The sequence below is a fragment of the Salvelinus fontinalis genome, chromosome 25 (genome assembly GCF_029448725.1).
Source record: "Salvelinus fontinalis isolate EN_2023a chromosome 25, ASM2944872v1, whole genome shotgun sequence".
NCBI classification, from domain to species: domain Eukaryota; kingdom Metazoa; phylum Chordata; class Actinopteri; order Salmoniformes; family Salmonidae; genus Salvelinus; species Salvelinus fontinalis.
The window spans coordinates 23,609-80,432 of NC_074689.1; the positions used below are offsets into that span (position 1 = coordinate 23,609).

At 42.7% G+C, this 56,824-nt stretch overlaps 1 protein-coding gene across 1 annotated transcript; it reads left to right on the forward strand.

The window, feature by feature from the left end:
* The first annotated feature begins 4,832 nt into the window (after nucleotides 1-4,832).
* LOC129823384 (cation channel sperm-associated auxiliary subunit beta-like) lies at nucleotides 4,833-40,339 on the forward strand. The gene is made up of 22 exons (XM_055882303.1): nucleotides 4,833-4,982; nucleotides 5,227-5,376; nucleotides 5,502-5,556; nucleotides 10,698-10,817; nucleotides 12,071-12,223; nucleotides 13,368-13,457; nucleotides 13,878-14,008; nucleotides 16,063-16,095; nucleotides 16,197-16,263; nucleotides 16,366-16,412; nucleotides 16,498-16,650; nucleotides 25,094-25,118; nucleotides 25,200-25,382; nucleotides 25,635-25,775; nucleotides 26,592-26,734; nucleotides 37,008-37,205; nucleotides 37,302-37,412; nucleotides 37,595-37,705; nucleotides 38,530-38,671; nucleotides 39,596-39,696; nucleotides 39,908-39,982; nucleotides 40,121-40,339. The coding sequence occupies exons 1-22, from the start codon at nucleotides 4,833-4,835 to the stop codon at nucleotides 40,337-40,339; spliced, it is 2,598 nt and encodes an 865-aa protein (XP_055738278.1).
* Nucleotides 40,340-56,824: the final 16,485 nt, after the last annotated feature.

A 56,824-nucleotide genomic window follows, 5' to 3' on the forward strand; every position in this document is an offset into this window, starting at 1 on the left:
AGGCAGAAGTCTTCACGCTTTTTAATGTATTTCAGAACTGCAGTTTCCTCTGCTTGGAGCAACAGTGAAGTGGGCAGGGCAGTATGGATTTATTATCTTACATCTGCAAGCAGAGTCTGAACATCAGACAGGATGGCACTGTCTCCCCCAATACGTGCAATGGCTACTGCAATAGGTTTCAGGAGTTTCAGGCTGCTTACCACTCTCTCCCAAAATACATCATATAGGGGGATCCTCTTGATGGGGCTGTCCATATCGGCAGACTGATTTGGCCATTTATTTCTTGGATAGACTCCTTCCCCTCCAGGAGACTGGCAAACATGATGACTACACCACCCCAACGGGTGTTGCTGGGCAGCTTCAATGTGGTGCTCTTATTCTTCTCACTTTGCTTGGCGAGGTAGATTGCTGCTATAACTTGATGACCCTTCACATACCTAACCATTTCCTTGGCTCTCTTGTAGAGTGTATCCATTGTTTTCAGTGCCATGCTGTCCTTGAGGAGCAGATTCAATGCATGAGCAGCACAGCCAATGGGTGTGATGTGACGGTAGGACATCTCCATTTTAGACCAAGCAGCCTTCATGTTCGCAGCATTGTCTGTCAGCAGTGCAAATACCTTCTGTGGTCCAACTGCCTTCAGCTCATCTGCAATGTCTGTTGTCCCTTGTGTCTGTTCTTGTAGAAAACTGGTTGAGAGGTGGAGATTATGTCATTAATTATTCCTTGCCCACGAACATTCAACCACCCATCAGAGATGATTGCAATACAGTCTGCTTTCTCTATGATTTGCTTGACCTTCACTTGAACTCTGTTGAACTCTGTATCCAGCAAATGAGTAAAGCATGTCTGGCTGGAGGGGTGTATGCTGGGCAAAGAACATTCAGAAATCTCTTTCAATACACATTGCCAGTGAGCTTCAGAGGTGAACCAGTTGCATACACAGCTCAGCTACGTTCCTCCATTGAGTCAAAAAAAAGTTCTGCTTCCAGGAGGACCATGAGCTGTTACTATTGATAAGGTGTCTGTCTGATACATCATTTAAATGGCGAATCGAAGTAGAGGGACTTTTGTCAGAGGTTGCTTGTTTTGAGCGCTGGGGTAACTTTATGCACTTGGCCAGATGATTCTGCATCTTTGTTACATTCTTTGTTACATTCAAATCAAGCAGGCAGTCCTTTCGAACTTCTGGCTGTAAGTTCTTCACATATGATATGGCACAGTATTTGCAAATGTACACAGCTTTTCCTTCTACATTAGCTCCAGTGAAATGTCTTCACACATTAGTGTGAAGGAAAAGCAGCCAACAAGTGCTCAGCATATGTGGGAACTCCTTCAAGGCTGTTGGAAAAGCATTCCAGGTGAAGCTGGTTGAGAGAATGCCAAGAGTGTGCAAAGCTGTAATCAAGTCAAAGTGTGGCTATTTGAAGAATCTCAAATATATAATATATATTGATTTGTTTAACACTCTTTTGGTTACTACATGATTCCATATGTGTTATTTCATAGTTTTGATGTCTTCACTATTATTGTACAATGTAAAAAATGAGTAGGTGTTCTAAAACTTTTGACCGGTAGTGTAAGTCAATAACTCAAATGTGTGTGTGTGTGTGTGAGAGAGAGAGTGTATGGGTGGGTATGTGTCTGTGCATATGAAGGGGAGAGGGAGGGAGGATGAATATGTGTAGGAGGGCAGGAGAGAATGGGTGTGCGGGGGCATGGAGTATATGTTGTGTGTGAATGAAAGAGAATGGATGTGTAGAGGGGTGTGGGTGTGTTTGAGAAAAGGGGACAGGGGAGGTGGAGGTTGGGATAAATTTGGCCTGGCTGGGTAAGGGAAGGGGGGTAGGTGGTGATAAGCTTGGCTTGGGGGGGTTAAGGATGGGAGGTGGAACAAGCTTGGCTTGGGGGGGTAAGGTTGGGAGGTGGGGATAAGCTTGACTTGGGTAGGGTTAAATGGGGGAGAGCAGGGAGGGGGTGGTGCAGAGAGATGGATTTGGTTTGGGATGGTTTTTTTTCTTCATTTTATTATGACTTGTAAATCTATTGTAAAATTAATAAGAGATCTGGACAGATAGGAAAGGAAGTCAAAGTTTTATTATTCCTCGTTTGTCATTTTAACTGCAATTTAATGGTGGATATTGGCGATAATGGAGAGGGACTATATCCAGGGGATTGGGATGGGGTGATTGGGAGGGCATCAGACACTTCTCTGAGGTGTGCTTGGGTCTTCCACTCATCCCATTTCAGTCTCTTGGAGGACCCACTCACCCCAAGTAGACCCTCACCTGCCAATATACTTACATTTACCTTGTAAGGAAATACAAACCAACCACAGTACTTATGTGGTAGTCCTTCTTAAAATGTACAGTATGTACAATGTACGTACTGTCCATTCGGAAAGTATTCAGAACCCTTGACTTTTTCAACATTTTGTTCTAAAATTGATTAAATGTTTTTTCCCCCTCGTTAATCTACACACAATACCCCATAATGACAAAGCAAAAACAGGTATCGCATATAAAAAACTCAAGTATCACAGTTACATAAGTATTCAGCCTGACAGAGCTTGAGAGGCTCTGCAGAGACGAAACTCCCCAAATACAGGTGTGCCAAGCTTGTAGCATCATACCCAAGAAGACTCAAGGCTGTAATCGCTGCCAATGGTGCTTCAACAAAGTACTGAGTAAAGGGTCTGAATACTTATGGAAATGTTATATTAGAATTTTTTTATTTGCGATACCTGTTTTTGCTTTGTCATTATGGGGTATTGTGTGTAGATTGATGAGGGGGGGAAACTATTTTATCCATTTTAGAATAAGGCTGTAGCTTAACAAAATGTGAAGTGGTCTGAATACTTTCCGAATGCACTGTAAAGATAACTTTATTCAATTACTTAACAATATGAAAGCAGATTTAATTAAATAGAATAATCTTCCCATAAATCTTACAGGTAGAATAAACCTCTTCAGAATGGCATGGCTCCCAACGATTTTGTATTTATTTTCAATTAATACCGATTTGTTCTTAACTAAGACAAAATAATTCAGAATTTACTTTTTCTGCACAACATACAGTACTAGACAAAAGTTTGGACACACCTACTCATTCCAGGGTTTTTCATTATTTTTACTATTTTATTTTTACATTGTAGAAAACTATGAAATAACACACATGGAATCATGTAGTAACCAAAAAAGTGTAAAACAAATATATATTTGAGATTCTTCAAAGTAGCCAATGTCCTTTGCTCACTCTGACAGCTTCGCACACAATTAATATCTTCTGGGAATGTTATAAAGTCCTAAAAGTTTTGGGTGGAGTTGGAAAGATGGCTGTCAGAAGTATTACAGTGTAAATGTACTTTTAATTTGTCTGTCTGTATATTTCAAGACATGGCATATGAGGGTGCAGTGAGATACCCGATGGGTTGAACAGTACATTTCGTATCAATCATTTGCAGCTGACTTGCCTAGTTAAATAAAGGTTCAATAACAAACCTCTTAAAAAAACGTATCCTTAAAAACTGGAAATCAACCAATCCTCCGTTGTTCACGCAATGGAAAGGTCAAATGCTTTACTATCTAAAAATGTAAAGTGAGTGGGCGACGGAGAGAAACAAAATCGTGCAGTTTGACGCCATGTGGCAGAAAGTGATACGAGTGCTGGAGATAGGGGTGAGGGTTAGTGGGTATGGGTAGTGATGTAGTTGATGTTTGTATGATGTTGTCATTTGTGTGTGTTTGTTTTGTATTGTTGATAAAATATCAAATCATGTTTAAAAAAAAAAAAAGATGAAGTAGGCTCTCACTGCTCTAGAATGTATCTCTTTCATGTTTGGCCTTGGGAGGTGGTACCGTTTGGAAGTATTTCTGCGGGTTGGACTCAAAATCAACTTCATACCCTCGTCATCATTACGGAATGTTATTCACTCTCCGCAGCGTCGGCAGAAAGAAAGAGGATGCTTCCTTTTTTCAGAGGTTTAGTATTTTCAACCTAACTTCTGTTTCCCCTGAAAAACAGATGTGGGGACTACGCTCAGGTGTCTTTTTACGCCTGCTACTTTAAGTGACGGATTATTGTGGATAATCATGAATGAATTAGGAATAATGATGAGTGAGAAAGAGGCATAAATATCCTATCCCCCTCACACAAAAAATGCTAACCTCCCCTATTTTTGGTAATGGTGAGAGTTTAGCATGTCTTGGATAATCTTTCTGCACACAGAATCTGCCCACAGTACTTTATCATTCTTCATGATTCATTCATGGTAATCCGTAATCAAGATAGCATCCACATTAATGTAGAAGTATTCAGAAACATATTATTTTCTTATTTACAATAAAAGGCACAATAAATTGTTTACCATTCGTTTCTATTGGGCACAACATAATCTGAAAGACAACCAAAACAAACTGCAAATGCGTCCAACAAGTTTGTAGAGTAACAAGTTTGTAGAGTAACACGTTTGTAGAGTAACAAGTTTGTAGAGTGCCAAGTTTGCAGAGTAACAAGCTTGATGTAGTCATTTCTAAATGGTAAAAGATATGTATGAAAATAACCTCAAATAAAAGGTATTGTCGCCTCATATGATTTAAAAACAAAAACTTAAATCCAAAATGCTGGAGTATAGAGACAAATGAAACGTTTTAGCTTCACTGTCCAAATAAATATGTAGTGGCGTGTACATATCCATCAATCCCAAATGAATGGAAAAGATAGGCACCATTTAATTCCACCAATTTTGATGATGCATAGGGTTGTTATTTGCATTGCATGTGAACAGATTACTGTTTTACTAGCTGGCAGACTTCTTTTGATTTATTCTTTACATGACGTTGATGCACTTAGACCCAGATGACCGAGATGAACCAAATGACACAGATGAACCAGATGACCCAGAGCAACAGAAACTATTTCGGTGTGTATCAGGAAATATGGATAGCAAAAGGATTCGACTGTACCTCGGCCTGGACAATCTGGTATGTTGCTCCAGCAGTTCTCATCAAACATCTGGCGCCCCCTTGTGTTGCCTGGAACAAATGCTGGGTCCCAGAATTATGATGAATAGTTTTAGGGACAGTTTCCGTGACCCAGATTAAGCCTCATTCCAGATTTAAAAACCATGTTCAATGGAAAACGTACAAAGTAACTTTTCAGGGGGAAAACACGAACCGTTGTAATATGTCCGTCCTTGTGATTGCCGTTCTATCTCATTCATTCTAGGTGGTGGATTGCATGCTCCAGAAGAAACCAGGCGTCTCAGCTATACAGTACCGGAACCAACTGAAGCTCTACACATCATCTGGTCTCCTGCCCACCATGGTCATCTATAACAGCACTAACTCAGCCACCTTCCCCTTTAAATTAATTATGGTGAGATGGGCTAAGATTAGGATTAGATACATACAACAAAATCAATGGTCTCAGTAATTACTTGAATTCAATGACTTTCTACTTCTATCTGTTTCTCTTATGTGTGCTTTCCCTCTGCTTGTTAGAATGCATCCACCTGGAGAGTGAACGTCCCCAGATACAACATTACTATCCACACAGGTGTCATTATTTCTTATTAATGAGCCGATCTATTAGTCTGGGTACCAGTCTTTTCAGCTAACATTCCCCTCCGTGCCACTCCTGTCATTCGCCTAAGAGACTGACCTTTCGGGAATCTCAACGGTCAATACGCAGCTGGATTACCAGCGGAGTTGCTCATTGGTTGTTGGAAATAACATATTATACATATAATATATTCCATGATGGCATGTGGAGCCTCAAATAGAATTACAATTACTACAAAGTACAAAAAATAAGACGTTATTTTTTTTATTATTATTTTTTTTATTATTATTATTTTTTATCCCCTTTTCTCCCCAATTTTCGTGGTATCCAATCGCTAGTAATTACTATCTTGTCTCATCGCTACAACTCCCGTACGGGCTCGGGAGAGACGAAGGTCGAAAGTCATGCGTCCTCCGAAGCACAACCCAACCAAGCCGCACTGCTTCTTTTAACACAGCGCACCTCCAACCCGGAAGCCAGCCGCACCAATGTGTCGGAGGAAACACCGTGCACCTGGCCCCCTTGGTTAGCACGCACTGCGCCCAGCCCGCCACAGGAGTCGCTGGAGCGCGATGAGACAAGGAAATCCCTACCGGCCAAACCCTCCCTTACCCGGACGACGCTAGCCCAATTGTGCGTCGCCCCACGGACCTCCCGGTCGCGGCCGGCTGCGACAGAGCCAGGGGGCGAACCCAGAGACTCTGGTGGCGCAGTTAGCACTGCGATGCAGTGCTCTAGACCACTGCGCCACCCGGGAGGCCCCATAAGACGTTATTTTGATTGTAATTGCAGTATGTATTTAGTTTTAGAATTTAGAAGTGAGCTAGCAACTTTTGACAGACTGCTTTTCATCTGGACAACAAAAAACTGTTGCTCAGCAACCAGACACCAAAAGTGAAAGAGTTCCAAAATGTGCTTTAAAAAAACGATTTCAAATATTCGCATAACATTTGATTGGAGGATAACCATGACTGTTACCGAATCAGGATCAAATCCTCTGATCTTTAAAAAATAATTATTTCACCTTTATTTAACCAGGTAGGCCAGTTGAGAACAAGTTCTCATTTACAACTGCAACCTGGCCAAGATAAAGCAAATCAGTGCGACAAAAACAACATAGAGTTACACATAGGTTAAACAAATGTTCAGTCAATAACACAATAGAAAAATCTATGTACAGCGTGTGCAAATGTAGTAAGATTAGGGAGATAAGGCAATAAATAGGCTATAGAGGCGAAATAATTACAATTTAGCATTAACACTGGAGTGATAGAAACTGGGGTGCAAAAGAGCAGAAAAATAAATAACAATATGGGTATGAGGTAGTTGGGTGTGCTATTTACAGATGGGCTGCTCTGACAGCTGATGCTTAGAAAGGGATATATAAAGTCTCCAGCTTCAGTGATTTTTGCAATTCGTTCCAGTCATTGGCAGCAGAGAACTGGAAGGAAAGGCAGCCAAAGCAGGTGTTGGCAGGAGGCTTTGTTGTGAAATAGGAAGCCGTTTCTAGATTTTATTTCTGATTGGAGATGCTTAATGTGAGTCTGGAAGGAGAGTTTACAGTCTAACCAGACACTTAGGTATTTGTAGTTGTCCACATATTCTAAGTCAGAACCGTCCAGAGTAGTGAAGCTAGTCGGGCGCGCGGGTGCGGGCAGCAATCGGTTGAAGGGCATGCATTTAGTTTTACTAGCATTTAAGAGCAGTTGGAGGCCACGGAAGGAGTGTTGTATGGCATTGAAGCTCGTTTGGAGGTTTGTTAACAGTGTCCAAAGAAGGGCCAGATGTGTACAGAATGGTGTCGTTTGCGTAGAGGTGGATCAGAGAATCACCAGCAGCAAGAGCGACATCAGTGATATATACAGAGAAAAGAGTCGGCCTCCGACAACAGGCCCTCCGATTTGCCACTGAACTCTATCTGAGAAGTAGTTGGTGAACCAGGCGAGACAGTCATTTGAAAAATCAAGGCTATTGAGTGCCGATAAGAATGCTGTGATTGACAGAGTCAAAAGCCTTGACCAGGTCGATGAAGATGGCTGCACAGTACTGTCTTTTATCAATGGTGGTTATGATATCGTTTAGGACCTTGATTATGGCTGAGGCGCACCTGTGACTAGCTCGGAAACCAGATTGCATAGTGGAGAATGTACGTGGGATTCGAAATGGTCGGTGATCTGTTTGTTAACTTGGCTTTCGAAGACTTTAGAAAGGCAGGGCAGGATGAATATAGGTCTATAACAGTTTGTGTCTAGAGTGTCTCCCCCTTTGAAGAGGGGGATGACCGCGGCAGCTTTCCAATCTTTGGGGATCTCAGACGATACGAAAGTGAGGTTGAACAGGCTTGTTGTTGCAACAATTTTGGCAGATAATTTTATCCCAGCTGATTTGTAGGGTTCCAGATTTTGCAGCTCTTTCAGAACGTCAGCTGTCTGGATTTGGGTGAAAGAGAAGCAGAGGGGGTGTAAAGCACTTTAGGTGTAGTGGGTGCGGAGTCAGGCGCAGGAAGCAGAAGGTACAGAACAATGTTTTATTCCGGCACAGAGAAAAATGTTCACGCCAATACCGGGCGCATATACAAGACCGGCCCAAAACCATTCAGGACCCAACCAGTCCGGAGGAAAAATAAAGGGAAACGCACTACCACAAATATAAACAGAGGAAAAATAAGCCCACACAAAGCCTTACCGGCTTAAATAGCCCAACTAAAAACCTAAACAAGAAACAGGTGTAACCAATAAGACAAAACCAACAGAAAAGGGAAAATGGATCGGCGGCAGCTAGTAGACCGGTGATGCCGAGCGCTGCCCGAACAGGAAGAGGAGCCACCTTCGGTGGGAGTCATGACAGAGGGCTTGGGCAAGTTGCTGCGAGGGGTGCAGAGCTATTGGCCAGGGTAGGGGTAGCCAGGTGGAAAGCATGGCCAGCCAGGTGGAAAGCATGGCCAGCCGTAGAAAAATGCTTTATTATCGATGATCGTAGATTTATCGGTGGGGACAGTGTTTCCTAGCCTCAGTGCAGTGGGCAGCTGGGAAGAGATGCTGTTATTCTCCATGGACTTTACAGTCTCCCAAAACTTTTGGGAATTAGTGCTACTGGATGAAAATGTATGTTTGAAAAAGCTAGCCTTATATTAGTTGTGTATATTGGTTCCTGACTTCCCTGAAAAGTTGCGTTTGACAGTGATGAGGGGTGATTGTTTGACCGTGGACCCATTACGGACGCAGGCAATGAGGCAGTGAACGCAGAGATCCTGGTTGAAGACAGCAGAGGTGTATTTAGAGGTTAAATTGGTCAGGATGATATCAATGGGGGTGCCCGTGGTTACAGATTTAGGGTTGTACCTGTGAATTCCTTGATAATTTGTGTGAGATTGAGGGCATCTAGCTTAGATTGTAGGACGGCCAGAGTGTTAAGCACATCCCATGTCCCAGAGTTCGTACCTAACAGTAAGAACTCAGAAGATAGATGGGGGGCAATCAATTCACATATGGTGTCCAGGGCACAGCTGGGGGCTGAAGGTGGTCTATAACAAGCGGCAATAGTGAGAGACTTATTTCTGGAAAGGTGGATTTTTAAAAGTAGAAGCTTGAATTCTTTGGGCACAGACCTGGATAGTATGACAGAACTCTGCAGGCTATCTCTGCAGTAGATTGCATCTCCACCCCCTTTGGCAGTTCTATCTTGTCGTAAAATGTTGTAGTTGGGGATGGACATTTCAGAAGAGACATGTCCATCCCCAACTACAACATTTCTGGGCGTGGTAGAATAGATTCAAGGCATAATGAACAGACAAGGGTATGGTAGGATGTGAGTACAGTGGAGGTAAACCTAGTAAACCTAGGCATTGAGTGACGATGAGAGAGGTTGTGTTTCTGGAGGCACCAGTTAAGCCAGGTGAGGTGTCCGCGTGTGTGGGGGTGGGACAAAAGAGCTATCTAAGGCATGTAGGGCGGGGCTGGGGGCTCTACAGTGAAATAAAACAACAATAACTAACCGAAACAGCAGTAGACAAGGCATATTGACATTAGGGAGAGGCATATGTAGCCGAGTGATCATAGGGTCCAATGAGCAGCAATAGGTGAGTTCTGTAGTCGCTACTACGCTAGGCGAGCTGGAGACACAGCGATTCAGAAAGCTAGCGGGCCGGGGCTAGCAGATGGGTCTTCGGAAACATCGCAACGGAAAAGCCTGTTGAAACCACCTCGGACAATTACGTCGGCAGACCAGTCGTGATGGATCGGCGGGGCTCCGTGTCGACAATAAAGGATCCAGTCCAATTGGCAAAAGAGGTATTGTAGCCCAAGAATACGCTGGTAGACCTCTTCGGCTAGCCGGCGGATGGGCCTAGCTCGAGGCTAGCTCAAGGCTAACTGGTGCTTGCTTCGGGACAGAGGTGTTAGCCAGTAGTAGCCACTTGGTTGCAGCTAGCTAGCTGCGATGATCCGGTGTAATTGTCCAGAGCTTGCGTCAGGAATCCGGTGATGTGGTAGAGAAAAAGCAGTCCTATATGCTCTGGGTTTATATCGCGCTTGCAGACTGGCAGGTATTGGCCCGAGCTGAAGCTGGCTGTGTCCGAGTTAAGGGTGAAGACCGCAGCAGTGGCTAACTGACTACTAGCTAGTAGCTAGTTATCTGGCTAGCTTCTGATTGGGGTTACGGTTCTAAAGTGTAAAAAATAGCAGATCCGTACCACATTGGGTGAGGCGGAATGTAGGAATGTATATTCAGTTCCTAGATGGAAAGTGAAATTAAAATATATACGAAATGTATACGAAAAATACGAGGACTATTTACACGGGACAAGACAAACACACGTCCGACTGCTACGCCATCTTGGATTCTGATAGGTGATCTCAAGCTCATTAATGATAGAATGGCCTTTCTTCAAATATGAAAAGTCTCTTTGGCAAAAGACAGGAGTGGCAAGTAGTGGAATATTAGCTAGAAAGACTGGTACCCAGGCTACCCAGCTTTTACTTGAAGACCAAGGCTACTTGAAATATTGAAGTACTACTACAATATCTACTTGCAGCAGCCCTTCACAGGCTTGTTTGGCCTATTTAAACCTCTGTCCTCTCCCTCTCTGCCCTCTTTCTCTGTCTCTCTCCTCTCTCTCTCCCCCCCCATTCCCCTAGTGGCAGCACCTGTGGATGAGTGGTATGTGGAGTTCAGTATGTTCCATGGCTTCTCTATGTTCAGCAGCAAGGAATCCATCCTGGACACACTGAAGGGAACACTACTGGATGTGGCCAGAGGTTGGACTAGGGGATGGAAGGGCCTATTTTGAATTTATGACAAAGCCCTGGGTGTTTTGAATTTGGATATTTTTTCCAATGACTAAAGAAAATAGTGTACTCTGATTAATTGCAGTGCCTGTTTACCTCTAGGTGGCAATCTTTTCTTTATGATCATAACGCCGGATAGCTGAGAGGAGATGGGGTTTTCCACAATGATAATATGCTTAAAGGCGTTGATAGTATTTCCTATATTATCTATCTATCCCCTATTAACATTTTACATTATGTTACAGTCATTCAGCAGACGCTTTTATCCAGAGCGACTTACAGTTAGTAAGTCAGTTAGACTTACATTAAAGGGGCATTCTGAGGCCTTCCGAGTTGCGCAGCAGTCTAAGACACTGCATGGCAGTGCATATGGCATCACTACAGACCCAGGTTTGATCCCAGGCTGTGTCACAGCTGGCCATGACCGGGAGACGCATATGAGGCGGCACACAATTGGCCCAGCGTTGTGCGGGTTAGGGGAGGGTTTGGCCAGCTGGGATTTCCTTGTCCTATCGCGCTAAAGCGACTCCTTGTGGCGAGCCCGGTGCCTGCAAGCTGACCGCGGTCGCCACCTTGACGGTGTTTCCTCCAACACATCGGTGTGGCTAGCTTCCGGGTAAAGCCAGAAGTTTGTCAAGAAGAAGTGTGGCTTGGCAGGGTCGTGTTTCGGAGGACACATGGCTCTTGACCATCGCTTCTCCCGAGTTCATAGGGGAGTTGCAGCGATGGGACAAGACTTTACCAATTGGGGGGGGGGGGGGGGGTAAAAGTATAAAAATATAAAGTGACAATCTGCAGTTGATACATCCATTTTTAGACCTACAAATTAATGATATATACCCATTGATTCTTGAAGACTATAACTTATAAATGCCTCATGTGCTTAGTTCAACTGTCAAAGCCCATCAGAACCCAAATTATATGCTTGTTTTACTCAAATGTGTAAACATTGTAAAAAATAAAAACACTGTATAGCCTTAAAACATGCTTAAAACTACAATGTTCATATCGTTGATGGGCAGTCCTTGTATACATAGCTCTCTATGAATTTGACAGTGGTTACATTTCTCCATCCCTCAGCTTTTTAACAAAACAGATGTGGGGTGTTCACATTGTTATTGTTTCAACTAATGATTGCCCTTTTAAGGTTGTATCTTAGCAGTATGAGTGTGAATTTCAATAAGTTTGTCAGAATTGCATTGGCCGTGGCATCTCTCCCTTAGAGCCCATCCTGCAGTGGACGATAGGGGAGGAGTTGTCGTCTCGTATCATTGAACCACATCTCCACCGGGTCCTGAAACTACAAGTCAGCCAGAGTCCCTGTGCCGGTGATGTGGCCGTGCTGGCACCTGTCTTCGCTCCAGGAGGACACACAGGTGAGGAAGACATACTGTATACACACACACACAAACATGTTATGACAAACAGAACATACTTTAACTATGGGTAACTAACTGCAGACAAACAGGCCATTGATGTGCCCTGTGTATACACTCACCAGACAGTTTATTAGGTACACCCTGGTACCAGTTCGGATCCACCTTTGCCTTCAGAACAGCCTGAATTCTTCAGTCATTCTACAAGGTGTCAGAAATATTCTACAGGGATGTTGGTCCATGCTGACGCGATGGCATCACACAGTTGCTGCAGATTGGACGGCGGTACATTCATGCTGCGAACCGCCTGTTCCATCTCATCCCAAAGATGCTCTATTCAGTTGAGGTCTGGGGACTGACCAGGCCACTCAAGTAAACTGAACTCGCTGTCATGTTCCAGGCAATGTTTTTCCACTCCTCAATTGTCCAGTGTTGGTGATCACATGCCAACTGGAGCCGCTTCTTTTTGTTTTTAGCTGACAAGAGTGGAACACAGTGTGGTTGTCTGCTGCAATAGCCCATCCATGACAACGATTGACGAGCTGTGCGTTCCGAGATGCCGTTCTGCACACCACTGTTGTACAGATCTGTTTGTGGCCTGCCTGTTAGCTTGCACAATTCTTGCCATTCTCGTTCGACCTCTCTCATCAACAAGCTGTTTTCGCCCACAGTACTGCCGCTGACTTGATGTTTACCAATTCTTGGTAAAGCCTAGACACTGTCGTGCGTGAAAAGCCCAGGAGGGTGGCCGTTTCTGAGATGCTGGACCCGGCTCGCCTGGCACTGACGATCATACCAAAGTCACTTCGGTCACTCGTTTTGCCCATTGTAACATTCAATCGAACAGTAACTGAATGCCTCGATGCCTGTCTGCCTGGCCACTGATCCATTTTTGGGAACCTAATAAACTGTCCTGTAAGCGTATGTCTGCATGCTTGTGCGCAGGGGTGGAATTAGAAGAAAAATCACTGTAACATCACAGGTAATTTAGCTTAAAAGCAAATTACGCTTGTTAAATTAGTTTCACATTGGGAACTCAGTTCTCAAGCATTCCAATTCAATTCTACCCCTGCTTGTACTCATTCATAGGACTTTGTCAGTGATCATTACTGAGGCCTTCTGTCCCCTCCCATTGTAACTGTAGGGGTGATTCTCAGTGTCACCAGATCTGCCTTCACCGCTCAGGCACGATGGTTCAATGCCACGAGATCACTATGTAGCTTGATCAATGAAGGTAGAGCATCTTATCTATCACGTTGCAGCTTTGATACATACTATATTACTTAGAATTGTATTTCAACATCCCTTATTCTGCTGTTTGATACGCAACGATACAGTGAGTGAGTGTGTTGTACAGTAGTTTTCAGTGCATTGTCTTTAGCCGGTCCTGTATTATATGGTTATTAATGACTAATACCATTTTCACACACCCGAGGTGAACCGAGCTGAGAGATCGCGTGAAAAGGGCCTTAATGGCTGTTTTCATTGTCCTCTACAGTGTATGTGTCTGGCTGCTGACCAGTCTCTTGATGTTCCAAAGTGTGTGTGTGTCTGGCTGTGCAGGGATCTAACTTTTTCTGACTTACTGATCCTCCACAGTGTGTGTGTTTGTGTGTGTGTGTGTGTGTGTGTAACTGACCTGCTATCTCCACAGTGTGTGTGTCTGGCTGTGCGGGGATCTCCATCGTGGACCTGAAGCTGACCAACTGTCACCTGTTCCTGCTGACCAACCGGGGGCTCTTCATCAGCCAGGATCTCCTTTCCCCTGTCACAGGCACTCTCAATGTACTAGACACACACATTCATTTACACCATTAAAGACGGCACCGGGGGGTGGCTGCTGTTTTATGGGCTCTTAACCAACCGTGCTATTTTGTTCGCTTTTAGCATTTTTTGGAACATATTTTGTACATAATGTTGCTGCTACCGTCTCTTAGGACCAAAAAGAGCTTCTGGAAATCAGAACAGCGATTACTCACCTTGAACTGGACGAAGAATTTCTCTTTAATGAGCCGGACAAGAGGGATTTACTCCAGACACCCGAACAGGCCCTCATCCCCGTCATTCGCAGGAGAAAAAAACGGAAGAGGCATCCCGGAAAGAGATCGTGGTGCCTTGTGAGGATCCGCTGACGAGTGGCTAATCTGCCTTTGCCATTCGTACTATTGGCCAACGTACAATCGTTGGATAATAAATTGGACGAACTACATCCTACCAAAGGGACATTTAAAAACTGTAATATCTTATGTTTCACCGAGTCGTGGCTGAAAGACAACATGAATAACATACACGTAGCACTCGCGTCTGTAGCCATGAAGTGCTTTGAAAGGCTGGTCATGGCTCACATCAACACCATTATCCCAGAAACCCGAGACCCACTCCAATTTGCATACCGCCCCTACAGATGAACAGATGATGCAATCTCTATTGCACTTCACACTGCCCATTCACCTGGACAAAAGGAATGCTATTCATTGACTACCGCTCAGCGTTCAACACCATAGTGCCCTCAAAGCTCATCACTAAGCTAAGGACCCTGGGAATAAACACCTCCCTCTGCAACTGGATCCTGGAATTCCTGACGGGCCGCCCCCGGGTGGTAAGGGTAGGTAACACCACATCCGCCACGCTGATTGTCAACACGGGTGCCCCTCAGGGGTGCGTGCTTAGTCCTCTCCTGTACTCCCTGTTCAATCATAACTGCACGGCCAGGCACGACTCCAACACCATTAAGTTTGCCGATGACACAACAGTGGTAGGCCTGATCTCCAACAATGACGAGACAGCATATAGGGAGGAGGTCAGAGACCTGGCCGTGTGGTGCCAGAACAACAACCTCTCCCTCAACGTGATCAAGACTAAGGAGATGATTGTGGACTACAGGAAAATGGAGGACCGAGCACGCCCCCATTTTCATCGACGGGGATGCAGTACCGCAGGTTGAGAGCTTCAAGTTCCTTGGTGTCCACATCACCAACAAACTAACATGGTCCAAGCACACCAAAGACAGTCCTGAAGAGGGCACGACTAAACCTCAGGAGACATGGGTCCTCAGATCCTTGTTTCTACAGCACCATCGAGAGCATCGTGACTGGTTGCGTCACTGCCTGGTATGGCAACTGCTCGGCCTCTGACCACAAGGCACTACAGAGGGTAGTGCGTACGGCCCAGTACATCACTTGGGCCAAGCTTCCTGCCATCTAAGACCTCTATACCAGGCGGTGTCAGAGGAAGGCCCTAAAAATTGTCAGACTCCAGCAACCCTAGTCCTAGACTGTTCTCTCTGCTATTGCATGGCAAGCGGTACCGGAGCGCCAAGTCTAGGTTCAAGAGGCTTCTAAACAGATTCTTCCCCCAAGCCATAAGACTACTGAACATCTAATCAAATGGCTACCCAGACTACTTGCTCACCCCCCTTTACGCTGCTGCTACTCTCTGTTATTATCTATGCATAAGTCACTTTAATAACTCTACCCACATGTATATATTAACTCAATTACCTCGACTAACCGGTGCCCCCGCACATTGACTCTGTACTGGTACCCCCTCTATATAGCCTCGCTATTATTATTTTACTGCTGCTCTTTAATTATTTGTCACTTTTATTTCTTATTTTTGTAGTTTTTCTTTTTTTAACTGCATTGTTGGTTAAGGGCTTGTAAGTAAGCATTTCACTGGCTCTGTTGCATTCGGCGCATGTGACAAATACACTTTATCTGACTTTGTGCACAGAGCCATTTGATTGGCATGAACATTCTTTATGGTCCTTACTAGTCAATAAATCGTTTTTTCTGAACCGTTTGTGTTGTGGTACTGATCTTTTTCTCTGAATATTACAGTTCACCTTGCTGTTCCTCCCTGCACTAGGTCAGGTCTGTAAACATGTCAGTTGTTCAAGCTATTCTCAGATATAGTAGGGACAGAGTGCCTCCCAAGAAAACAATTAACAAGTCATTGTGTTTCTCCTTCATAGATGGACTACTCTGCCACCACCTTGTGGTTTTCCTCTCAATGTGTGACAGATCGCATCTATTTCAGTGGTATGGCTTTATCATGACTTCAAATAAATGAACAATACGGATTCATAACATGTTTGTTGTTGTTGTGGAAGACAGTTTCAAACTGTTTTCTCTCTTGTTTAGAAGACACACTCAGTTTGATTTCCAATGAAGGAGAAGGTGAAAACCTGGTAGGTGTGATTGAGGGGGTTTGTTTATAATGGATATTATACAAATGTCTATCCTTGTGTTTCAACCTGAGCTTCTCAATGGCAGCATTCTAGGTGTGTGTACAGTAAGTACCCCTTCACGAGGTGGTTCCTGTGCCAGGCCTCTGCTGCTGACATCGCGAAGAACCCCAAACACCGTTACCTGTCCTTCCTCCATGACCACCACCAACACACTGGCCTACTGCTCTCACACACTGAGGTACCTTTTCTATATTGTCTATATACAGTACCAGTCAAAAGTTTGGACACACCTACTCATTCCAGGGTTTTTCTAGATTTTTACTATTTTCTACATAGTTTCTGTACAATAATAGTGAAGACATCAAAACTATGAAATAACACATATGGAATCATGTAGTAACCAAATACGTGTTAAACAAATCAATATACACTACCGTTCAAACGTTTGGGGTCACTTAGAAATGTCCTTGTTTTTGAAAGAAAAGCACATTTTTTGTCCATTAAAATAACATCAAATTGATCAGAAATACAGTGTAGACATTGCTAATATTGTAAATGACTATTGTAGCTGGAAACAGCAGACTTTTAATGGAGTATCTACATAGGCGTGCAGAGGCCCATTATCAGTAACCATCACTCCTGTGTTCCAATGGCACGTTGTGTTAGCTAATCCAAGTTTTTATTTTAAAGGCTAATTGATTATTAGAAAACCCTTTTGCAATTATGTTAGCACAGCTGAAAACTGTTCTAATTAAAGAAGCAATAAAGCTGGCCATCTTTAGACTAGTTGAGTATCTGGAGCATCAGCATTTGTGGGTTCGATTACAGGCTCAAAATGGCCAGAAACAAAGAACTTTCTTCTGAAACTCGGCAGTCTATTCTTGTTCTGAGAAATGAAAGCTATTCCATGCGAGAAATTGCCAAGAGACTGAAGATCTCGTACAACACTGTGTGCTACTCCCTTCACAGAGCAGCGCAAACTGTCTCTAACCAGAATAGAAAGAGGAGTGGGAGGCCCCGGTGCACAACTGAGCAAGAGGACAAGTACATTAGAGTGTCTAGTTTGAGAAACAGACGCCTCACAAGTCCTCAACTGGCAGCTTCATTAAATAGTACCCATAAAACACCAGTCTCAACGTCAACAGTGAAGAGGCGACTCCGGGATGCTGGCCTTCTAGGCAGAGTTCCTCTGTCCAGTGTCTGTTCTTTTGCCCATCTTAATCTTTTTATTTGCCAGTCTGAGATATGGCTTTTTCTTTGTAACTCTGCCTAGAAGGCCGAACCTAGAAGGCTGAACTTGAATGATCGGCATACATTGATACCTTTGTATCTAACCCATTAATTTCTATCCCCTTAATTTTATAATTGGATCTGATTTTTATTTGCTAACAATTCAATGGCCTTAAGAAACCCGTTCGGTGATAGAGGGAAACCTTGTTTTGCACCTCTTGACAATTCAAAATTCTCAGATAAATAAACATTACAGTGCCTTCAGAAAGTCACACCACTTGACTTTTCCCAAATGTTGTTGTGTTACAGCCTGAATTTAAAATTGATTAAATTGAGATTATTATTATTTTTTGTCGCTGGCTTACACAAAATACACTATAATGTCTTCTGGAATTTGAAGTTTGGATAGCCGAACATGTAAAAGTTGGTTTAGTGTCTCTAGCTTGAACGGTTCAAGAGTTAATGTTGGTGAGTTATTTATGCCAATGTTTGTACATTTATATTCTTATATTTGATTAAAGTTTTTAAGAATTTAAAGACAGGATAGCCTGAACATGTGAAAGATGGTTTGGTGTCTCTATCTTGAATGGTTCAGGACTTACTATGGGTTGGTTATTTTATGCAAATGTATGCACATTTATATAATTATTTGTAAGTTATATAATTATAGTTGATCAAAGTTAAGAATTTAAAGTTAGAATAGCTTGAACATGATACAGTTAGTTTGGTGAGTTATTTCATGCAAATGTATGCACATTTATATCGTTTTAATTTATACACGTTTTTAAGAATTGGAAGTTAGGATAGCCTGAATGTTTTAAAGTTGATCTTTTAGCTTAATTGGCCAAAAAGTTGCACCGTTTTAAATAGCTACCACTGCATTACTGTGGTCCTAATTCAGTGGCGGTCGGGCCGTTTAAGATGAGGGAGGACAATTTGAGTTTTTTATGAGCATGGCCTTATTTCTATTACAGCATATTGGATGGCTGTTATAATATGTTATTCATATTCCATTCACCCAGATAGGTTTAGTTTACTACATGATACTCACATTTTCTCTATACTCATCATGAGGTTGCTATAACCTGGCCTACGAATGAAGGTTTACGACAGAGGTGCGTGCACAGGTCGAGAGAAAAAGTTGAGTAATGACAGACAGTGACACATTCAATACCGGCTTGCATACTCCTGCCTGCATCTAGCTGATCTAGGGTGTAATCATTAGTCCAACAGTTGCAAACAAGAGTTTATATTGGACAAATGCAGGTATGTTTATCTCCGTTTCATTCCGTTTGCTTCTGTTTAAGAAACGCTTTTCAACAGAATCGGCAGAATAAATATTGAAGTTTACCACATGAGGTTTCCCATGTGATCACATAACCTTTCACATACGCCACCACATCTGTATCAGTAACTGATTTAATCTGTATTCCTACACTTTGGACTTTAAAGTAAATACACTCAAGATAAACAATTATATTTATCATAGTGATTCAGGAGTAACATGAAAACAGAATAATATGCCCCACCAACATTAGAAAAACTATACAGAAAACTCTCAAATTGCTGAAATAATTATATGAAATCAACGATGAGAGAATATTCTGAATAACTGATAACTAAAATAGCAGTGCAGATGGCACTCTTTTGCTAAGTGCAGAGATGTATTATAGTTAATGAATGTGTGGCACACTAGAAAGATCAACGTACCTCATCCAGAGGTTGTGATTTCAAATCCCAGGTGGGGTCATATTTTAGCTGAACAGCGATAACATATGGAAAAGATCATTTGAAAACGTGATCACATGTGAAGTGTTTCAAAAATACATGCTTTCACATATGAGATATACGAACAAATGGACAAATCTCTGATCCATTTAAGTTATCACGAGGGACATGACAGGGATGCCCTCTGCCCAGTTATTTATTTGCTTGGCGGAAATTGAATATATGGAAAGAAGTCAAACATGTGGTTTCCAAATGTTTGATGTGTTTGATAACGTTCCATTAATTCCATTCCATCCATTACAATGAGCCTGTCCTCCTTGCTCCTCCCACCAGCCTCCACTGATTAGAACTCATGTCTCAATCTGGTGAATAGAGATTGGTGGAGAACAGCCAATGATGTGTATAAATCCTGGATGGCTGACAGGGGGCGATATATTGAAGCCACCGCGCAGCCATCTTGGTACTCCTCCTCCATTGTAAAAAAATAAAAAAAATACATATATATATATATTTTGTAAGCTATAGAAATGCATTTAAGAATGTCTTCATTTCTTTTTGATACCTTTATTCTATTTCAGACACCTTAATGCATACTTTCAATTATATTATGTGAGCTAAACATAAAAATGTTGCCCTTTGCTAAAAGTTGCCCAAAATCAAGTCAATAATTGTGCGATTGTCTGACAACACAAGTCCTCAGGGACACTTGACATTAAGGCCTAGATTCAATCAAATCAAAATCAAACTATTTGTCACATTTTTTTGTAAACAACAGGGGTGGACTAGCAGTGAAGTGCTTACTTAAGGACCCTTCCCAACAATGCAGAGAGAAAGAAAATAGATAGATAATAGAAAAGGAAAACACGTAATAATAAAAGTAATAATAGATACACAATGAGTAATGATGACTATATACAAGGGGTACCAGTACTGAGTCCATGTGCAGGGGTACAAAGTAATTGAGGTTGATATGTACATACAACTAGGAATAAACATGACAGATAGTAAACAGCAGCAGCAGCGTATGTGATGAGTCAAAAAAAAGTTAGTGCAAAAAGGGTCAATTCAGATAATCCGGGTAGCTATTTGGTTAACTATTTAACTAACTATTTAGCAGTCTTATGGCTTTTGAGTAGAAGCTGTTCAGGGCCCTGTTGGTTCGAGACTTGGTGCTTCGATACTGCTTGCCATGCAGTCTATGAGTTGGGTGGCTGGAGTCGTTGAAATATTAGGGCCTTCCTCTGACACAACCTGGTATAGAGATCCTGGATGGCAGGGAGCTTGGCCCCAGTGATGTACTGGGCCTTACGCACTACCCTCTGTAGCGCCTTGCGATCAGATGCCAAACAGTTGCCATCCCAAGTGGTGATGCAGCCAGTCAGGATGCTCTGAATGGTACAGCTGTAGAATGTTTTGAGGACCTGAGGGCCCATGCTGAATCTTTTCAGCCTCCTGAGGGGGGAAGAGGTGTTGTCGTGCCCTCTTCACTACAAGCATGAACAGCATAAGCAAACGATAGCCGACACCCGCATAGCTGGGGTTTTGACAGTGTCAGAGATGTTACTACATTAGAGCTGTCAAATTGGTGAGCAGCTGCTCGTGTGGTCATTGCCACGAAGCCACACCCGTCCTACTCGCGTTAGAAGTTCAGAATAAGAAAGTTAGGCTATATGGAAACAATGACACTAAAATTGAAAATCATTAAAGAAAATCATTATATTTTCATTCATATTTATATCACATTCCAGTGTTCCAACTTGTAAACAACGCTGCATGGGATTTCTCTTAATGCAGCTCTGTGCAGCCAATGGCAATTTTTGCTTCTGGTATAAAGCCAGGAGACGCTTGTGGATTTGCCAGCTGTTCCAGCTCCGTCATCGCCCACCACAACACACTGTGGTTGAACACTAGCGCAGATCTGATAGAATCTAGCCCCTAAGTGCGTAAATGCTCTTGGGATTTGAACTTGCAACCTTTTGGTCTGGAGCGCATTAATATCTCAGCAATACCAGCAGATGGTTAATTGTTACCAAGAACATACAGTATATCCACACACTCTCAAAACTAAGAGTATGGTTATGGTTATCCCTTCCCTGGTGTACAAAAAGGTCAAAGGCACACATAAGGTACATATAGGTGCTCACATGTTACTGAGCGGTACCTTTTAGGGTACATGTGTGGATAAAAAAAATTAAAAAATGTTTTACCTTTATTTATGTAGGCAAGTCAGTTAAGAACAAATTCTTATTTTCAATGACAGCCTAGGAACAGTGTGTTAACTGCCTTGTTCAGGGGCAGAACAACAGATTTGTACCTTGTCAGCTCAGGGAGTTGAACTTGCAACCTTTCGGTTATTAACCCAATGCTCTGACCACTAGTCTACCCTGCCAGATAATCTAGTATAATGTTACGTTTTCTACCCAATATATTAAATAAGCAGCTGCATTCATAACCATTTGGAAGGTGGGAATTTACAAGTTGTGATGTCGTAAATACCAGTTGAATGCATTCACGCCCTATGAAATGGTTGGGAAATGCCAAGTGGCTAATGGCCAACAAGCAACATCAACCACAAACAGCTATCATGCTTGTAAACAAATTATAGAGTTGAAAAATCATATTAATAGATTGCTTTTTATAATGTTTTGTTGTTACATTTAACTGCCACGGTCATTTCCTTAGTAGGTGACGTCAGAGGCCAGCATGTGGGAGACGTCAGAGCTGAGGGTTGATAGACGCGTTTCCCACTAGTAATTACCAGTTAGAGGGCCGTTCAAGTGGATTTTTCCCAGTTGCATGTGGTAAATTCCCACTTCCCACTTGGTTACGAACGCAGCATTAGGTGGGAGAGAGTAAAATGACACAAACATGATTTACCATTAATTTTTATTGGGTACAACATAATTCAAATCCAAGATAATGTAACATTGCACTGTTCCTGGACGCGCTCCTCAACTCCTCTGCTCCTGCTGACTCCACGGTGGTGTGAAATTCTGTTAAGGGTGTGTACTGGAGGCGGAGTCAGGTGCAGGAGAGCAGAGTGTAGAGAACAGGGGCCCTTTTTATTTCGGTCCAACGAAAGCACAAAAGTACATAAATGTGCCCAAACACGGAACTATAGACAAAAGTATGGCGCGTAACAATACCCACATATCATAAATACAATTTCACACAAAGACATGGAGGGGAACAGAGGACTAAATACATGCAGTGTGATTAGGGAATGAAAACCAGGTGTGTATGGAACAAGACAAAACAACTGGAAATATGAAAAATGGAGCGGCGATGGCTAGAAAGCCGGTGACTTCGAACGCCGCCCGAAGAAGGCGAGGAGCCGACTTCGGCGGAAGTCGTGACATTCACAATCTTGATGTAGTCATTGTGTGCTAGGAATATGGGACCAAATATTAAACTTTTGACTCCTTTAATACACAATAAGTGAATATGACCTCTTAAAATGGAGGGACTAGATACAGGAAATGCTTTCATTTCTAAATGGTAAAATAGATGCATGTACAGTACCAGTCAAAAGTTTGGGCACACCTACTCATTCAAGGATTTTTCTTTATTTTTACTATTTTCTACATTGTAGTGACAGAATGCCGAGAGTGTGCAAAGCTGTCATCAAGGCATAGGGTGGCTACTTTGAAGAATCTAAAATATATTTTGATTTGTTTAACCCATCCTGCTGCGGTTTCTCCTGAGGTAAACTATGAGCTGCTTGACTTACTAGATCCATTTGAAGGAAGTTTAAATTTAAGTGTGCACGCTTGAAGTTAAGATAAACAGTGTAGTTATTCCCGCCGCAAGGCAATCAAACAAGCGAAATGCCAGGACAGGGACAAGGTGGAGTCGCAATTCAACGGCTCAGACACGAGATGTATGTGGCAGGGTCTACAGGAAATCACGGACTACAAAAAGAAAACCAGTCACGTCACGCTTCCAGACAAACTAAACACCTTCTTTGCTCTCTCTGAAGATAATACAGTACCACCGTCGCGGCCCCGCAAACAAAGACTGTGCCGTGGCTAACGTAAGTAAAACATTTAAACGTGTTAACCCTCGCAAGGCTGCTGGCCCAGACGGCATCCCTAGCCGCGTCTTCAGAGCATGCACAGACCAGCTGGCTGGTGTGTTTACGGACATATTCAATCACTCCCTATTCCAGCCTGTTGTCCCCACATGCTTCAAGATGGCTACCATTGTTCCTGTACCCAAGAAAGCAAAGATAACTAAATGAGTACTGCTCCGTAGCACTCACTTCTGTCACCATGAAGTGCTTTGAGAGACTACCTTACCGGCCACCCTCGACCCACTTCAGTTTGCATACCGCCCCAACAGGTCCACAGACGTTGCAATCGCCATCACATTGCACACTGCCCTATCCCATCTGGACAAAAGGAATACCTATGTAAGAATGCTGTTCATTGACTACAGCTCAGCATTCAACACCATAGTACCCTCCAAGCTCATCATCAAGCTGGAGGCCCTGGGCCTCAACCCCGCCTTGTGCAATTGGGTCCTGGACTTTCTGATGGGCTGCCCCCAGGTGGTGAAGGTAGGAAAGAACATCTCCACTTCTCTGACCCTCAACACTGGGGCCCTACAAGGGTGCGTGCTCAGCCCCCTCCTGTACTCCCTGTTTGCCCACGACTGCGTGGCCATGCACGCCTCCAACTGAATCATCAAGTTTGCGGACGACACAACAGTAGTGGGCTTGATTACCAACAACAACAAAACATCCTACAGGGAGGCGGTAAGGGCACTCGGAGTGTGGTGTCAGGAAAACAACCTCTCACTCAAGGTCCACAAAACAAAGGAGATGATCGTGGACTTCAGGAAACTGCAGAGGGAGCACCCCCCTATCCATATCGACGGGACAGCAGTGGAGAAGGTGTAAAGTTTTAAGTTCCTCGGCGTACACATCACAGACGAGCTGAAATGGTCCACCCACACAGACAGTGTGGTGAAGAAGGCGCAACACTGCCTCTTCAACCACATGAGGCTGAAGAAATTTGGCTTTTCACCCAAAACCCTGACAAACTTTTACAGATGCACAATCGAGAGCATCCTGTCGGGCTGTACCACAGCCTGGTGGTGCGGTCTGCACAACGCATCACCGGGGGCAAACTACCTGCCCTCCATGACACCTATAGCACCCGATGTCACAGGAAGGCCAAAAAGGACATCAACCACCCGAGCCACTGCCTGTTCACACCGCTACAATCCAGAAAGCGAAGTCAATACAGGTGCATCGAAGCTGGGACCGAGAGACTGAAAAACAGCTTCTATCTCAAGGCCATCAGACTGCTGAACAGCAATCACTAACTCAGAGAGGCTGCTGCCTACATTGAGACCCAATCACTGGCCACTTTAATCAGAATGATCACTAGTCACTTTATACAATGCCACTTTAAATAATGCCACTTTAATAATGTCTACATATCTTACATTACTCATATCACATGTATATACTGTGTTTTATACCATCTATTGCACCTTGCCTATGCCGCACAGCCATCGCTCATCCATATACTTACATGTACATATTCTCATTCACCCCTTTAGATTTGTGTTTATTGGGTAGTTGTTGGTGAATTGATAGATTACTTGTTAAATATTACTGTACTGTCGGAACTAGAAGCACAAGCATTTTGCTACACTCGCATTAAGATCTGCTAACCATGTGTATGTGACCAATAACATTTGATTTGATTCCTTAGATGATACCACTATCATTCTTCTGTGGTAAACACTGAGCTTCCTGCTTTAGTCAACCCTGCTGCTGTTTCTCCTGTGGTAAACTGTGAGCTGTCCTGTCTTGTCCAGATCCGTCCCAGGGGTTTAATTTGTCCCACGTGGGGAAGGCTGTGGTAGTACCAGGCTTCAGCAGTTACCTCATCACAGGGCTGGTGCACAGCGGCAGTGCCCTAGCCAAACCCACTATGCCAGCCCTAGTGCTCCCCCTGACCAGCCACCGGTCAGGAGAGTGGCTGCTCTTCCACTCTGCAGGTTACTGTGTTTATTGTGTGTTATTAAATCCTCAATGATTTTGAATGTGTATTGTTGTAGTACCCGCCTGAGGTAAGTCTATGGGCTCGTTTCCTGTACACAGATTAAACCTGGTCCTGGACTAAAAAGTATGCTTAATAGAGATTCTCCATTGAAAGTACTTCTTAATCCAAGACGAGACTTCATCTAGATCTGGGAAACCAACCCTATATGTATTTTAAATGTGTGAAATGGATCCATTTATCCATCTAGGCCGGGGGAGCTGGGGGATGAAGGAGGGGCTATGTCGTCACACCCTGCAGTCATTGGACGGTGTGAGGAATAACGCTCTGATAAGGATCAACGTCAGAGAAGAGCTCAACTTCACCTTCAAGGCCTTCATGTCCGACTACTGTGAGTAGTGGTGGTGTGGGGGTTGAGGTGTGTAGTGTCTGGGTTATTACCAATGATGGATTCTGGGTACTGACTCCTAAACTTGGGATAGGGTTAATTATCAGGTATCCTATTGAAATATTGAGTGCTTAGGTTTAGAGGGTCTACACCAGAAGTTAATGGTTATCTGTAGGAGGAAGGTATATAGTGTGTGCAATTAAGCTTGGAATGTGCTGAGTGCAGAGAAAGCGATCACATGTGGCAGGCATTGATAAGGGGAGAGAGCCATGGATTAGTGATGAAGGGGGGCAGGTCAGGTCACGTTAAGGGAGAAAGAAAAGTTTATGGCCGTATTACTTAGTTTCCTGCCTAGCAGTAAAGATGCAATGTTTGTTCAGATGTGTAGGATGAGACTCGGCCTAGGAGAAATGTTTAAATATCAGTGCTTGTGTGAACAATGTCTTTGTCTAATGCAGCTGTATTGATCCTCTGGGAAGAATAGACTTGGTTTAAGCTTTCATAGTGTCTGAGTTTTTACTCTGAGAATTAGAACCTAACACCAATTCCTATTCACTGTGTATCACTGTCTACATTCTTTTGAAAGGGTAGTCTATAGTTAACGATTGAAATCCGCATTAGGGGAAACAGGGCCTCCTTCAGTGTGGTCATTTTGTGTTTAATTATTCTGCTGTTCTATCACGCGTGTTCAATGATGTCTGGTGGGGGGGGGCAGTTTGTTTTTGCGCTAACTTCTTTGTTGTAATATCCCAAACAGTTTCACCACTTAAGGATTCCAGCTTTAATGCTCTCGTTCTAATAAAACCTGTGTGTGTGCAGCTCTGTCCATGGTGTACCATAAGAAGTTCATGCGTGTGGTTCTGACCAACCCTCTGGCCTTCCGAGTCACAGCCAGACACTCCTGGGATGACACCAACAACCACATACTCACCCTCACCGCCTTCAGTCACCTCTGCAAGAAGGTATACCTCCAATACTCCATATCACCCTCATATCCGTCCATTAATCACGGTACTCCATTCTGTTTATTTATTTATTTTTATCTGTCGGCCCCAGCCGCGAACTCAGGCTCTGTGTGTAGTTAACCGACCCTCTCTGCCCATTCATCGCCGTTTTACCTATTGTTGTTTTAGCTGATTAGCTGTTGTTGTCTTACCCGTTGTTGTCTTAACTAGCTCTCCCAATCAACACCTGTGATTACTTTATGCCTCGCTGTATGTCTCTCTCATATGTCAATATGCCTTGTATACTGTTGTTTAGGTTAGTTATCATTGTTTTAGTTTACAATGGAGCCCCTAGTTCCACTCATTATACCTCTGATACCTCTTTTGTCCCACTTCCCACTCATGTGGTGACCTCACCCATTATAACCAGCTTATCCAGAGATACAACCTCTCTTATCATCACTCAGTGCCTGGGCTTACCTCCGCTGTACCCGCACCCCACCCCACCGTCTGCACATTATGCCCTGAATCTATTCTGCCACGCCCAGAAATCTGCTCCTTTTATTCTTTGTCCCCAACGCTCTAGGCGACCAGTTTTGATAGCCTTTAGCCGTACCCTCATCCTACTCCTCTGTTCCTCGGTTGATGTGGAGGTAAACCCAGGCCCTGTGTGTCCCCAGGCACCCTCATTTGTTGACTTCTGTGATAGAAAAAACCTTGGTTTATACCTTGGTATCCTAGAAGGATATCGACCTCATCCCGTCAGTAGAGGATTCCTGGTCATTCTTTAAAAGTAATTTCCTCACCATCTTAGATAAGGATGCCCCGTTCAGAAAATGCAGAACTAAGAACAGATATAGCCCTTGGTTCACTCCAGACCTGACTGCCCTTGACCAGCACAGAAACATCCTGACTGCAATAGCATCGAATAGTGCCCACGATATGCAAATGTTCAGGGAAGTCAGGAACCAATACACGCAGTCAGTCAGGAAAGCAAAGGCTAGCTTTTTTCAAGCTGAAATTCACATCCTGTAGCTCTAACTCCAAAAAGTTTTGGGACACTGTAAAGTCCATGGAGAACAAGAGCACCTCCTCTCATCTGCCCACTGCACTGAGGCTAGGTAACACGGTCACAACTGATAAATCCATGATAATCCAAAATTTCAATAAGCATTTCTCAATGGCTGGCCATGCCTTTCTCCTGGCTACTCCAACCCCGGCCAACAGCTCCGCCTCCCCCGCAGCTACTCGCCCAAGCCTCCCCAGCTTCTCCTTCACCCAAATCCAGATAGCAGATGTTCTGAAGGAGCTGCAAAACCTGGACCCGTACAAATCAGCTGGGCTAGACAATCTGGACCCTCTCTTTCTAAAACTATCCGCCGCCATTGTTGCAACCCCTATTACCAGCCTGTTCAACCTCTCTTTTGTATCGTCCGAGATCTCTAAAGAGTGGAAAGCGGCCGCGGTCATCCCCCTCTTCAAAGGGGGTGACACCTTAGACCCAAACTGTTACAGACCTATATCCATCCTGCCCTGCCTATCTAAAGTCTTCGAAAGCCAAGTTAATAAACAGATCACTGACCATTTCGAATCCACCTTCTGCGCTGTGCAATCCGGCTTCTGAGCTGGTCACGGGTGCACCTCAGCCACGTTCAAGGTACTAAACGATATCATAACCGCCATCGATAAAAGACAGTACTGTGCAGCCGTCTTCATCGACCTGGCCAAGGCTTTCGACTCTGTCATTCACCGTATTCTTATCGGCAGACTCAATAGCCTTGGTTTTTCTAATGACTACCTCACGTGGTCCACCAACTACTTTGCAGACAGAGTTCAGTGTCTCAAATCGGAGGGCATGTTGTCCGGACCTCTGGCAGTCTCTATGGGGGTACCACAGGGTTCAATTCTCGGGCCAATTCTTTTCTCTGTATATATCAATGATGTCGCTCTTGCTGCGTGCGATTCCCTGATCCACCTCTACGCAGACGACACCATTCTGTATACTTCTGGCCCTTCCTTGGACACTGTGCTAACTAACCTCCAAACGAGCTTCAATGCCATACAACACTCCTTCCGTGGCCTCCAACTGCTCTTAAACGGTAGTAAAACCAAATGCATGCTTTTCAACAGTTTGCTGCCCGCACCTGCCCGCCCGACTAGCATCACCACCCTGGACGGTTCCGACCTAGAATATGTGGACAACTATAAATACCTAGGTGTCTGGCTAGACTGTAAACTCTCCTTCCAGACTCATATTAAACATCTCCAATCCAAAATCAAATCTAGAATCGACTTTCTATTTCGCAACAAAGTCTCCTTCACTTATGCTGCCAAACATACCCTCGTAAAACTGACTATCCTACCGATCCTCGACTTCGGCGATGTCATCTACAAAATAGCTTCCAACACTCTACTCAGCAAACTGGATGCAGTCTATCACAGTGCCATCCGTTTTGTTACCAAATCACCTTATACCACCCACCACTGCGACCTGTATGCTCTAGCCGGCTGGCCCTCGCTACATATTCGTCGCCAGACCCACTGGCTCCAGGTCATCTATACGTCTATGCTAGGTAAAGCTCCGCCTTATCTCAGTTCAATGGTCACGATAACAACACCCAGTTAAAGACTTTTATTTCCCTCACCAACTTTAAACATCAACTATCTGAGCAGCTAACCGATCGCTGCAGCTGTACATAGTCCATCTGTAAATAGCCCACCCAATCTACCTACCTCATCCCCATACTGTTTTTATTTTATTTACTTTTCTGCTCTTTTGCACACCAGTATCTCTACTTGCACATCATCATCTGCTCATGTATCACTCCAGTGTTAATCTGCTAAATAGTAATTATTCGTTCCTATGGCCTATTTATTGCCTACCTCCTCATGCCTTTTGCACACACTGTATATAGACTTTCTTTCTTCTACTGTGTCATTGACTTGTTTATTGTGTTATTGGCTTGTTTATTGTTTACTCCATGTGTAATTCTGTGTTGTTGTCTGTGTCACACTGTCACGACTTCTGCCGAAGTCGTTGCCTCTCCTTGTCCGGGCGGTGTTCGGCGGTCGACTTCACCGGTCTTCTAGTCATCATTGATCCATTTTTCATTTTCCATTGGTTTTGTCTTGTCTTCCCACACACCTGTTGTCAATCCCATTCATTACCTGTTGTGTATTTAACCCTCTGTTTCCCTTCATGTGTTTGTCAGAGATTGTTCGTTGTCATGTGTTGTGTTAATTGTGTATAGGTGTGCGACGGGTCTTCGTACCCAGATTTGTTTCATATTTTTTTTAAGTGAGTGTTATGGAGCAGATTACTGGGACTTTAATTAAAGTACTCCATTCTACACTCTATTTGACTCTCCTGCGCCTGACTTCCTCTGCCACTTATACACGCCATTGTGACAGAATCTCTGACCTTAAAAAATGAAGTCAGCAGGAGGAGGCACTTCACTAATGGAGGTTGAGGAACGCGTCCTGGAACACGCAGCGGAGATTGACAGTCTGTGCGCTGCCATGGATCGCATTGTCCAGAGTATGGATCGCTGGGAGAGACAGGGAGCTTTTCCAGCACCTCCACCACCCCCTGGAATTCCTTCGAACGTTTTTTCCCCTCCGGAACAGAACAGGATCCAGTTATCCCTACCCACGGGATACAATGGAGATACTGCCAGCTGCCAGGGTTTTCTCCTAAAACTGAACTTGTATCTGGCCACGGTCTCTCCGGTACCATCAGACCGTGAGAAAAGCTTCGCCCTCATCTCCTGCCTTACCGGGAAAGCCCTGGAGTGGGCCAACGCTGTGTGTGGAGAGGATAAGGCGTTGGACCATTTTGAGGAGCTCATCTGCCATTTCCGGAAGGTATTCGACCACCCATCCGAAGGCAGAGCAGCAGGTGAGCTCCTCTATCATCTGAGGCAGGGGAAGAGGAGTGCTCAGGAGTTCGCGTTGGAGTTTAGGACTTTGGCTGCCGGCGCTGGATGGAGCGACAGGGCCCTGATCGACCACTACCGCTGTAGTCTACGTGAGGACGTCCGTCGGGAGCTGGCCTGTAGAGACACCACCCTCAACTTCGACCAACTGGTGGATATGTCCATCAGGCTGGACAACATGCTGGCTACTCGGGGACGTCTAGATCGGGGTCTGGTTGTTCCATCCTCCCGCACTCTCTCTCCCGAACCTATGGAATTGGGAGGGATGGTGCGCAGGGAGACCGGAGGGGGTACCCGCTCGAGCACCATCTATGATCGCAGAGATCACACTGCTGATCGGTGCCGGGTTGGTTCCTCTGGGAATAGAGAAGGCAGGCAGGGCACTCTGGCATCACCCCAGGTGAGTAGGCACCATTCTCATCCAGAGCCCTCTGTTGCACTTATGTTTGTCTCTGTCACTTTTCCGGATTTTTCCCTGCAGTCCCAGTATAAGGCGCTAGTAGATTCAGGCGCGGCTGGAAATTTCATTAATAAAAATTTAGCTCATAGTTTAGGGCTTCCTATTGTGTCTGTGGATATGCCTGTTCCTATTCATGCCTTAGATAGTCGACCATTAGGGTCAGGTTTTATCAGGGAGGTCACTGCACCGTTGAATATGATAACGCAGGAGGGTCACAAGGAGAAGATTAGTCTTTTCCTTATTGATTCCCCTGCGTATTCTGTGGTGCTAGGTCTACCCTGGTTAGCGTGTCATAACCCCACTGTTTCTTGGCCACAGAGGGCTCTCACGGGGTGGTCGCGAGAGTGCTCAGGTAGGTGTTTAGGGGTTTCCGTTGGTGCTACTACGGTGGAAAGTCCAGACCAGGTCTCCACCGTGCGCATTCCCCCTGAATATGCCGATTTGGCACTCGCCTTCTGTAAAAAGAAGGCGACTCAATTACCACCCCATCGACAGGGGGATTGTGCGATAGATCTCCTGGTAGACGCTGCATATCCCAGGAGTCATGTGTATCCTCTGTCGCAAGCGGAGACAGTGGCTATGGATAATTATATCTCTGAATCCCTGCGTCAGGGGTTCATTAAGCCATCCATTTCACCCGCCTCTTCGAGTTTCTTTTTTGTGAAGAAGAAGGATGGCGGTTTACGCCCGTGCATTGATTATCGAGACCTTAATAAAATCACGGTAAAATATAGTTACCCGCTACCTTTGATCAATACAGTAATGGAGTCAATGCGCGGGGCCCGCTTCTTCACAAAATTGGATCTCAGGAGTGCGTACAATCTGGTGCGTATTAGGAGGGGTGATGAGTGGAAGACGGCATTTAGCACCACCTCAGGTCATTATGAGTACCTGGTCATGCCATATGGGTTGATGAATGCTCCATCAGTCTTCCAATCGTTTGTAGATGAGATCTTCAGGGACCTGAACGGGCAGGGTGTAGTGGTGTATATCGATGATATTTTGATATACTCTGCTACACGCGCTGAGCATGTGTCCTTGGTGCGCAGGGTGCTTGGTCGCCTGTTGGAGCATGATTTATATGTCAAGGCTGAGAAATGCTTGTTCTTCCAACAATCCATCTCCTTCCTAGGGCATCAGATTTCCACTTCAGGAGTGGAAATGGAGAGCGACCGCATTACAGCCGTGCGTAATTGGCCGACTCCAACCACGGTTAAGGAGGTGCAGCGTTTTTTAGGGTTTGCCAATTACTACCGGAGATTTATCCGGGGTTTTGGTCAGGTTGCAGCTCCCATTACCTCACTGCTAAAGGGGGGACCGGTGCGCTTGCAGTGGTCGGCCGAGGCGAATAGGGCTTTTGGTAAACTGAAGGCTCTGTTTACCTCGGCGCCTGTGTTGGCTCATCCGGATCCCTCTTTGCCATTCATAGTAGAGGTGGACGCATCCGAAGCTGGGATAGGAGCAGTGCTCTCTCAGCGTTCGGGTGTGCCACCGAAGCTTCGCCCCTGTGCTTTCTTTTCGAAGAAGCTCAGCCCGGCGGAACGTAACTATGATGTGGGGGACCGAGAGCTGTTAGCTGTCGTAAAAGCCTTGAAGGTGTGGAGGCATTGGCTTGAGGGGGCTAATCACCCTTTTCTCATCTGGACTGACCACCGCAATCTGGAGTACATCCGGCAGGCGAAGAGACTAAATCCTCGCCAGGCAAGGTGGGCCATGTTTTTCACTCGTTTTGTGTTTACGCTTACTTACAGACCAGGCTCCCAGAACGTCAAGGCAGACGCATTGTCTCGGCTGTATGACACAGAGGAGCGACCCATGGATCCCACTCCCATACTCCCAGAGTCGTGTTTGGTGGCGCCAGTAGTGTGGGAGCTGGACGCGGACATTGAGCGGGCGTCACGTGCAGAGCCCTCTCCTCCTGAGTGTCCAGCTGGTCGTCTGTACGTTCCGTCTGCTGTCCGCGACCGATTGATCTATTGGGCTCACACATCACCCTCCTCTGGTCATCCTGGGATAGGTCGGACGATGCGCTGTCTTGATGGGAGGTACTGGTGGCCCACTTTAGCTAAGGACGTGAGGATTTATGTTTCCTCCTGTTCGGTGTGCGCCCAGTGCAAGGCTCCTAGACACCTGCCTAGAGGTAAGCTTTTACCTTTACCCGTTCCTCAACGGCCGTGGTCGCACCTGTCAGTGGATTTTGTGACTGATCTTCCACCTTCACAGGGTTACACCACGATCCTGGTCGTTGTGGATCGGTTCTCTAAGTCCTGTCGTCTTCTCCCTTTGCCCGGTCTCCCTACGGCCTTACAAACTGCGGAGGCTCTGTTTACACATGTTTTCCGGCATTATGGGGTGCCTGAGGATATAGTGTCTGATCGGGGTCCCCAGTTCACGTCAAGGGTCTGGAAGGCGTTCATGGAACGTCTGGGGATCTCGGTTAGTCTTACCTCAGGTTTTCACCCCGAGAGTAATGGGCAGGTGGAGAGAGTTAACCAGGATGTGGGCAGGTTTCTGCGGTCCTATTGCCAGGACCGGCCAGGGGAGTGGGCGAAGTTCGTGCCCTGGGCAGAGATAGCCCAGAACTCGCTACGTCACTCCTCCACTAACCTTACCCCTTTTCAATGTGTATTAGGGTATCAGCCGGTTCTGGCTCCTTGGCATCAGAGTCAGACCGAAGCTCCTGCGGTGGACAATTGGTTTCGGCACGCTGAGGAAACTTGGGAGGCAGCCCACGTCCACCTTCAGCGTGCCATAAGGCGCCAGAAAATTGGCGCAGACCGTCGCCGCAGTGAGGCCCCGGTGTTCGTACCAGGGGACAGGGTCTGGCTCTCGACCCGAAACCTGCCCCTCCGCCTGCTCTGCCGGAAGCTGTGTCCGCGGTTTGTGGGGCCGTTTAACCTCTACTGCCTCAGAAACCCGGATCCGGGAGCACCCCCCACCCCCCACACACTGTTTAGCATAGCTAGCATAGCTTCACAAGTAGATAGTAGCATCTAAATATCATTAAATCACAAGTCCAAGACACCAGATGAAAGATACAGATCTTGTGAATAAAGCCACCATTTCAGATTTTTAAAATGTTTTACAGGGAAGACACAATATGTAAAGATGTAAATCTATTAGCTAAAAACACATTAGCATAATCCACCATCTTTTATTTGTCCACCAACACCAGTAGCTATCACCAATTCGGCTAAACTAAGATATTTATAGCCCCTAACCAAGAAAAAAACTCATCAGATGACAGTCTGATAACATATTTATGGTATGGGATAGGTTTTGTTAGAAAAATGTGCATATTTCAGGTAGCTGACATAGTTTACAATTGCACCCACCGTCACAAATGGACTAGAATAATTACAATGAGCAACGTGTTTACCTAACTACTAATCATCAAACATTTCGTAAAAATACACAGCATACACTAATCGAAAGACACAGATCCTGTGAATACAGACAATATTTCAGATTTTCTAAGTGTCTTACAGCGAAAACACAATAAATCGTTATATTAGCATAGCACATAGCACATAGCAGCCCAGCATTGATTCTAGCCAAAGTGAGCGATAAAAGTCAACATCGCCAAAAGATATTAATTTTTTCACTAACCTTCTCAGAATTCTTCCGATGACACTCCTGTAACATCATTTTACAATATACATATACAGTTTGTTCGAAAAGGTGCATATTTAGCCATACAAAACCGTGGTTACACAATGAAAATAGTAGCAAAACAAGCCTGAAAATGTCGGTCGCCATCTTTCAGAGTGATCTAGTTTAATTAATAGCTAATCATATACTTGACTAAAAAATACAGGGTTTACAGGAATCGAAAGACAAATTAGTTCTTAATGCAACCGCTGATTTACATTTTTAAAATTATCCTTACTTTTCAATACAGGGTTCGCCAAGTGAAGCTATACCAAACAAAATGGCGAAATATGCGTTTAAAATATTTCGACAGAAACACGATTTATCATATTAAATATTGCTTACTTTGAGCTGTTCTTCCATCAGATTCTTGGGCAATGTATCCTTTCTATGTTATAAACGTCTTTTGGTCGATAGATGTCCTCTGTCCTTCGAAATGTCCACCACCAACGACCGACACCCCAAAACGTGTCCAAAGTTTCAGAGTGCACAACAAATAAATTCCTCAAAATCGCACTAAACGGATATAAATTGCTATAAAACGGTTCAAATTAACTACATTATGATGTTTTTAACACCTATAACGAGTAAAAACATGACCGGAGAAATATTGCTGGTTAGAAAACGATTTGGAACGAGGCAGGTCCGATGTCCTTCACGCTTCAGGCGCACGACGAGAAAGGGCGGTCTCTATACATTTTGGTCTTTTATAATGGCTGTGAATGTCCCATCGATTCCATTGAAAACGTGATGACGTACAGACACCCAGAGGAAGACGTAGGCAGTGTCGGTTTCTTCATAGCATTCACTGTCGCCTTAAAAACAGACCCCAGATCAGAGGTAAAAATTTCTGAAATCTGAACCCTGTCATGAAAAGTGCTGTAGAAATTGTTCTGTACCACTCAGAGACAAAATTCCAACTTCTATAGAAACTAGAAGGTGTTTTCTATCCAATAATAACAATAATATGCATATTGTACGATCAAGAATTTAGCACAAGGCAGTTTAATTTGGAGACACAAATATGCTAATGCGGAACAGCACCCCCTATAGTTCCAAGAAGTTAAAGTCCTGAGGAGAGTGAACGAGGTATGTTATAGGTTACAACTGCCCACTAATTACCGTATTAACCCCTCGTTCCATGTGTCTCTCCTCAGGCCGGTGGTGGCTGGCCCTCTCCAGGAGGCTGAAGTGCGTGAAGTTCCTCCGCCTCCTCTAGATATCGAGGGGGTCCCGGCGTATGCTATTCGATCCATTTTGGATTCGAGACGTCGGGCGAGGGGCCTTCAGTACCTCGTGGACTGGGAGGGGTACGGGCCGGAGGAGAGATGCTGGGTTCCGGTGGAGGACGTTTTAGATCCTTCTATGTTAAAAGAATTCCACCGCCTCCATCCGGATCGCCCTGCACCTCGCCCTCCGGGTCGTCCCCGAGGCCGGTGTCGACGCGCTGCTGGAGCCGCGCGTCAGGGGGGGGGTAATGTCACGACTTCTGCCGAAGTCGTTGCCTCTCCTTGTCCGGGCGGTGTTCGGCGGTCGACTTCACCGGTCTTCTAGTCATCATTGATCCATTTTTCATTTTCCATTGGTTTTGTCTTGTCTTCCCACACACCTGTTGTCAATCCCATTCATTACCTGTTGTGTATTTAACCCTCTGTTTCCCTTCATGTGTTTGTCAGAGATTGTTCGTTGTCATGTGTTGTGTTAATTGTGTATAGGTGTGCGACGGGTCTTCGTACTCAGATTTGTTTTATATTTTTTTTAAGTGAGTGTTATGGAGCAGATTACTGGGACTTTAATTAAAGTACTCCATTCTACACTCTATTTGACTCTCCTGCGCCTGACTTCCTCTGCCACTTATACACGCCATTGTGACACACACTGCTTTGATTTATCTTGGGCAAGTCGCAGTTGCAAATGAGAACTTGTTCTCAACTAGCCTACCTGGTTAAATAAAGGTGAAATAAAAAATGTAAAAATAAATATCATCCTCGAGTTTGTCTATATAGACGAATAATAACATAAATACATTTTGTAGTTGCATACAGTATATCAGGGTATAGGTCAATTCCATTTCAATTCACTCAATTCTGGAAGTTAACTGAAATTCCAATTCCATTTTTTTCATTGAAAGAATTGGAATTTCTGTTTACTTCCTGATTTGACTGAATGAAAATGGAACCCCAACCCCGCTGAACTCAGTTGTCTGAAGTCCATTGTGTTGTGCTATCTTTCCCTCTGCCCCTAGGCAACCACCACAGTGATGGTATACATCCCAGAAGCCTCTCTGTTGTGTAGGTCCTCCTCCTTCACCTTCACGCTACAGAACTCCTGCCCCGAGGGACTCCAAATCGTCTATGTCTCCCAACAGCCAATCAGTGACCACGAATGGATCCACACGGATCCAGTAGATCACATGAACAACAAGAGGCTCTTCAACCTGCCTGTGAGAGATAGAGATACACTGGGTTACAGGCATGCGATCAATGTTTTATTAGTTGACCTGTGTGCAGATAATGAGATGCGTGGGTGTGTGCTTCAGGTGAACTACCGGCCTCCCTCCCAACTAGGTGTTTTAATCCCGACCACAGACAATATCTATAACGCTGACCCAAGTCATCCCCACCCCAGACAGTTCTACCCCATCTCCAAGGTGAGCAGGTCACAAGGTTCACACACGCCAGCACTACCTTGTCTCCAAGCTGAGCAAGTCTTGTATGTTTGTGCAGTGTAACTTTACTAAGTGTCTATATGTGCTTCTGTGTTGTGTTTCACATTGGGTGTAAGCTGTGATACATAGTGTTTGTGGGTGACAAATTGTGTGCCTTCCTCCAGAACTCTGGTCGGTATAAGCAGTGTGCAGGGAAAAGGTCAGCAGAGGAATGTGGCTGTACAGACAGACTGAAAGTCTCTCCTCTAGCCATCAACTCTGACTGCAGACAGAGGGTACACATCTGCATCAGTGTGATCAATCATCAATGTCTTCACAAAACAATTACATATACAGTATCAGTCAAAAGTTTGGACATGTCTACTCATTCAAGTTATTTTTTTTACATTGTAGAATAATAGTGAAGACGTCAAAACTATGAAATATCACATATGGAATAATGTAGTAACCAAAAAAGTGTTAAACAAATCAAAATATATTTTATAGTCTTCAAAGTAGCCACCATTTGCCTTGATGACAGCTTTGCACACTCTTGACATTCTCTCAACCAGCTTCCTGAGGTGGAATGCATTTCAATAAACAGGTGTGCCTTGTTAAAAGTTAATTTGTGGAATTTCTTTCCTTAATGCGTTTGAGACAATCAGTTGTGTTGTGACAAGGTAAGGGTGGTATACAGAAGATAGCCTTATTTGGTAAAATACCAAGTCCATATTATGGCAAGAACAGCTTAAATAAGCAAATTCTATATGTGTTATTTCATAGTTTTGATGTCTTCACTATTATTCTACAATGTAGAAAATAGATAAATAAAGAAAAACCCTGGAATGAGTAGGTGTGTTCAAACTTTTGACTGGTACTAGACATTAAATATTGCAACATTTATTAAAAAAAAATAAAAAAATATATATATTTATTGAATATGCTATAAACTCATATTTAGTACCATTTATTGGAATATATTAAAGTATTGTCTTAATGTAACTGTGCATTCTGCATAATACAGTCTTGTCGACTGCGAGCGTGAATGAAATCATATAAAAATTGTATATTGGTTAAAGCGTATTTTAGTCTTTCCCATGTCCTCTGTGTTGTACTGTAGGTGCTGAGACTAACGTTTCCTGTGACTGACTTCAACATCACCTTGTTCCTGAGGAGAACCAACCACGCTGACCACCCGCTCTGCTCTCCTTACTTTGTTACTGTCACGGAGGTCAACAACCGGACCAGCTGGAAGGTCACAGGTCAGTCTCATCCCAGAAGGCTTTGCAATATAAGGATGTTTTTAAAGATGGAATCAGCATTAGGGGAAACAGCACCACTGCGGACCCCAGCACCTTTTGTTTTTGTTTTGTGGATGAAACGGAGGTGTGTGAAAAAATATATATATATATAATTTGCAGTACATATTCTGCTGTTCTATTGCATGTGCAATTTTTATTGAACCTTTATCTAACTAGTCAAGTCAGTTAAGATGATGGCCTACCCCGACCAAACCCTTCCTTAACCCGCCCCATGGGACTCCCAATCATGGCCGGTTGTGATACAGCCCAGGATCGAACCCGGCTCTGTAGTGATGCTTCTGGCACTGCAATGCAGTGTCTTAGAATGCTGCGCCACTCGGTCCCCCAAATGATGTCAAAGTTGGGAAAAAAATGGTGTTTGTTGTTTGTTGTTTGTAGTAACTTCTTTTGTTGTTGGGGCCTCCCGAGTGGGGCAGCTTTCTTAGGCACTGCGTCGCAGTGCTAGAGGCGTCACTACAGATCCGGGTTCGATCCCGCTGACACGGTCGCCAGTTGTAAGGTGTTTCCTCTGACACATTGGTGCGGCTGGCTTCCGAGTTAAGCGGGCAGGGTGTCAGGACTATAACTACCAATTGGATATCACGAAATTGGGGCGAAAAAGGGGTAAAAAGTACAAATTTAAAAATAAAAATGTAAAATCCCAAATGGACGTGGCAGTTTCACCATTTAGGATTGCAACTTTAAAATGTGAAAAATACATATTTTCTGTCATCTTTTCAACCAGAAAAAATGATTTCAACCAGAAAAGGGTGATCATAAACTTCCCTTGTATAATGTTGCCTAATGGGCAGGTCTTTAGTACACTATAGTGAAACACACATTCTCTGTTGTTAACCCGTCTTTTCCCATCCTTTGTGTTGGTAGGGACCCATGCCACCCCCACCATGGACAGGATGAGACAATATTTTGAAGACAGTCTAAAGAACAATCTCTACAACCCAGAGGGACTGCAGATCAGCCTTTATGTAAATCATCTACAGTCTCCCTGACTATATGACATGTTCATAAATTGTAAAACAGTTGAGTGTAATCTGTATACGTCTGCATAGAAATACTGCCATTTCAGTCATGCGAATTGTGCTATCAAATAGCAGTTTCCATCTGGGGTTTCATTGTGACAATGTTATAAATATAATATTTTTCCAACCTAACAACCACCACCATTATTCTCCACAGGGCTCTGAGCTTTTCCACTTCCGTATCTCTGTCATTCCTGGAGTTGTGTTGTGTGACCTGGTGGAGGAGGTACAGGTGAGGAACCCTGTAGCTTTTACACTGAAGTCAGTAACTAATAAAAAAGAGGAAGAACAAGATAACCTGGCCCTCACCTATTTCTCTCCTTCCTTTCTCGCTCTCCCTTTCTCTCTCTCTCTTTTCCTATACGGGTAGATCTACGTAGACGAGCCTCCGCTGGCGTTCCCAACCCAACACCTCGTCAACAACATGACAGCCATCATCCTGGGAGGCTTGCTGCTCGTTGGCTTCCTTCTCATATACAACGGCGTTGCCATGCCAACCAAGAGCAGCATCAAAACCCTCAAGAAACATAAGAGGGTTGACCTTAAAATGAGGGACAGACGTAAATTAATCACGAATCCCATCAACTAAATAATAATTTTCAGAAATGAATTTGTCAAAGCAACAAAATAATTGGTGAGAATGCAATGTCTGTTTATCAGACTCACTTTGACTTTATATGGTGTGCCAAGAGATGCACCTTCGCTTACGGCCATACCAGCCTGAATACGCCCATCCTGATTGGAGAAGTGACGACAGGTGCGAGTGTTTGAGCTGTGAGTAAGTGTTTGCTGGAGAGTGTTTGCTCGAGAGCTATTTTTGTTAATTATTTGGATTTCGAAAAATAATATTTTTGTTCTTGCATTTGAATACTTTTAAGTTTGGTTAGTCTTCCCCCCTTGCAGTTTTGCTGCTTGGGGGAGAGTTTTTTTCGGATTTTTTGAATTGCTATGACGGACAACATGGAAACGACAAACGGAATGGACAAGGACAACGAAAATGCGCAACGGAAGAAAAATGAAGATAAAGAAGGAATGAAATATGGAAAAGAATACACGGTGGCAATTGAGTTGGAAGGAGAAGACAAGGTGACGACAATGGAACTACTACGAGCAATTAAGGAGGTGTGTGGAGAGGTGGTGGGATGCCGAATGAAAGGTGAGAAGAAGTATGAAATTACGATGAGAAACGAAAGAGGAAAAGAACGTCTAATGGATGGACTACGGATAAGGGACACCAGGATTCTGGTGAGAGATGTGAATGTGAAAGAATTGGTGGTGTCTTTCATGAATCTCCCAGTATACGTAGAAGATGGTGTGATAATGGGCAAGCTGAGTAGCTGGGGCGTAACGGCCGTCTCGGAGATAAGGAGGAGAGTTTGGCCAGGAACGGAGGTGGTTGACGGGACACGATTTTGCAAGGTCAAGTTCACAGAAAAAGTAACATCATTGCCATATTCCACAAGAATTGAGACGCTGGAGGGAGCAGAATACTTCAGGGTAATTCATGACAAACAGGTCAGAGTGTGTCGTTTGTGTATTCAACCCGGGCACATAGTTAAAGATTGCCCTGAATTTAAGTGTTTCAAGTGTGGAAATCAAGGCCACTATGCGAGAGAATGTGTCGGAGAGAAGGAAAGGAATTTCTGTGGTGGATGCAGAAAGAGATTGGCGGAGTGCAACTGTGGAGAGGTTATGGCTGAAGAGGGGAGTCAAGCACTGTTCGAGGAAGCAGTTGTATTGTCGCAAGAAGGAGAAGAAGATGGAGGAGAGGATGTGGTGGAGAGTGGAGAGACGGAGGAAAGAAGGGAGAAGAAGGACCAGAAGATGAATGAAATTGGGAGCAGTATGGATTCGGAAATAAGAAGAGGGAGTTTTCAGGAGGAGGGGGGGAGTGGATTGGGGGGAAGCACGGGGGACTCACAGGTTTTGGGGGAAAGCACAGAACTAACAAGTACCTCGGGGGGTGAAGAAATGGAGAGGGGTTCGAGTTTGATGACAATAACAGAAACGACAACGACGGCTACACATGAGACGGAGATGAACACGGGGAGCACAACGATGACAATACCAGAGACGGAGATGAACACGGGGAGCACAACGGATGTGGGTGTCAAGAAGTTGAGTTGGCTGGATAACATGGTCTTGGAGGAGATATCGGACACGGATGATGGGGAAAAGATTGAAAGAACGAGGGAAGGATACAGGAAGAGGAAAGCGGGGGGAAGAGGGGGAGAGAAAGGGTGGAAGAGGAAAGAAACTGGATAACAGGTAGAGGATAATGAAATTATATTTTCTTATTTTCTTATTTATTAGAATGGTAAATATAATGTCAATAAATGCAAATGGTTTGAGAACAATGGGAAAATTTAATAGAATAGTACAAATGAAGAATTCAGATATTTTATGTATTCAAGAGACGCACTGGGATAATGTATGTGTTTCAGAAGTAAAAAAAATATGGAGGGATTTTATTTATGTAAACAATGGCAGGGGAAATTCAAGTGGGGTTGCAATTTTATTAAGGAAGGATGTAGTAGAAAATGTGAAGAAGATATATAATGATAATAATGGGAGGATTTTAATTTTGGATTTTGAATATATGAATAGGGTTTTTAGGATTATAAATATTTATGCGCCGAATAATGAGATAGAGTGAAATAATTTATTTTTAGGATTAGGGAAATGGTGCAAGGGTAACTGTATTTTAGTAGGGGATTTTAATGTTAAAATTAATAGACTAGATATGAAAAGAGGAGCTATTTTTAGAAATGACGTTTCTAGGGGGGTCTTAAGGAAGATTATGTTTGAAAACAGTTTGATTGATATATGGAGGGATGAGAATCCGAACAAGAGAGGCATTTCTAGAAGGCAGGTGGTTTTAGGGGAGTTGAAACAGACGCGAATAGATTTGGTTTTAGTAAATGAAGGGTTAAGGGATTTTATAAAAGATATTAAGTATGTTTTTACAACTTTTAGTGATCATGCTGCGTTGGTATTTTCTTGCGGAGTAAGGACACCTACTAAATCTGGTGGGCTGTGGTGTTTAAATAATAGCTTGCTAGAGGAGGAAAATTATATTGAGATGATATCAGAATGTATTGGGAAAGCCAAAAGACAGCAGTTAATGGAGGAGAATATGGGGTTGTGGTGGGAGGAGCTGAAAATCAAATGTAAGGAATTGACTATAAAATATGCAGTTAAGAGGAATTCTTTTTTGAAAAAGAAGGAGAGGGAACTACGTAAGAAGGTTCAACATGAACTTGAGTGTATAGAAAAGGATGAAGATCATGGGGTGGAGGATTATTTACTGGCTAAGGATGCACTTGATGAATATGAGAAGAAGAAATGTTATGCGGCGATTGTAAGGAGTAGAGTGCAATATGCGATAGAGGGGGAAAGGTGTACTTCATTTTTCTTGAATTTAGAAAAAAGAAGGCAAGAGAAGATTTATATTACGGAGTTAATTAATGATAAAGGGGAAAAGGTTAATGATTTGGTGGGGATTCTGGATACGGTCGAGAGATATTATGAATGTTTATTTAAAAAAGAAGAGGTTAATGATTCATGTATGGATAAGGTGCTTGATCATGTGGATACTAAGTTAACAGAAGGGGAAAAAAACATGTGTGATGAAGATATGAGTCTAACTGATATTAAGGAGGCCATATTAGCTGCTAATAGCAATAGGAGTCCGGGGTCTGATGGCCTAACTGCGGAATTTTATAAAGCTTTTGCAGATTTGTTGGCTCCACTTTAAAAAAAACTGTATGAATATATTGAAAAGACTCAAGTGGTGCCAGATTCGCTGGCCACAGGAGTTTTAACCATACTGTATAAAAATAAAGGGAGTCGTGTAAATTTGGATAATTATCGACCGTTGACACTTTTAAATTGTGATTATAAGATCTTAGCCAAGGTCTTAGCTAATAGAGTTAAGAAAGTTATGGGAGGAGTAATAGCAGAGACACAAGGATATAGTGTACCAGGGAGGGATATTTCTGACACAGTGGGAACAATAAGGGATGTGATAAAGCATATGGGGGAGGAAGGGGGGTTTGTGATGAGTTTGGATCTAAATAAGGCTTTGATAGAGTTGATCATTCCTTTTTATTGCGTACACTTGGGAAATTTGGTTTTGGTGAAAGAATGATAGGTTGGATTAGATTACTGAATGGATCTGCAAGGAGCAGAGTAAAATGTAATGGGATTTTAACAGATTCTTTTCCTCTGGAGAGATCTGTTAGGCAGGGATGTCCGTTATCAGCTGCTCTTTATAGTTTATCGGTGGAGCCGTTTGCAGCAATGATTAAAGCAAACAAATTAATTTCGAGGTATACGGATACCGGATGGGGGGGAGAGTGTTATACAGCAATATGCGGATGATACTACATGTACTGTGATAGATGTTGAAAGTGTGAAGAATGTAATGGAGTGTTTTGAGGTATATGGCAAGGCATCAGGGGCAAAACTTAATGTTGAAAAATCTGAAATAATGTATGTGGGGATAGATGAAAAAGTGGACTGTGGATTCCCTTTCAAAAAGGCTGAAGGTTATATAAAGACTTTAGGGGTGGTTTTGGGGGTGGATAAAGAAGGGACGAGAGATGAGACATGGACTGGGGTTTTGAATAAAATAAAACATACTCTATCCTATTGGAAGGCAAGAAAACTGTTTTTGAGGGGGAAAGTGGTGGTGATTAATTCATTGGTGGCATCCAAATGTATCTATGTTTTAGGTTCGTTGGATATGCCACAATGGGTGTTAAAAGAATTCAATGGTTTGGTTACAGAATTCCTATGGGAGGGAAAGGGGACTAGGATTGCAAGGGCAACTCTTATCTCGGATTTAAAGGATGGGGGGTTGAAATTGGTGGATTTGGATGTGAAGAGAAAAGCAATGAGAATAAAAACTGTGCAAAAATACTTATATGGGGAGGTAGATTATGGATGGAAAAGGTTCTTTAAATATTTTTTGTACAGAAGTGGGGGTTGTGAAGAAAGTGGATTATTGATGTCATGGAAGAAGGATATGTTGGAGGGTTTGCCTGAGTTCTATAAGGAGGTGTTCTTGGCATGGGGGGAATTTCTTCCTCAGGTTGAGTACACATGTACAAATAAGGACAACATATTTAATCAACCTGTGTTTTTGAATCCAAAAATAGAGAGTGGTGGGAAGGTGTTGTACAACAAATTGTTTATGAAGGCGGGGTTAATATTAGTAAAAGATTTTCTTTATGAGGTAATACCTGTTTTTTTAAGGGGGCAGGCAATTCTAGATACTGTGTGGGAGTTTGATGATACAGTGGAGAGAAATGTAATATTAAAGATATACGAAAGAATTAAATTATGCATTCCGGGTGAGTGGATAAAAGTGATAAATGGGGAGGGGGAATATGAGGACTTGTATGTGATGCCAAGTCTCTATGTGGGTAAAGGATTGGGGAAACAATTATTATCAAAAGAAACACAGAAAAGAATGTACAAGTGTATGTTGAAGTCTGTGTGTGTGAGGCCTGCAGCTGAGAGGATGTGGAGAAAAATGTTTATTGATTTGGATGTTTCTTTGATGTGGGAGAATTTGGTTTTGTTTGGGAATAAACGAAATTGTGAGAACATGGATTTTATGTTACGGCATAATCGTATATACACAAATATTATTTTACATCAGATAAACCGCGATGTACGGCGGGAATGTGATGTGTGTATGATGAAGCCAGAGTTTTTGATGCATTTATTTGTTGAATGTCCATGTCTGACAGATTTTTTCAATAAAGTAAAACTTTTGTTGTGGAGGCACTGGAGAAAAGAGTTTATAGAAAGTTTTGAATGGGATAGATTAATATTATTTGGAGTAGTGGGGAAATGTTTGGGTGTGAATGTGTACCTGTTGAATCTTGTTTTGAGTTTTGTGAGGTATGCAATTTACTGTAGAAGGAATATGAAACATTTTGAAGGGAAAAAGGTAAATGTTTGGGTAATCTTTAAAGCGGGTTTAAGAAAGCAGGTAGAATTAATGTATAATGCAAAACTAGAGAAATTTGAAAGTATGTTTATAAAGGGGAGTACTTTGGTGTCTATGGAGGAGGGAGGAGGGGGATTTAGGGTTAACTTCTGAAATGGTGTATGTATAATGTTTATTAGATTATGTATTTTAAGTTGATTAGTGAATAAGGATGGTGTAATTATGTTTTATTTGTTGTAATGTATTGTTGATTTTGTTTTTTTTTGTAATATGTGTTGTTGGTGTTTTGGAAAATTGGTTTTGTTTCTGATGTACAGGGAGTGAAATTGGTTGAAGGATTGTTGGTGGTTATGTGATTTGGTTGTAAATTACTTTGACATTTTTTATAATAAAAAAAAAAAAAAAAAAAAATACGCCCGATCTCGTCTGATCTCGGAAGCTAAGCAGGGTCGGGCCTGGTTAGTACTTGGATGGGAGACCGCCTGGGAATACCAGGTGCTGTAAGCCTTTTGTCCACTAGGGGGTGTGGCATTATTTCATCAGCAACACTGCCTTGTAGTAAGCATTTGTTGCTGAATTGACTAAATGCAGCCTCTATGGGCTAGTCTCCCCTGCCCTTTTAATACGATCAAAGTTCCTAGTGTTGTCAGGGAGCAACTGCCTTTTATTTATAAGACAAATAAGAATATTGTTACTGAATGCAGCTTGTGTGTGCTCTGTGCTCCCTCGCCCTGTTCAAATGATCAAAGGAAATAATGCTGGTGAGGAGTGGAACTGGACTGATGGCCCTGTGTTTTCCATGTTGGAATTACAACCCTTCTTTTATGGAGTAAATCAAAAGCACAAGGGAATCTGAGATGTTATCGATAATAAATCAATTGGTTTCATGCATTTGTCTGTGTGTGTGTGTGTGTCTGAATGTGATTGTATTTCGTCATATCGCAAACATTTGTGATATCAGATAGGTTAAGATATTAAAAAGTAATTGGTGATTTTTTTCGACAGTGTTGCATGATGGGAATCTAGTGGTTCACTGATATAATCTAGTAAACAAAATAAACTACTTTTTCACTACTCTGTGTGCAAGTGCATTCCTAAACGGCATTTAACGCAGGTCGATGTGATATGATATTATCAGAACAGAAAGTGGTTACCGTTAGCGGAAAATGTTGGCACTGGAGAGACTTTTCCTCCACTAAGCAGAAGAGATACTGTCATCAAGAAGGTGGTTCAGCCTGTGTGGGGCTCAGTCATTGCACTCTGGCTGTGCTGACCCCTTGTGAATTTTCCAAATGTGTGAATCTCGATTGCAAAATTTATGGTAGTGCTCGTTTGTGCTTTACCCTGATGTCTTTGTTAATGATAAACCGTTGCATGGCGGCAGGCTTAAGGATGACTTGAGTCAACTGACTGTGCTTATGGAGATCTTTGAAGTCAGTTGTGAAGGAGACTTTGTGGACCAATCGAAAGGTGGAAACATTTGTTTGTAAAATATTGTTGGCATTTTGTCGAAACATTATGTTGCGAAATGCAGCATTGTATTTATGCCACGCTGGTACTTCAATCAGGAGATAGTTGGGAAGCCACTCTAACCCCCCCCCCGGTCATGATGTGTCATGCGCTTCCAATATGAAATTGTCCATACATGCGTTCCTCCTTAGCACAGAACAATGCAATAGGTTTTCAACATCCAGAGCTTTTGAGTATTTATCGTGGCTAGTAGGATAGCTGCATGGGAAACTGTTGCTGATGATGTATTTGTCAGAAGTCATTGTATTTGTCCGTTTTTTCCCACAAGGCTGAAATATGTGCCCTCGCTTAGAAATGTTTGCAAGGTTTGTTTGTATTTCATCCAACTATCTGTGCTAAAAAGTGATGGCTACAGTATATGTAATTTCTTCCACTTTTTGAGTGAGCCAAAGTTCAAGCTGCTTATCTAATTGGTGAGAATGCAATGTCTGTTTATCAGACTCACTTTGACTTTATATGGTGTGCCAAGAGATGCACCTTCGCTTACGGCCATACCAGCCTGAATGCGCATTTCCTGATTGGAGAAGTGACGACAGGTGCGAGTGTTTGAGCTGTGAGTAAGTGTTTGCTAGAGAGTGTTTGCTCGAGAGCTATTTTTGTTAATTATTTGGATTTCGAAAAATAATATTTTTGTTCTTGCATTTGAATACTTTTAAGTTTGGTTAGTCTTCCCCCCTTGCAGTTTTGCTGCTTGGGGGAGAGTTTTTTTCGGATTTTTTGAATTGCTATGACGGACAACATGGAAACGACAAACGGAATGGACAAGGACAAAGAAAATGCGCAACGGAAGAAAAATGAAGATAAAGAAGGAATGAAATATGGCAAAGAATACACGGTGGCAATTGAGTTGGAAGGAGAAGACAAGGTGACGACAATGGAACTACTACGAGCAATTAAGGAGGTGTGTGGAGAGGTGGTGGGATGCCGAATGAAAGGTGAGAAGAAGTATGAAATTACGATGAGAAATGAAAGAGGAAAAGAACGGCTAATGGATGGACTACGGATAAGGGACACCAGGATTCTGGCGAGAGATGTGAATGTGAAAGAATTGGTGGTGTCTTTCATGAATCTCCCAGTATACGTAGAAGATGGTGTGATAATGGGCAAGCTGAGTAGCTGGGGCGTAACGGCCGTCTCGGAGATAAGGAGGAGAGTTTGGCCAGGAACGGAGGTGGTTGACGGGACACGATTTTGCAAGGTCAAGTTCACAGAAAAAGTAACATCATTGCCATATTCCACAAGAATTGAGACGCTGGAGGGAGCAGAATACTTCAGGGTAATTCATGACAAACAGGTCAGAGTATGTCGTTTGTGTATTCAACCCGGGCACATAGTTAAAGATTGCCCTGAATTTAAGTGTTTCAAGTGTGGCAATCAAGGCCACTATGCGAGAGAATGTGTCGGAGAGAAGGAAAGGAATTTCTGTGGTGGATGCAGAAAGAGATTGGCGGAGTGCAACTGTGGAGAGGTTATGGCTGAAGAGGGGAGTCAAGCACTGTTCGAGGAAGCAGTTGTATTGTCGCAAGAAGGAGAAGAAGATGGAGGAGAGGATGTGGTGGAGAGTGGAGAGACGGAGGCAAGAAGGGAGAAGAAGGACCAGAAGATGAATGAAATTGGGAGCAGTATGGATTCGGAAATAAGAAGAGGGAGTTTTCAGGAGGAGGGGAGGAGTGGATTGGGGGGAAGCACGGGGGACTCACAGGTTTTGGGGGGAAGCACGGGGGACTCACAGGTTTTGGGGGAAAGCACAGAACTAACAAGTACCTCGGGGGGTGAAGAAATGGAGAGGGGTTCGAGTTTGATGACAATAACAGAAACGACAACGACGGCTACACATGAGACGGAGATGAACACGGGGAGCACAACGATGACAATACCAGAGACGGAGATGAACACGGGGAGCACAACGGATGTGGGTGTCAAGAAGTTGAGTTGGCTGGATAACATGGTCTTGGAGGAGATATCGGACACGGATGATGGGGAAAAGATTGAAAGAACGAGGGAAGGATACAGGAAGAGGAAAGCGGGGGGAAGAGGGGGAGAGAAAGGGTGGAAGAGGAAAGAAACTGGATAACAGGTAGAGGATAATGAAATTATATTTTCTTATTTTCTTATTTATTAGAATGGTAAATATAATGTCAATAAATGCAAATGGTTTGAGAACAATGGGAAAATTTAATAGAATAGTACAAATGAAGAATTCAGATATTTTATGTATTCAAGAGACGCACTGGGATAATGTATGTGTTTCAGAAGTAAAAAAAATATGGAGGGATTTTATTTATGTAAACAATGGCAGGGGAAATTCAAGTGGGGTTGCAATTTTATTAAGGAAGGATGTAGTAGAAAATGTGAAGAAGATATATAATGATAATAATGGGAGGATTTTAATTTTGGATTTTGAATATATGAATAGGGTTTTTAGGATTATAAATATTTATGCGCCGAATAATGAGATAGAGCGAAATAATTTATTTTTAGGATTAGGGAAATGGTGCAAGGGTAACTGTATTTTAGTAGGGGATTTTAATGTTAAAATGAATAGACTAGATATGAAAAGAGGAGCTATCTTTAGAAATGACGTTTCTAGGGGGGTCTTAAGGAAGATTATGTTTGAAAACAGTTTGATTGATATATGGAGGGATGAGAATCCGAACAAGAGAGGCATTTCTAGAAGGCAGGTGGTTTTAGGGGAGTTGAAACAGACGCGAATAGATTTGGTTTTAGTAAATGAAGGGTTAAGGGATTTTATAAAAGATATTAAGTATGTTTTTACAACTTTTAGTGATCATGCTGCGTTGGTATTTTCTTGCGGAGTAAGGACACCTACTAAATCTGGTGGGCTGTGGTGTTTAAATAATAGCTTGCTAGAGGAGGAAAATTATATTGAGATGATATCAGAATGTATTGGGAAAGCCAAAAGACAGCAGTTAATGGAGGAGAATATGGGGTTGTGGTGGGAGGAGCTGAAAATCAAATGTAAGGAATTGACTATAAAATATGCAGTTAAGAGGAATTCTTTTTTGAAAAAGAAGGAGAGGGAACTACGTAAGAAGGTTCAACATGAACTTGAGTGTATAGAAAAGGATGAAGATCATGGGGTGGAGGATTATTTACTGGCTAAGGATGCACTTGATGAATATGAGAAGAAGAAATGTTATGCGGCGATTGTAAGGAGTAGAGTGCAATATGCGATAGAGGGGGAAAGGTGTACTTCATTTTTCTTGAATTTAGAAAAAAGAAGGCAAGAGAAGATTTATATTACGGAGTTAATTAATGATAAAGGGGAAAAGGTTAATGATTTGGTGGGGATTCTGGATACGGTCGAGAGATATTATGAATGTTTATTTAAAAAAGAAGAGGTTAATGATTCATGTATGGATAAGGTGCTTGATCATGTGGATACTAAGTTAACAGAAGGGGAAAAAAACATGTGTGATGAAGATATGAGTCTAACTGATATTAAGGAGGCCATATTAGCTGCTAATAGCAATAGGAGTCCGGGGTCTGATGGCCTAACTGCGGAATTTTATAAAGCTTTTGCAGATTTGTTGGCTCCACTTTTAAGAAAACTGTATGAATATATTGAAAAGACTCAAGTGGTGCCAGATTCGCTGGCCACAGAAGTTTTAACCATACTGTATAAAAATAAAGGGAGTCGTGTAAATTTGGATAATTATCGACCGTTGACACTTTTAAATTGTGATTATAAGATCTTAGCCAAGGTCTTAGCTAATAGAGTTAAGAAAGTTATGGGAGGAGTAATAGCAGAGACACAAGGATATAGTGTACCAGGGAGGGATATTTCTGACACAGTGGGAACAATAAGGGATGTGATAAAGCATATGGGGGAGGAAGGGGGGTTTGTGATGAGTTTGGATCTAAATAAGGCTTTTGATAGAGTTGATCATTCCTTTTTATTGCGTACACTTGGGAAATTTGGTTTTGGTGAAAGAATGATAGGTTGGATTAGATTACTGAATGGATCTGCAAGGAGCAGAGTAAAATGTAATGGGATTTTAACAGATTCTTTTCCTCTGGAGAGATCTGTTAGGCAGGGATGTCCGTTATCAGCTGCTCTTTATAGTTTATCGGTGGAGCCGTTTGCAGCAATGATTAAAGCAAACAAATTAATTCGAGGTATACGGATACCGGATGGGGGGGAGGAGTGTTATACAGCAATATGCGGATGATACTACATGTACTGTGATAGATGTTGAAAGTGTGAAGAATGTAATGGAGTGTTTTGAGGTATATGGCAAGGCATCAGGGGCAAAACTTAATGTTGAAAAATCTGAAATAATGTATGTGGGGATAGATGAAAAAGTGGACTGTGGATTCCCTTTCAAAAAGGCTGAAGGTTATATAAAGACTTTAGGGGTGGTTTTGGGGGTGGATAAAGACGGGACGAGAGATGAGACATGGACTGGGGTTTTGAATAAAATAAAACATACTCTATCCTATTGGAAGGCAAGAAAACTGTTTTTGAGGGGGAAAGTGGTGGTGATTAATTCATTGGTGGCATCCAAATGTATCTATGTTTTAGGTTCGTTGGATATGCCACAATGGGTGTTAAAAGAATTCAATGGTTTGGTTACAGAATTCCTATGGGAGGGAAAGGGGACTAGGATTGCAAGGGCAACTCTTATCTCGGATTTAAAGGATGGGGGGTTGAAATTGGTGGATTTGGATGTGAAGAGAAAAGCAATGAGAATAAAAACTGTGCAAAAATACTTATATGGGGAGGTAGATTATGGATGGAAAAGGTTCTTTAAATATTTTTTGTACAGAAGTGGGGGTTGTGAAGAAAGTGGATTATTGATGTCATGGAAGAAGGATATGTTGGAGGGTTTGCCTGAGTTCTATAAGGAGGTGTTCTTGGCATGGGGGGAATTTCTTCCTCAGGTTGAGTACACATGTACAAATAAGGACAACATATTTAATCAACCTGTGTTTTTGAATCCAAAAATAGAGAGTGGTGGGAAGGTGTTGTACAACAAATTGTTTATGAAGGCGGGGTTAATATTGGTAAAAGATTTTCTTTATGAGGTTATACCTGGTTTTCTAAGGGGGCAGGCAATTCTAGATACTGTGTGGGAGTTTGATGATACAGTGGAGAGAAATGTAATATTAAAGATATACGAAATAATTAAATTATGCATTCCGGGTGAGTGGATAAAAGTGATAAATGGGGAGGGGGAATATGAGGACTTGTATGTGATGCCAAGTCTCTATGTGGGTAAAGGATTGGGGAAACAATTATTATCAAAAGTAACACAGAAAAGAATGTACAAGTGTATGTTGAAGTCTGTGTGTGTGAGGCCTCCGGCTGAGAGGATGTGGAGAAAAATGTTTATTGATTTGGATGTTTCTTTGCTGTGGGACAATTTGGTTTTGTTTGGGAATAAACGAAATTGTGGAACATGGATTTTATGTTACGGCATAATCGTATATACACAAATATTATTTTACATCAGATAAACCGCGATGTACGGCGGGAATGTGATGTGTGTATGATGAAGCCAGAGTCTTTGATGCATTTATTTGTTGAATGTCCATGTCTGACAGATTTTTTCAATAAAGTAAAACTTTTGTTGTGTAGGCACTGGAGAAAAGAGTTTATAGAAAGTTTTGAATGGGATAGATTAATATTATTTGGAGTAGTGGGGAAATGTTTGGGTGTGAATGTGTACCTGTTGAATCTTGTTTTGAGTTTTGTGAGGTATGCAATTTACTGTAGAAGGAATATGAAACATTTTGAAGGGAAAAAGGTGAATGTTTGGGTAATCTTTAAAGCAGGTTTAAGAAAGCAGGTGGAATTAATGTATAATGCAAAACTAGAGAAATTTGAAAGTATGTTTATAAAGGGGAGTACTTTGGTGTCTATGGAGGAGGGAGGAGGGGGATTTAGGGTTAACTTCTGAAATGGTGTATGTATAATGTTTATTAGATTATGTATTTTAAGTTGATTAGTGAATAAGGATGGTGTAATTATGTTTTATTTGTTGTAATGTTTTGTTGATTTTGTTTTTTTTTTGTAATGAGTTGTTGGTGTTTTGGAAATTTGGTTTTGTTTCTGATGTACAGGGAGTGAAATTGGTTGAAGGATTGTTGGTGGTTATGTGATTTGGTTGTAAATTACTTTGACATTTTTTATAATAAAAAAAAATAAATAAAAAAAAATACGCCCGATATCGTCTGATCTCGGAAGCTAAGCAGGGTCGGGCCTGGTTAGTACTTGGATGGGAGACCGCCTGGGAATACCAGGTGCTGTAAGCCTTTTGTCCACTAGGGGGTGTGGCATTATTTCATCAGCATCACTGCCTTGTAGTAAGCATTTGTTGCTGAATTGACTAAATGCAGCCTCTATGGGCTAGTCTCCCCTGCCCTTTTAATACGATCAAAGTTCCTTGTGTTGTCAGGGAGCAACTGCCTTTTATTTATAAGACAAATAAGAATATTGTTACTGAATGCAGCTTGTGTGTGCTCTGTGCTCCCTCGCCCTGTTCAAATGATCAAAGGAAATAATGCTGGTGAGGAGTGGAACTGGACTGGTGTCTGATGGCCCTGTGTTTTCCATGTTGGAATTACAACCCTTCTTTTATGGAGTAAATCAAAAGCACAAGGGAATCTGAGATGTTATCGATAATAAATCAATTGGTTTCATGCATTTGTCTGTGTTTGTGTGTGTGTGTGTGTGTGTCTGAATGTGATTGTATTTCGTCATATCGCAAACATTTGTGATATCAGATAGGTTAAGATATTAAAAAGTAATTGGTGATTTTTTTCGACAGTGTTGCATGATGGGAATCTAGTGGTTCACTGATATAATCTAGTAAACAAAATAAACTACTTTTTCACTACTCTGTGTGCAAGTGCATTCCTAAACGGCATTTAACGCAGGTCGATGTGATATGATATTATCAGAACAGAAAGTGGTTACCGTTAGCGGAAAATGTTGGCACTGGAGAGACTTTTCCTCCACTAAGCAAAAGAGATACCGTAATCAAGAAGGTGGTTCAGCCGGGTTGGGGCTCAGTCATTGCACTCTGGCTGTGCTGACCCCTTGCGAATTTTCCAAATGTGTGAATCTCGATTGCAACATTTATGGTAGTGCTCGTTTGTGCTTTACCCTGATGTCTTTGTTAACTTCTTGATGATAGGGTGCAGAATTTTCACTTAGGGATAAATAGCGTGCGCAATTTCAACTTCGTGCTACTCATCCCCAGAATATAAGATATGCATATAATTAGTAGATTTGGATAGAAAACACTCTGAAGTTTCTAAAACTGTTTGAATCATATCTGTAAGTATAACAGAACTTATATAGCAGTCAAAACCCTGAGGACTAACTTTTTTATTGTTAAGTTCCTCTATGTTCAATGGATTGTTTTGGGCAAACCAGAATTCTAATCAGTAAATGCGCAGTTTCTACTGCTTCCACTGGATGTCGCCATTGTATGGAAAATGGTTAAGGTTTTTTCTTAGTGAGGTGAACAAGATATTGACCCGGAAGTGGAGGGACGTCGTTTGTTTATGTTTGAGATTTGGGCAAGACGTGAAATGTACCCTGAGTTTGTTGATATCCTGTATTGAAAACAGATTGACCTGTCTTCAATTTGATCGATTATTAACGTTTACAAATACCTTAAGCTGTATTACAAAAGTACTTTGAAATGTTTTGGCAAAGTTTAGAGGTAATTTTTTTTAGATATTGTGTCGAGATTTTGTTCAAATTGAACGCTGTTTTTCCTGGTACAACGGCGCCAAATAAATGGACAATTTGGATATATATGGATGGAATTAATCGAACAAAAGGACCATTTGTGATGTTTATGGGACATATTGGAGTGCCAACAAAAGAATCTCGTCAAAGGTAATGCATGACTTATATTTTATATTAACGTTTTGAGTAGCGCTAGCATGGTTGAAATAGGCTACACTCTCTTGTTTACATTGGGCTATCATCAGATAATAGCATCTTATGCTTTCGCCGAAAAGCCTTTTTGAAATCTGACATGTTGGCTGGATTCACAACGAGTGTAGCTTTAATTTGATATCTTATATGTGTGATTTAATCAAGTTTAATTTTATATAATTTTTTTGAATTTGGCGCTCTACATTTTGACATGGCTGTTGGGACGCAAGCGTCCCATCTATCCCAGAGAGGTTAATGATAAACCGTTGCATGGCGGCAGGTTTAAGGATGACTTGAGTCAACTGACTGTGCTTATGGAGATCTTTGAAGTCAGTTGTGAAGGAGACTTTGTGGACCAATCGAAAGGTGGAAACATTTGTTTGTAAAATATTGTTGGCATTTTGTCGAAACATTATGTTGCGAAATGCAGCATTGTATTTATGCCACGCTGGTACTTCAATCAGGAGATAGTTGGGAAGCCACTCTAACCCCCCCCCGGTCATGATGTGTCATGCGCTTCCAATATGAAATTGTCCATACATGCGTTCCTCCTTAGCACAGAACAATGCAATAGGTTTTTAACATCCAGAGCTTTTGTGTATTTATCGTGGCTAGTAGGATAGCTGCATGGGAAACTTTTGCTGATGATGTATTTGTCAGAAGTCATTGTATTTGTCCGTTTTTTCCCACAAGGCTGAAATATGTGCCCTCGCTTAGAAATGTTTGCAAGGTTTGTTTGTATTTCATCCAACTATCTGTGCTAAAAAGTGATGGCTACAGTATATGTAATTTCTTCCACTTTTTGAGTGAGCCAAAGTTCAAGCTGCTTATCTAATTGGTGAGAATGCAATGTCTGTTTATCAGACTCACTTTGACTTTATATGGTGTGCCAAGAGATGGACCTTTGCTTACGGCCATACCAGCCTGAATGCGCATTTCCTGATTGGAGAAGTGACGACAGGTGCGAGTGTTTGAGCTGTGAGTAAGTGTTTGCTAGAGAGTGTTTGCTCGAGAGCTATTTTTGTTAATTAATTGGTTTTTGCAATATAATTTTTTTGTTCTTGCATTTGAATACTTTTAAGTTTGGTTAGTCTTCCCCCCTTGCAGTTTTGCTTCTTGGGGGAGAGTTTTTTTTTCGGATTCATATTTTTTTTGAATTGCTATGACGGACAACATGGAAACGATAAACGGAATGGACAAGGACAACGAAAATGCGCAACGGAAGAAAAATGAAGGTAAAGAAGGAATGAAATATGGAAAAGAATACACGGTGGCAATTGAGTTGGAAGGAGAAGACAAAGTGACGACAATGGAACTACTGCGAGCAATTAAGGAGGTGTGTGGAGAGGTGGTGGGATGCCGAATGAAAGGAGAAAAGAAGTATGAAGTTACGATGAGGAATGAAAAAGGAAAAGAACGGCTAATGGATGGAATACGGATAAAGGACACCAAGATACTGGCGAGAGATATTAATGTGAAGGAAGTGGTGGTGTCGTTCATGAATCTCCCAGTATATGTAGAAGATGGTGTGATACTGGGCAAGCTGAGTAGCTGGGGAGTGGAGGCTGTCTCGGAGATAAGGAGGAGAGTTTGGCCAGGAACGGAGGTGGTTGACGGGACACGTTTCTGCAAGGTCAAGTTCACAGGAAAAGTGACATCATTAC

Coding starts and splice junctions, on each gene's coding strand:
- LOC129823384 (XM_055882303.1), top strand. CDS start 4,833: ATGACGTTGATGCACTTAGACCCAGATGACCGAGATGAACCAAATGAC. Junction 16,264..16,365: donor AGATCGCATCTATTTCAGTG/GTATGGCTTTAT, acceptor TCTCTTGTTTAG/AAGACACACTCAGTTTGATT. Junction 16,413..16,497: donor AAGGAGAAGGTGAAAACCTG/GTAGGTGTGATT, acceptor TCTCAATGGCAG/CATTCTAGGTGTGTGTACAG.